Source organism: Actinia tenebrosa, unplaced genomic scaffold, assembly GCF_029948245.1.
Source record: "Actinia tenebrosa isolate PJP-AT-01 unplaced genomic scaffold, QUT_ActTen_1.0 PGA_scaffold3__52_contigs__length_22856419, whole genome shotgun sequence".
NCBI classification, from domain to species: domain Eukaryota; kingdom Metazoa; phylum Cnidaria; class Anthozoa; order Actiniaria; family Actiniidae; genus Actinia; species Actinia tenebrosa.
The window spans coordinates 4,674,536-4,746,624 of NW_028292580.1; the positions used below are offsets into that span (position 1 = coordinate 4,674,536).

The window sequence follows — 72,089 nt, forward strand, 5'->3', positions numbered from 1 at the left end:
TTACGCCTTCGACGCAGTCAAACTCCGCAAAGCGCTGGTCAATTTCCTTCTTCCGGCGCGTTAACTTCCTTTGGGTTTCCTTTGGGCAACATCGTGCAGCAACGTCGCCGTGCTCCTCGCAAGCCACGCTCAGCAGGTCGTAATTGCCGCGGCACCAATGTCGATGCCATTCGTCGTTCTTGTCCTCCTCGCAGCGCTCACATACGTTCTTTAGGCAAACGCGGTTATCAACGTGGTAATCCAACATCTGCGCGCTGCTAAAGAGGCGATTACACTCCTTACAACGCCTTTCGCGTGCCTTCTTAGCGCACACCTTCTTTTCCAGGTGGTATTTTAACATTTGCTTGCTGCTGAACTCCTTGTTACACCGCTCACACTCCATATATAATAAGGATTTAATAACCCTTATATGGGATACCGCATAAAGTCCTTAATGGACTCTTTTGCCCCGGATACTATTTCAAAGAGTGTCTCAGAATGTTGACGTTTAGGTTAAATCTTTGTTAAGGATGCCTGGAAACTATTTCAAAGAGTGTCTCAGAATGTTAACAATAAGGTTAAATCTTTGTTAAGTATATGTGGAAAGCCCGTAAGGATTAGTAGGCGGCTTAAAATAGTAAAGTTGGGTTTGTGCAAAGAGTCTCAAATCCCATTCTTATTTTTATTTATTATTATTAAGAATAATTAGGGATATTTAATAATAATAAATAAAAATAACAACCCCTTTGAAGGGCACGTCTTAACAAAGATTTAACCTAAACGTCAACATTCTGAGACACCTTTTAAATAGTTTCTGTGGTGTCTTAACAAAGATTTAACCTTATTGTCAACATTCTGAGACACTCTTTGAAATAGTATCCGGGCATCCTTAACAAAAATTTAACCTTATTGTCAACATTCTACAGGGGATATCGCATGAAGTCCTTAACGGACTCCTTAGCCCACGTTGCCATCGTTATCAGCGCACCAAACCTTTCCGCGCGCTTCAGACCGCACATTTCATCGTACAATTCCTGCACGCGCTCTTTCAGCCGGTCTATCTCCTCCCTTTGCATTTCTATGGTGTCTCTTTTATCTTTTGCGTCGGCGGCAATCCTTCTTACTGCTTCCAATGGGTCCATCGTATATATAATGGATCCGAACCATATTCCCTGCAATGCTCTGATAGTAGGACCCACCGGCTGCGGAAAGACCCAGTTCGTGGTAGAGCAGCTATTAGGACCCTTTAGATACCGCTTCGACTATATTGTGCTATTATGCCCCACCTACGTGAATAACCGCACCTGGACGGGCATAGGAGTGAAAGATGACGACTTCTTCGTAGATATCTTAGACCCCAACGAGTTATCTGGGCATTTGAAGTTCTGGCACAAACAATTCCCTAAAGATACGCAAACCCTCCTTATACTGGACGACATTGCCTGCGGGGACGACGTAAAAAGGCGCACCTCCGAATTGGTGAAGCTCGCCTTTAGCGGCAGACACGACAATATCAGCGTTTGGTTGCTCTCGCAGCAGCTTACCAGCGTCTCTAAGCCCTTCAGGGAAAACATAGGCTCTCTCGTAGTATTTTATACTCCAAGTAAGTCTGATCTGGAAACCATCTTAAGCGACTACGGCGGTGAGATATCCAAGGAACAGTTACACGAATACATGCGGCATTTAAAAACGCACCAACATTCCAAGATGATCTTCTCTTTGAGGTTTCCGTATTCCATTAACATATATGGATATTGAGCAGCTCTTAGATGAAGTCCCCACGCAGTTAGATGAAAGTAACCTCAAGGAACAACTTAACATCCTTGTGTCATCTGGAAAGTGCAAAGAAATGATAGGCAAGGAACTTACTCATGAGCAGGTTAATAAGTTGTCGGAAGAGGAAGTTAAGAAGTTCCATAAGAGGTACGAGGCTGCCCTTGCAAGTAAGACCACGGACGCCGTAGCAGACTCCGCTATCCGACTTGCAACTAAATTGCTTGGACTTGCGCTGCCCATAGACGACGTGGAGCAACTACGGAAGGACATAAGCGAGGACTATGTTATCGCCCAAGAACTTAAAATAACCTGCGGGTGGTTGTCTTTGAAGTGCGGTAAGTTAATGGCAGTCGCCTCTGCGGCTTTGCACGTAGCTCAGCACGTCGACTTGAAGGAACTTGCGGGCACCTTTGGTGCCTCTTGGAAAGACTTCAAGAAGGACAGAGAAGTCGAAAAGGTCTTCCAGGCGGCACTTGCTGAGGTACCTGATCACTTAGTCAAGTCGTCCTCAGGAATTACCCAGGTCGCCTCAAGTACTTAGTCAAGTCGTCCTTAAGTACTTAGTCAAGTCGTCCTCAAGTACTTAGTCAAGTCGTCCTTAAGTACTTGCTCAGGTCCTATTAAGTTACTTATCAAGTCCTTCAAGTCCTTAGATATAAATGAGTGAACCAGAGTCGAAGGTAGAGCAGCCCCAAGAGGAGCAGAAGATTACCAAGGCTAAATCTCCAGGCAGAGTCGCTGCCGGAAAGAAGCTCGCAGAGATGAACAGGAAGAACAAAGCAAAGAAAGAGGAAAAGGTGGAAGAGAAAGAAGAGGAATCCTTTATTAATCCTGGGTACGTCATTGGCGCGTTAGGAGTTGCTATAGCAGCAGGCAGCCTCTACTTACAATGGCGGGCAACGAAAAAGGTAGAACCACCAACATATCACGCGCCCGTGCACGCACCTGTGGAGCCGGCTGTTAGAAAAAGTAAGATCCCTGAAATGGAGTAATAACCTTCTCGCTCTGTAATATAATGTCAACCGCGTTATTGAAAACTGTTGAAGAAGCAGCTATTATTACTTCCATCGTTGCGGGTATTGGTTGGGTAGGTAAGAAAGTGCTCAAAGAAGACTTTACTGAAGACCCAAGCAAGAGCTTCGCTAATTTTGCTAAGATGACCGCTGCCGTAGGCGGAGCTATCATGGTAAAGGATTGCCTACGGAAGGAAAAGTACCTGCCAACGACGTAACTCGTGAAAATCCCTGTGATTTTCTAATATATAATGGCTAGCGTGGTCGCAGGTGGAGTTATTGCAGCTTTAGCATTCACTGGAGCTAATTATGGTGGTCAATATTTGGATAGATTAGTCAGAGGCGACAAAAGCGGAGATTTAGCCGCCGAAAGGAAGAGACACGACTTAGCGCTGGAGAAATATCAAAGGGACGTGGCGGCTTGGAATGAAAAAAGACAAGCTTACAGGGATTGGTTGGATAAGAACTACCAAGACAAGATGCAGGCAGACAAGAACTTCGAAAATACAGACTACGCCTTTAAGCTCTATGCGCAAGCACACCCCGCGGCATTAACGGGGTTAAAAAGGCCTCAGTTTAAGAATTACTACCAGCCTTCTAAGAAACAAAAAGATAGCGAGCTGGTCTTCGTAGGAGTTGCAGGGCTGGCGGGAGGCGTAGCTTTGGCGTATCTGCTCTAACGAAGGAAACTGTGTTTCCTGAAATATATGATCGTCTTTTTGGAAAGCGATAAAAATAACTTTACCACTTATCTGAATCCCCCCATCAAAGCCCATAAGGTTCGGCTGGTTAGTTGTTCTTTGTACAATTCTTGGTATAATCTAGTCAATGGTATGGTCACCGTGCATAAGGGGTCTAACAATTACCAAGGCGTAATGCTGCCCGATGGACATTACACGCCAATCACCCTTGCTAAGGAATTAGCAAAACACGGTTATACTCTCACCACGGGATTGCCGCACGAAATGACCTTCAAACATAATCTTCCTAACAATTTCTCGGTAACCCTAGGAAAAACTGATGCATTAGGATCTTTACTAGGTGTCTCAGGCAAGGAAATTACCAACACAGCCATACCTGTGAAATGGAAAGTCGCATCCTCTTACGAAGTCTATTGCGACTTGGTTCATAGTTACAACAATGGAGAAAAGTCTTCTCTTATGTCCAAGTTTCTGCCCAAAGGTAATCCATTTGACTCAGAAGAATACACTCCCATTTCTTTAAGCTATGATTTGTCTAATTTGGTAGAAAGCATAAACATCACCATTAAAGTGGACGGAAAGACGGTGGATTTCAACGGACGTAAGATCAATCTCGTTTTGGAATTCATATAATGGGCCGCGTAGAGGACAAACTTAAAAGGATTTACTATGGACCTGAGGGCTATTGGAAAGGAGCGTCGGCCATCAAGAAACTCGCGACCGCGGTCAGGGTATCAGAAGAAACGGCTAAGAACTGGCTAAGAAAACAAACCCTCTGGCAGGTTTATCTTCCCATGCCTAAGTACATTCCCAGGCCCAGCTTTACCGTAAATACCCCTAATGAAGTTCATCAGGCGGATTTGCTTTTCTTGCCGCACGATAAGGTGAGAAAAAAGACCTATAGATACGCTTTGACCGTAGTCGATATCGCAAGCAGATACAAGGACGCCGAACCCATAACCAGCAAGGATTCTGGAGAAGTCGCAGAAGCCCTAGGTAGGATTTATAAGCGCGTTTTGAAATGGCCTAAGCTGCTGCAGGTGGATGCGGGGACGGAGTTCATGGGCGTGGTTACGAAGACCCTGAAAGACCACGACACTAAGATTAGGAGAGCCGAAGCTGAGTACCACAGGGGTCAGAGCATTGTCGAAAGATTCAATAAGACCCTGGCTGAGCGCCTCTTTGGGTACCAGTATTGGAAAGAGCTGGAAGATCCCTCCAAACGCAACAGGGAATGGACCCAGAGGCTCCCCCAGGTCGTCGCGGCTTTGAACAACGAGGCGGCCAGGGCTACGGGAATGAAACCCAAGGATGCCATAAAAAAGAAACACGTGGAGCACAAGTCCTACGTCAGAAGTTTGAGGGCGGTCGGACTGAAGGAAAAAAAGCTACCCCGCGACATAGTGGTCCGATACCTCTATCAGCCGGGGGAACTTGAAGGTGGCAGTAAGAGAGCCACGGATCCTAACTGGTCCCTGGAAACGTATGAGATTTCGAAGTCCGTCACCAAGGAAGGGCAACCCGTGTTGTATTACCTAGATGGCCCAAGTCGTGGATTTGTCAAGGAAGAGCTGCTCATAGTCCCCAAAGACTCAGAGTAATGCTAGCTGCCCTTCAAAGTAGCGCAGCACCACGCGCCCGATTGCACTCTAGGCATGTCAGTCTTACGTTGCCTCTGCAATGCCCGCGTTTGTTATTTATACGATCCACGGAGAACTGCTGATCGTCATTTGGGTCAAACCTCCATAGTAGAGGTATGTTACACTTGGCACACCGTGCCCATTTCTTATAGACGTCGTCCACGCATAGGTCGAATTTGACCCCCGCATAGCGGGGATCCGTACTCTTTTCTTCGTCGTGCCGCTTGTAGCGAAGGAGTTTCTTAGCAATGTTCTCCTTAGCTACGTCCTCTGGCGTCTTATCGTAACGCAGTTGCGGCCCCCAGGCTCTTTTCAACTGCTTGGCATATTCTACGCGGCTTACGGCGGTGTAGATAAGGTTGCTCCAACACAACCGCTGGTCTATGATCCATAAGGTTTCTCTTATGGTAAGCCCTTGCGCGCTGTGGACTGTCATGCAATAGCCCAAGCGCCAGTCCGGGTGGGAGGTTATTTTTTCCACCTTTTCTATAGGTACCCAGGCTTTATCGTGCGTTACTGCGTTCTGCAGTTGGATGTCAGTACCAGGTACCCAGACGTCTCTTTTTTGCATGCGGGTGTCGTGGGGTTTATAACAAACAGGTACGGGATGCGTAGGGAAGCGCTCTCGGTGTATATTTAGCAAATCCTTTTGTATGCGAGACTGTGCTGCGCGTTTGCTGCTCAGCACCAGATCCTTTGGATGCCATGCGTAAAGGAAGTCCTCGTAGGACTTCGCTCGTACGCGTTTGCGCAGTGTTTTGCATTGCTCGGCGTCACTAAGGCCCCTTAATTCCGCTTTCAGGTTTCTTACTTGATCCTTACTGCGGTAGTCGGTGTTAATTTCCTCCGCATGGTCTACGAAATCTCTCAGCCATTCGTGGGGCATCTCTACGGCTATTGGAGGAGGCTGGCAGGGATCTCCGGCGAATATTACTTGACACTTTCCACGGAGGAATTCTATGAATTCTTTGAGGATTTCAGAAGGTACGGTGCAAATCTCATCCCAAAGTATCACCGGAGGTATGTTGTGGATGGCTTCAGGTACCCACTTTTGGCCATTCCAACGGAAGAAGCTGTGGTACGTTTGAGCGTCGTGGCCCATTTCGCAGAGTTCTCTTTCCAAACGGTGCGTTGGCGTTAGCACCTTTATCTTAGGAAAGAGTTCTAACACACGCGTCGTCTTACCGCTGCCTCCCGTACCGTAAAGGTAAGAGAAGCGTTGGTAGGAAATAGGGTCGGCAACTGAGGGCAGTGGCTCTTCCGTCGGCGTAATGGAACCGCGGGTGTGTTCTCCGTGATATTCTACACGTGCCCTCCAGGCTTTTATTTCTTCATCTTTGACGCGCCATTGGCCATTTTCCGCTAACTCGTCTTCTGTGTAGAATTCCTTCATCTTTTCCAGCACGTGCGGCTTCACATATAAGGAATCCGTGGCTACGCGTGGAATGTCTTCTTTGTCAAACCGCAGTAGCATCGCCAATAGGTTAATGTGCGCATATGCGAGCATGCTGGCACGCAGATGGTAATACTGCGGTCGATGGTCCTGGTAATAACACAGCGCATTCCATTCGTGTAGCTTATCGTCGACAATGTAGTCCCATTTCTCTACGGATACCATCGTTCCTTTGTCATGCGCACGTTTTATGAGGAAGCTTAACTCGCCGGCGTCCGTTATTAGGCGTCGCTGCATATGTTTTTCACCTTCTTTTTCGCCCTGCGTGAATTTACCTATGACCACACGCGTTGTGGGGTTATGCTCCGGTAACCATTGCGTGAAGGCGCTTTGACAAAGTATGGCTTCATGCGCTGTGTATTTTAAAAGTTTGCGCTCTTCAAAGAACTTCAATAAGGGTATGGGTATCCATTCTTTCTCCTGCAGGTGCTTCCCATACCACGCATAGATTATGGGGTGCAGACCCGCTGCTAATTTCCAGGTGGTCAACCGTACAAACCCCGTTGCTGGGGCGTCGTAGTGACCATCCAACGCAACACGAAAGAACTGTGAATCTGGATGTCCGTAACGGTCGTAATATTCCTTACAATCTCCTAGACCTTTAAAGCTTGCAGGGTAACAGTGTTTCATATCCAAAGACACGTATTGGTCTTCGTCGTATTCCATGTTCCACAGACCACCGTGACCGTGTTCTACACAGGCTTTGGCTATGTCTTTGAACTCCTACGGCGTGGATTTCCAACCGTTTCTTTTCTTTGCGGCTAAGAAGTCCAAACTGCGACTGCTAAGGACCTCGTCAGAGAAGTCTTCTCCTAAAGTCTCACAGGCGCTTTGAATGCGCAGCTGTTCCACTTCAGGACGATACAAAGTACCATCTTGGGTCATAAATTGACTTCCCTCCGCATCCATTAACCAAATAGAATTCTCGTGCATTAGTTCTGCAAGCGGCGACTCCTTGTAAACGTGCGTCTCCTTCTTCTTTGGGAACCTTAACTCCCTCCACGCATGTGCGTTATGCTGGTAAATTACGATAGGCGCACCCCGGCCCCCATACTTGTGCGTCCCGGAGTAAATGAAGCCGTCGGTGATGTCTTTCACGTGTATGCACCTTTCTAAAGCAACCTCTAACTTCTTGATGTTTTCAATGGTGGCTCCTGCCCTACGAGTAGCATGCTCCCATTTCCTGATGGCTTCTCTTCTCTTCAACGTAAGCTTACCTCCCCTAGAGGAATCCTCGAAGAACTCTCTAACTAACTTACCCACGCAGTTACCCGGATGCCGCATTGGTTTGAGCTTCTTAACGTCCGGGTTCTTAATTTCATACGCACCGTAAATAACCACGGTGACCGGGTAAGCAACTTCGTAGAACAACATGTCGATGCCCACCAGCGCCCCATGACGTGTGTCCTTGTTTAAAACGAACAGGTCCTTCTTGCCAGACGCCCGTATTGGATTCCTGCCCTTTTCTATTATCCACTCGCCGTCTAAATACTTTATAAACGTCAACTCCAGGCGGTAATTACCTTCGGGCATTAAGTCAATTATCCTTTCTGCTCTTTCCTCGCTCATCGTCTCATCTGTATCTCCCTCCATAAACGTTGTGAAGGCAAAGTCGGCGTCTAAGCGGTCCAGCACCTGAGTTCGCAGTCGGCGCACAGTCTTGTTACTAATGCTTTTGATGGTGTCCATCTATATCTAAGGAATATTTTATCCTCCGTTTGCGACACAAATATTTTAACCTTCGCAAACATAGCAGCAGTAAGGAAATCTTCGCGCAACATGTAACGGGACACGGGTAATTCCCGCGGGGGACGCTAGTGCGTAAACACGGGTAATTCCCGGGCGATTCCGAATGGTGACCGCGAGTCCCCCTTACTGCTGCTGGAATACACTTTCATGGTGGTGCCTGCCTTCCCCTTTGACGTACCACGTCTTTTACGTTTTTCTTCTAGTTTCCAAAATTGCTCTTTGTGACGCCTTTTATCATCATCTAAGGGTTGGTCGTCCTCCATCAAAATTGATGGTGGCTCATCAGGTACTTGATGATAATTGGTCGAACCAAAGAAAGCATCTTCCTCTATATTTCTGTTAAAGAAAGAAAGGAAAAATTAACTTTTGAAACACAAATAGAGCGCAAACACTTAAACCTTGAAATAGATACAGATTGCCACCTCTTTATACTTCTTATTTTGTGGCTTTTTAGTCACTATAAGAATCATCAATTACAAAGAAAACAATACCTCATTACAACTTTACTAATAGCCACTAAATAGAAACTGTTAGGCAATAACAATTTGATTTTATTTCATGGATATAGTGTTTGCGTTCTACTCTGACAACAGAGGTTTTTCATAAACTAGGGCTAAGTAAAATATAGTAGCCTGAGCACTTTATACACGTCTGCTGCAGGCTTTGTTGGGATAGGGAACAGCCAACAGAATTTTGAAAAACAACATTTAGTGGTTAATATGTGGCTATATCTCCACTTGTTGGCTGCCATGACACTTCCGTGCTTTTTTGGAGCCATGTCAATAAGATCACACTGCAGGCGCTCGTGTGGTCTAAAGGTGCGAATTGGAACGGGAGGTGGCCTGCTCGTTGCGGGGAGAGGTATATATACTCTGCAGCTGTGACAATTGGAGAGAAAGTATTTTATGATTTTGAAACTTCCCTTAAATATTTGGAAGAGAACATTTTGCTCAGTGCATTAATGCCACCAGTTAGGCAAGTGGCTGATTCCTCTGTAATTTTAATGCAATGCAGTTCTTTGAGAACAACCTCCATGGACTCCTTGTAAAGCAGTTGTTTAGTGTGGCAGTGTTCTGAACAGGAATTAATTTCAGGGGGTCAAAGGGCCGACCAATCAAAAATCATATCGTTTTTATTCACGAGTTTTTTCGTATCATATCGCGAACGAGCGAGTCCTCGAGCGAGTGAGCGATATGATACGAAAAAACTCGTGAATAAAAACGATATCAAGTTCTTAACATGTAATAATTTGTTTATTACACATTTACTCTTGACTACTATCGCTAGATTCTATAACATATCGCTTCCTTTTAGCTGGCACAGCAGGTTGAGCATTGTTGTTTATGTTGATCTCAATACTGCTTCCAGAAATCGTAGCATTAGAAAAAATGCTAGGTACACTACAAGTTGTAGTCGAAAAAGATGAAAATTGACCAACACTAGAAGACAAAATTACATCTGAACGTGATGATTTTTGAACACAGAGTTCTTTGGGCTGTGATTCAGAACTTATGATGGTACTTATCTGTTGAAGTTGTCGAGAGTTGAGAGACGAGTAGTTGTTTATGCTCTGAATGTTCTTGTGACCAGATATCTGCATGATTTGGTTTGGAGGAATATTATTATCATTCAGCTTCTGAAACATAGTTTTACGTGCAGAGTGGTTGGTAAGATTGTTCTTCATGGGAAGTTCTGCATTTAAAGCCATTGTTTTCATGAATGAATACAATTTATTGATTCCAACAGGTGTTTTCTTGAACCAAGCCTGTGTCGCCTTTCTTTCTTTCACGTTGTTTACAGCTATGTAAAAGGGGGAATCGGCTGTATTGCATTCCTGTGGTCTTTTCAGAGCAAATTCTTTGTATAGTTTAACTGGACATCTTTCTTTTCTCTCGATTTCATACATTCTTGGTTTTACAGGACGAATATCTCTCGGGTTTTCGCCGGTTCTCGTTTTCGTTTGGCGTTCATTATATTCCAGGTATTCAAGCTCCCCACTTTCATCGTTCTTAAGCTGAATGTCTCCCCAACAAAGGTCTTTGTGTTCTTTTCCTCCTCTCATACCAAAGTGTAGAGTATTGTTAAGCCACAGAGTGTTTAACATAGACTCTGGAGATCCACTTCCCAACTGACCTTTTCTGTATAACTCATCTATCTCATGCTCAGTAATGGAGTGTGCAGCGTTTGGTTTGCCTCCTTTTCCTGAAGATTTGAGCTCTTTCTTCTTAGCCTTCAGCACTTCGCGAGTACCGGAAAACTCAACGGAGTTTATGAGGGAATACCCATATTTCTTTTTCCTCAGGTATCTCTCGATGCTTGCTATGATTGAGCGGAGAGAAGATGGCTCGTAGTTGGTTCCATCTTGCTTTCTTACTCCTAAAACAAACTCTTGCAAGTATGAATCCAGCTCTGTAGGAGTAATTTCTTCTGGTTCTCTATCAGTTTTGCGGCTTAAAAAAGCCTTTAACAATGCCATGTCTTGTTTCGTTTTTCTAGTTGTATTTTGGTTTTCATTCTCTTCCAAAAATTGGGAAATTCCATCTTCTGAAAAGATAACGAATCGAGGATTTGACTCATCCATCTTCGATTCATACGTCGAGAAAACGGCGCAAAGCTACCACATCTAGCGATGTGACGTCAATTGAATAGAACAAACAATGTCATTGGTTCAAGTAAAATATATCGCAAGATTTGATTGGACAGTTTACCGTGAAGTGATATCGTATCACTTCACTGATATGGTTTTTATTCACGGCTTTATTTCACGGATATCGAGCTTAAAAGTGTAATAATAGTATTTATTTCATGACAAGTTCCCAGTCCAAGTTTTTCATTATTTCTAAGGTTTTTTTGAACAGCAGTGACCTAAAAATAGAGTTAAAAAAACACTAATATTTATCAAATAAGCAAATTCATAAATTGACATCCAGATTTATACACATAGATATGTAATTATGTCAGTTTTTATATGTTTTTTATGATAACAAAAAGAAAGACTATACATTTCTTGTTAGTGATCAAAACAAGCAACAGGAAAAGCACGTGCTCGATGATGACAGCTTTTATCGGTCTTTCCTATTATTGACAATAAAAAATAGGCAATCAACATGCAAGAAATTTGAAAGTCATAGTAAATCATACCTTTCCTGACAGGTGCAACACCAGCAGGTGTTTGAGATGGGCATTGAGCGAGCTTGTTGCCGAAACCATGGCACTTCCTGCAACTCATCTTGCTAGCTATAATTATTAAAAATATCAATTCATAAGAAAGCAATAATCATTTATTTCACAGTAGAATGTATTAGCTGGGCAGATATGACATTACTTGGAGAAGATAAATGCTGTGACCGTACATGCTGGCTTTAGTGAGTTTGGGTGAAAAGTTTTCTTGCAGCTTGGGCATGCGATCTTACTTTGAATAGACTTCCTCACTTTTAGCTCCAGTTCTTCATTGCTTTTAAAAACTGAATGGAAATTTATCTGCATATATTCCTTTTTATCATCCTGAGAAAACAAATTCAGAAATTTGCAGGAAGATGATGTTTACTGTATTGAGCTCTTTCAGCTTTTAATGCTTACCTTGATGTACATATCCTGCATTTCTTCCAACCAGTTTGCATCCTCATCATGAGCAACAGGAGTTAATGACAACTCTGTAGATTCATGGGTAATGCCCTTTAATAAATAAAGAAATAAAGAAACAAAAAAGAAACAAAAAAGAAACAAAAATAAATGAACAGAAATAAAAATGACTGGCCATATGACAGATTAAATTAACAGATAAATTAACAAAGATGTAATTATGCACACATATATTTTTGCTGAACTAAGGAGGAAACTATTGAATGAAAAATCAGTCAATCACATTTTGAATTTGCTCTGTTTTGCTTTCACTGATGTATTGGGAAGTAGATGCAACATCATCAGATTGAGGTGTAGGCTGAGTGGATTCTTTGACTGTGGTTTTCTTTCTGTTTCCTAAATTGTCAGGCTAATAGATAAAGCAAAACAAAGATTAATACAAGAAAAAGGAAGGAAGGACAGAAAGAGAGAAGGAAATAGTAAATGAAAGAAGGAAGAGGGAAGAAAGAAAAGGAGGAAGGATGGATGGAAGGAAAGATGGAAAGAAGGAAGGAAATTGGAGGAAACATTTTGTTTATGTTGATTCATATGTATCAAAAAATACTCACTAGTCTTTTTTTCCCAGATGATGTGCTGTCTCAATATGTCTTGCAATTTCCTTTTCCCTGGGAAATGCATTTTTGCACACATAACAATGGTAATGTGGCTGACATTTTGAAAAAGCTTAACTCTAACCTCCATGATCAGTAACTCGCTTATCAACGTGGACTGTCGAAAAGTGCTGCTTGATTTTCAACGGTTTTCTTTACATAAAGAGTCTTCAGGACATAGTGGGCAATGAACTCCATTTCCTCTGCAGCTCTCATGAGGACATTTTTCGTTCAAGCACTTTTTGAATATAAAATTGTCCAGTTCACGATCTTTTACTATCGAAATGTGGTAGTCACTTACATGTGATTGAGAGTTGGCAGCCATTTTGACTGCTACGTACAAGTAGGACTAGGTGCGATTTTAGGGGCCGCTATACGCTTGTTAGGTGCTTCATATGACTTGTTAGGGGCCGCTATGTGCTTGTCTAACTGTGCTTAAGCCAATACCATATATGGAATACGTACGACAACCCCAACTCAAATGTACTCACTGTCACATAATGCCTTCCCCCCTTTTTTTAATGCTTCTTTCAACTTTTCTCTAAGATCTAAAAAGAAAGATTTATACACAACATTTATTATGCATCTTAAAAATACTATTGAAATATGTAAGTTAGATTTAACTATTTACTAATTTAGTTCAAAATTGATAACTCATAATAAAGGATTTCAAAAAAAAAACTAGTCCCAAAGGGCGTCACCAATGAAAGTTGATTATTGTTCTTGAACCAACTGCTTTTCAATTCTTTATATACTGTAGCGCTAATGACATCTATCAAAATGTTTAAGGCCTTTTTTGCTCCTCAATGTTAGTATACGGTATAAGATGAGGGTACAGGTAATCGGAAGGTCCAGCGTTCAAGCCACCGTAACGTCATTTATAAATATTGTTTTCTTTATAAATTGTGCTATGGAAATTTCTAAGTCTAATAGATAAGCTAAGGAGTTTAAATAGGGCTGCTCATTGTATATTCAAGGGCTTTATCTAGATACAGCCCAGAAAATAGCGGGCTTTATCTAGATACATCCCTTGAATACATAATGAGGTCAGGGTAATATAGGAGATAAAGCCCTATGAAGAAGAAAGAAAACCGTAGCAAATTTGATCTTAATATATGCATTGCAGTGTTTTTCGAAAACAAGGGAAAAAATTATTAGTGTATTTATAAGTAATACACTATTAGACTTTACGTTACATATGGTTACTACATGTAATGCGCTTTAAGTAAGAGTTAATTACCTAGAACGGAGGCAATAATTTACGAACACAGCCTAACTTTATTGAAATAATTTCTAATATAGCAAGAATTTCACATGATTGCAAAGAAATAGAAATACTGGTTTTAAGACAATGTGGATCATTATCGATCACAAACTCATTAGATTATTGCAAAGATATGGTTTTTCGATTGTTCTAAGAATGAATTTGAAAATCCTATGAGCAAAAGGCTGAATTATCTTAAAATTGATCCGAAATATCATCGGAAGAGACTCAAGATACACGCTTCATTTGCTTTCTATAATTTTTAACAGCAATGTTACATTCAATCGATTCATAGTATTGAACGTATGCTTTGAAACCACTGAATACAGGATGACTTGCTTTAAGTTTTGCTCTATATACAAAGGATTTGAACATGAGCAGTATAAAATTAATTACTAATGAGAACTCAAAGCATAAGCAGGGTCCAATTACCAATGAAGTTGAATTTAAAGAAGGCAGTATAATTTACTTTTTCAACCATCGTGAAATGTCACTATAAGGTTTATACGAAATTACGTGTTATAATATTAATACTATTTTGATTATAAATCAAAATATCATTGTAATAATTAATAATTAATCAGAAATCAAAATATGACAAAAGTTCCTTTGTCAAAGAGGGGAATTAAAATGCTGATGCATGTGAATTTGATGATTCTCACTCGATGCAGATTGTAAAGCTGCTCTAAAATTTTCCTGCAGCCTCTTTATATTTCTTGCCCGTGTTTGTATTCTCAAGTCTGTTAACCTGGATTTGAGAATGTTAGTTGGCGAAGGAGACTTCAAATTTCGAGGGTCGCACTTGGACGATAATAGTCGTAAGCTATAGAAAACACGATAGAGGAAAGGAAATTGATAAAGGCAACAAGCCTGACGACCATTTTTTTCATTTTACATTTATTGAATTTTGTCCCAAAAAAAATTAAGTTATAAGCTCTTCTAAATACGTCATATATGAAACAAAGGTGAAGGCATTGTCATCTTATAGAAAAATAAAAAATAAAACAAGCGGATAAGCAAATCAAAGGTGATCAAGGTATATTAACCACGAATCAATATGTGCATTAATCATCATAATCACCATCATCTTCAGCAGGAAGTGAATTGTAATAACGCTTTGCTTCTGAACTTATGTATTTTGTAGCAAGTTCCAAGCAGTTTTCTTTAACTATAGTCGGAACTGGAATCAGTTCTTGCGACCTCGCTTTCAGGGATTTAAGATTAAGCGGACGGATTTGCTTTTGTTTCAAATAATTGATCTTCTTCAGTCTTTCATAGGGATTGATAGAACATCTAGCAAAACACTCCCCATCTTTGAGTTTCTCAGAAACAAGCCTGCCACTGCTGTTTGTCGACCCACCGATACCAAAGTTGAGCCAAGCCAAATTTTGTACCGAATTTTTTCCCCCCTGTATGTCCTGTTGGCAGCTGACATACGCATTGCGTTAAAACGTTTTATATGACTTGACCATGTCCAATGAAACTTCATGTACCATACTTCTTTGATAACTCTGTGGCTTTTTTCTTTGTTTTGCCGTCCCTTTTTGCATGTTTTCTGTGATTATTATTTGTTCGTTTTTCCCTGCTTCTGTCAAATCCAGAATAGTCCCTTTTCCCCCAAAGTTACCTGGAAACTTTTTGAGACATCGAGAACAGCCTAGCTTTGCACTGTGTCATAAATATCTGTCATTACTGTACCTGTAGGCTGACAAGCTCTCCATTCTTCAAATTTATTAGGGAATCCACTTTTCTTTACTAATTCTTCTAAGGGATTTGTTATACCATTATAATTAACCAGAGCGCGACAACTGCTATAACGGTCTTCTAGTGTCAAATTACGCCATCACCACAGGAAACCCAACTTTTCAAAATCGCGCGCGTGCGCGCATTTGCCGTGCTCCCTTGGGTAAAACTTAACTGCATTATTTTTTAGTGTCACTTTCTTAACCAATGGGCTACCGCATGTCTGGAGCTTCTTGAATATGACTTGTTATAGTCAGGTTTTTCCAACTTCATCATATTTGTAGCATTTTGTACACTTTGGGCACACAACATACTTGGTAAAATTATCTCTATTCAAACTCAAATATTGTCGAACCATTTGCAAGGAGCAAGGGAGTAATGCAATTATTTCTGTTAAGATTTCATTTGAGATGTGAAGATTGAGAGCTTTAAAAAACTGGAGACAAAATCTCAAGAGCCATATGAGGCCATTATCACTGATGGCTATAGCTTTGCCAAATGAGAAGAAAATATAAAACCCAATGTAGAAGGGAATGCACAGTATGACAACTTTTTTCTTGTTGGTTCTGGTTTGTGGTGGTGCTGTTTCAATATCTTGGTTTATTAGTGATTCTGGAGTGTCACCCCAAATTTCATTACAATCAGATTCTTCATCTCCTTCACTTCCATCATTTTCACTTTCATCATGACTAATATCATTCTCTGTAAATGTTATGTCTTCATCATCTTGGAAAATGAAAGTTATCGAATTATATAATTTCTCACTCACTAATAAATGCCAGGAGCAAAAATCCTTTACAGACATTTATATTTTCTTAATATTTTTTAATAATTTTTTTTCTTAATATTTTTCTCTAACAGATACATTGTACTATACAATTTCCTTGACAATTTTTATTTTTATAAAGAGTATTAGATTACAAAATAGCTGAGGATAGCCAAATCATCTTATTATATTTTTACATAGCTTGGAGTGTTGTGTTTTCTTTTATTATTCTATTCACTTATCCAATCTGAAGACATCTGCATACTTATTCATAGAGAACGAATATTAGACATTTAGATTCCATGTGTGGGTTCGCATAACAATCCAATCCAGCTTTCACTCCAAACATCATCTTGCTTTCAAGATAGACAGAATGAGGTATACGTATATGCTGTGTGTGGGCCTGAAGGTCATATAGTTCGCTTAACCTGGTTAAGGAATGTGACTTACCAACAGTACGTGAGAATTTGATTCAGCTTCAAACTCATGATCACTCGGTTCTGATTGTTGAAAACCACCTTTAGCAAATTTATGGGCGTTAGCTTTACACCAAGAAAATACTTAAGCCTACAAAGAGTTCGTATGTAAGAATAGTAAATTTAGTTAAATATTTTACACAAATGCGAATCTCGCGGCGATTCCCCTTCAGAATCAGACGACGAAGTTTCTTCAAGTGGTTCAACTTTCGAATATTTGTTAAAACCAGTAGCTTTCCTTGAGAAACTAAACGAGTTCATGTGTCGTCTATACGTCGATGCCGAAACGTTCTCATTGCAATGAGAACAATTAACATAGCCAGAGTTAGCATTAAGGCTTGTCGTGGCGCTTGTACGATGTAATAATTACAAAATATGATGCTGAAAGTGCTACGTACAAAGTAAGTGGACGCAGTTAATAGAGGCGTCCAATGTTTGTTTACTAAGTGGGAACGGCAAGGCTGTTTTCGTCTTCTCGGAGTCGTTTTACAGTTTTTATTTTGTTTTTCTGTAAGGGTCCAGGCTTAAAAAGCATATCATTAAATTAGAGGGCATCTAAGCTCATAGAAATTTTTAAAAAAAGAATTGACACATCATCAATTGCTCTGCAAAACGCATCCCCTTACATAGCTTTAGTTGCGCTTTAATTGCAAAGATCCCCCAATACACCTTTCCTTCCCTTTGTAGAAGGCACAAATGTAAAAACTGGACCCAAATGTAATAAAGGTCACAAATGTAATAAACTTTGGTCACAAATGTAATAAAGGTCACAAATGTAATAAACTTTGGTCACAAATGTAATTTTGTTTTAAATTTAAATTTTTTTTGTATCAGTCTCAAGGCCAAAACTAATTGTGCTTTTAATGTTGTAAACTCAAAATCCATCGTATAACTGTACACCGTGTATGCAAATTTTCCACGTTTTTTTTCTCAGATGTAAGATCACAAATTTTTTCTACAATTTGCAAATTCATTTAATGTTTAAAACGATTCACAACATTAACCCTAAAACAAGCTTTATTAAACTCAACTTTTACATCTGACAACCATATAAATAGGTATAAAATAGAGATTACAACATCAGTATATCGTTTTCAAGTTTTTCATGCATGTCAATTGATTTTGTAATATGCTATGAAAGTATCTCTTAATCTCTTTTTCACGGATTTCCTATATGGACTTTCCTTACTCGTTGGTTCAAATTTTAACGCAAAAGCAATATCAGCAGAATCCATTGATGGTGTGTAGCATGAAAATAGGATAATCATTTTTTGATTATGACTGCAGCATTATTGGTTTAATTTCCTTCCTTCATAATATTCATATTCATAATTGCAAAACAAATGAAACATGGTATACACCATATAAGGAGCACGTCCGATAATTAAACGTTCTTGTGGTAGTAATAAGCAATAGCTATCTGACATTGCGACCTGAATAGACTAAAATTAACACAACAGTAGAAGAAAAAGAAAAGAAAAACAAAAAGAAAAAACAAAACAAAACACAAAGCCAGAATTTTTCAGCCAATCCGGAACTTTCAGCATTTCTTTTTCTTCCAATAAATTCCAACGATAGTAAACCAGCCGTGTCGACTTGGTACTAATTTCAACCACGCAATGTTCCAATTTGAGGTATTAATTACCTCTTGAATGTGTGCAATGGCACCACTGTTTTTTCCTTTCATCCTTATCAGCTTTCTTACACTTATGACAGTAGCTTCTCCTGCAAGCTCTGGTAAATACACCCTTGGGTAAGGCTCTTCGTCCACGACTGATTTAGAAAATCTGTTTACGGATCTTAGTGTAGCTTGCATAAATGGAAAAGCTGACAACGCAATCCTCACTATGATTTCTAAAACATCGTTGTTTAGAAGCTGAAGATTATTATCATCATTCTCGACATCAAGTCCAGGGTTTTCATCATTATCAGCGTTAGGTTCAGGGTTTTCATCATTATCAACGTCGGGTCCAGGGTTTTCATCATTATCAGCGTCAGGTCCAGGGTTTTCATCATTATCAGCGTCAGGTCCAGTGTTTTCATCATTATCAGCGTCAGGTCCAGGGTTTTCATCATCATAATATGCATCAGTACCCACGTTGTGAGAATCTAAGACGGGAGCAATACTAACGTAATGCTCACCTTGGTTCTCAGCAAAGTGACCAAGATAAAGCGCTGTTACGGGGGCGCCAGATGAAGGATGAAAAACGTGTTGCTCTCCGACTCCAAGTGACGATACCACATGAACGTCAACATTGAATATATTTGCAGCTGCAAACAAAGTTATTTGGTCACCAAAAGTGTGTTCGTTAGCCATGTGGTTGATGTATTCGTTCCAAGATTGAAATTCATCCTCGGGAATTAATTCGGTTAGAGGAAACCCATCATTATCCACAGGATGAGTTTCTAAATATCTTATTATTTCGTTTCGTAAAGATTTTGAAGATCGATAAATACCCATAGAATTCAGCTGATGTACTAATACTGAGATTGGTGGATTGAACAAAATTTTATAGCCATGATTTTCGATTTCCCTGTTATAGTCTTGTTTGGACATGGGAATATAATACTTATTGAAATGACATTTCTTTTTCTGCTTTGAAATTCTTGCGAGTTTTTGTTTCCGTTTCTCTTCCTTGAGGGTAAGACTAGTTATGTCATCAACAGAAATCCAACGAATTTCTCTCTTACCGGTAAATGGCGATGTGTATGAAACTTCATAAGAATGACGATGTAGGTTTCTTTTCTGTATTCACCCTTCTTAATATTTATGCGCATATTTAATGAGCAGCATGAAAACGAGGCTATTCCCGCTTCAGAGATTCAAGATGGCGGCCATTTTTACAGTCCTTTCAGTGAAGTGGCCGTTTTTTCTACAGTACTATTTTTTGTCACAAATATTTTTAGTTTTATAGATTCCTTGAATACTGTTATAGAAATGGCAAGCAATTTTTTTAACCGTGACCTTGGTTTAGTCCCTAGTTTTACTTTTAGTTTAGTGGAGGAATACATCTCAAGTCATAGCAAATCGTCAGGAAAAAAATACATAACTAAAGGTTTCAAATACTACAGCGAAAGTTTCATTTTTGGATTATCTGGTAAGTAAATAAAGTAGAGGATTTCCAATAGCTATTTTGAATATCTATTATGCATGAAACGTGGTATATTTGAATTACAAAACAGAACATGAAAATTGTTTCCTTTTATTTGTAGTATGCTCCTCAGAACCAACATCTACTACATGTAAAGCTAGGTGCTTCAAGTCACAAAAGAAAAGAGAAAATCCCTACTATATAACGGTGAGCTAAATTGAACTGGCAATTAATGTTTATCTATCTTTAATTTGATAAAAAGGACAAAACTATGCATAGCAAGCTGATGTATAAAGTTTAGCTTGTAAATTAAACTTTGTAAATTAATTTGCCATACAATGAAAGCTAATAATGCATTGTTGTAATTTTTCTAATTGAACCTTTTAGGTAACAATCCGTAAAACACCCTCAGTGTCAATTAAAAGTGCCAGCTGTACATGTCCAATTGGAAGTGGAGAAAGATGTGGACATGTGTGTGGTCTTTTGTATCAGATAGCTAAGTACAAGATGCTGGGACTTAAAGCAATCCCTGAAGATATAGCTAAAACATCACTTCCACAAACCTGGCATAAACCCAGAGGCCAGCAAATTGAACCAGCAGAAGTGCAATGTTTGGTGGTCCATGGATACCATTCAAAGACAGATGATGATTCTCCTCCCAAGTCAGTGAAGAGCACACTTTATCTGCCAGTAAACCGAGAGGAATTCCCTTCCACACAAGCTTTGCTAGAAAGTCTCGAAGAGGAGATTCCTGAGTGCCAGATCATACCAGGTCTAAAGGAGTCATGCCTACCACACCAAGCTATTGCTACAAGATATGGAAATTTTCCCAAAGGTTCACCAGTGAGCTACCAGCAAAAGCTCTCTTCCACCTACATTTATAATATTGTTAGTCCCTATGATGTCCCTGATTTACCAGTAAGAAATGTCATGAAAAACAACTACAATGCTGTCCTGACAGAAGAAAAGCTAATCAAATTTGAAGATGTAAAACTTTCTTTACAAACATTGATAAAATTTGAGAAACAAACAAGGCTACAAAGCACATCACCTTTGTGGCATAAACTAAGAAGAACCAGAATCACTGCAAGTAAGATAGGAAGAATATATAGCAGGCAACGAGCTGATCCAGTCAAACTTGTAGAGAATTTAAAGAAGAAAACTGTACAGACAGAAGCCATGAGACTGGGAACAGTGAATGAGCCCCTTGCAGCTGAAAGATATGCCAATCATATCAAACAAGGGAATGTCAATGTCTTGCCTTGTGGTATTGTTGTTAATTTTTGGTGTCCCTGGCTGGCTGCAAGTCCTGACAGAATAGTTTATGACCCTCAAAAAAACCCTTATTTTGGTCTTTTGGAAATAAAATGTACTGTGAAGAGCTCAGTATTAGAAGTTGACTATGTCCAGAATCAACAAGGGCAGATTTGTCTAAAGAGGAATCATGCATACTACTACCAGGTTCTCATGCAATTGGCTGTCACTGGCATGGAATGGTGTGACTTCTTTATATGGTCAAACAATGATGAGCATTTGGAAACAATCCAGTTTGATGCTGACATGTGGCAAACAGTCAAAGACAAGGCTGATGCCTTTTACTTTGAATACTACATCTAGACTGAAGAACCAAACATTAAATTGTTCATATCTGTGGAAAAGGCACTGGACAAAGAACATTGAATTATACGTAATTTCTATGTAAACATTACAGTGACAAAGATTCAATTTGAACAGTTCAAACTTAGTTTATTATTGCATATGGATACAACTCTTCATAATACATTTGTGTGAAACATGTAGTTTTATTCTAAACAAATGATATAAATTTTATTTTGAAATTATGCAGTATTATGCTTGTTCTAATCCTATGAACTAGTTCTAAGCAGACATGGTATTGTTAGTACCATTTACTAGCAAAGAGGTCAAATCCATTTCATGGTTTGGGACAAGCAATTTATCATCATTTAACTTCATTATTTCAGCATTCTTCTCCAACACTGTTTCCCATATATGGCATGGGATAGGTAAATCACATAACTATGCAATAAGGGGCCCCCTAAAGTTACTTAAAATACATGAAACAGTCCAGAATTGATTTACTGATCCTGCCATAGAAAGTGGGACAGTTTTTGCCCAAAATGAATCCTCCCTAATTCTCTTAATGGCCCTTTCTACATGCACTCTAAGCTTAGCAATATCTTCTGTCTCCTCTATTTCAGTTGGACTAAACTGACCTTTCGAACTCAAAAAAGGTGGGATGTTTAGAGTAACACGTTTTTCAGCTAGAGCAGCTTTGATCGTAAAACCTTTATCAGCCATGACATCATCTCCTGGCTCTAACAAATCTAAAATACCACTTAATTTAGTAATAGCAACATCAGATATTGAACCAGTGTATAAACTAGATATAAATGTAACTGCTCCATGAGGGGCAATTCCCACAAGGGCTTTGAAGGTGTTGGTTGATTTATATGAGGAATAAAGCTGTGACTTTAATACAAGGGAAGAAGGTGACTGAGTTTTAATCTCAGTGCAATCTAAAATGACTTTGGTATTGGCATACTCGTCTTTAAAGCATGCAGGCCTTCTTTTTTCAATTTCTTGCTTAGATAACCAAATGGGAATGCTTCCCAAAACAAAATATAAGAAGTTGACCCAGGCAATAATTAGTCTACTTATAGTGGGAAGTGAAGCATGAAATCTTACACTAAGGTCATACTCGGTCAGACCACACCTTAGCCTACATAAAAACATAAACAATTCATCAATAAGTTTTAGAGTCCTTGGTCTACCTGCTCTACTTAGATAATTTGAGGCCTGGACATAATATGGACTTCTCATTTTAGATGCAGATGGCTTGATAAAATTGTAAAAAATATAGAAATACTTATGACTGGGAAATCCAGTATAGTGCTGTATACTTTTGTTATCTTTACCAAATCTTTCTATGCCAAATTTTTCCATTGCCAGCTTTTGCTCCAATTCTTTAATTTTAGCTTCTTTCTCTTTAACTGTCTGTTCTAGTTTATCTATCTGATTTACTTGGTCTTCTTCTTCTACAGCATGGCTTAAGATACAAATAAAAACAACACATCACAAGACATGTAAAAATAAGTCTTCTTGAACTTGTTCAAAACAACAAATAGATAAGCTTACACTTTAATTAAAAAATATATCAAAAATTACCTATCACTAGTTGGATCATCATTTTCACATGTATGGAAATCAGTATTGTGAGTAACAGTGTCAGAGGAAGGCTTTGGAAGGTCAACTTTAATAATTGGACGACGTTGTGGCGGAGGAGCTGTCCAAGGAAAGATGCTAGGCACTGCTTCCGATTTTAAAAGTTTCCTATTAAAGGTTAATCTAAAATCAGACTTCTGAAAGTGCCTAGAGCACACATAAGTCTTAGAAGTTATCTGTAATAAAGAAAGGAGAAAAATAATTGACAAACAAATCTAAACATATTAAGATGGTCATTGAACTATATTATTGACAAAGGCAACACTCGCCAAGAACCAAAACAAACAACGAAAAACACGTTTTAAAATTACCTTAAAGTCCGGACCGGGGTCTCTTCTTATTTTTACAATCCATTTTTTTCTCCTATTAGGTTCTGGGGGGATTTGTTGAAAGGAAAGCTCCGGGTTTCTCCTTTTATCCCCGGAGCATTCAGGTACACAACAGTGTTCGGCCGCCATCTTGAATTTCCGAAGCGGGAATAGCCTCGTTCTCATGCTGCTCATTAATGTGCGCATAAATATTAAGAAGGATGAATTTGGCGAATTATTACGCGTAATATGAATTATTTGGCGAATTATTACGCGTAATATAAATTCAGTGAATTATTACGCGTAATATGAATTATTTGCATGACCTTATTTGGCAAATTATTACGCGTAATATAAATTCATCGTATGAATTACGCGTAATATGTTATTGTCGCCTCGGAATCCATCCTAACAGGGGGTGGTTGAGGTCTATTTCGTAAAATATTTCGTAAATTACGTCAGGGTAATAAGGAATATCCTTATCCAACCGACAAAACATCCACTCGGCTCTGCTCATATCAGAAACCTCGGGAATAGACTTACCGGTAATTTCAGACAAAAGATAGGGAATAGCTTTGTAATATTTCCCTAGTTTTAATTTTTTCAGCGTTTTCCGTAGACTTTGCGGGGTTGGCTCTTCTAAGTGGTCTATGATTTTCTTCCTTACTTCGTTGTTTAAATATACCGGTCGATAACCTTGGATATGACTCATCCAGTCCCTGAAGTATTTTATTCTCTTATATGGCGTTTTCTTACGACCTCCGTTGGCATAATACTGCTCTCTGGTAGCATTTGGTACGGCATTGCGAATATTTTTACCACACTCGTAACACTGTGCTGACGTGTCGTCTTCTATTTGCATTTTCTTACCACAACACCAGAAACCCTTGGGCTTGGGTATGTTAACTTTGGATCTTAGGCAAATTATACAGAAGTCATTGGTGAACTTTTTACATTCATGCATATATAAGACAAATATTCCTAACATAGCAGCAACAAATAACGAGACACGGGTATTTCCCGCTGCCGGCGCCTTCCTTAAACCGCCTGTAAAACCCGTAAATCTTTGACATTGACCGCGAGTCCCCCTTACTGCTGCTTAATCTAGTGCACTGAAGGTTGTATTGTTCATTTGTAGACATTCTACATCAGGTCATCACGTGTCATTACCACAGGCTGTTACTTGTTCTAAAAAGTATATTACATGCTTATGAGGCTAACTTTGAGCAAAATAGAACTCGAAACTGGAAAATTACCAGAACGTTGCTATCCCGTTGCTTATATCCTAATCGATCCCACTCGACTGTTCTTTTTCTCGTAACAACGTTCTTGCAATCTCAAGGTACTTAAGGCCTGGGTCAAAATCCAGTTATAGCACAAATCGTTTTATTTTTCCTATTTTCTCGTTTTTAGAGTGATTTTCATATAACCGTGAAAGAATAGGCAAACTAATAGTTAGTAGTAGAGTCTAAACCCATTGTTTTTTTTTTGTTCTTTATCAAAAAGTACAAACTAAATGGTCTAAGGACCATGAAATAGCAGCAGTAGCAACAGCAGCAAGAGTAGCAAGCCAAGACCGACAACCAATTCCACGCACACTTTAGTAACGTTTAGCAATTTGCCAACCATACAATTATATGCGCAAACTACTTATTAAAGTAACATGTGCCCAAAACCCTATGGTTACCTTATTCTATTTTACTTTGGGCTATTGCTATTAATCACATGCAAAAACAAAAAACAAAAGACGACAAACGTCTATCTTAAAGGCATAATCTGCAAAGAAAGAAAGAAAGAATGAAAGAGTAAACATCTAGACAATAAGAAAAAAAGTCATAGAAAGCACGCGTAATTTGATCAAGGTATATTTCACCGCGACATATATAGTGTACCACTCTTAAGAAGGAAACGTTAAACACAATTTTCATTCCATTCGAGAATGCCAAAATGAACCTCTGGCAAAACTGTAGCGCACGCCAATGCGTTTTTTAATAACATAACGTCAACTTTTGAAATAATGTTTGTTACTGCTGTTTGTATATGGCGCGTTTTTCTTGTCAAAATTCAAATTCAGCATTCGTCTTTCAAGTTTGACACTCAAGTTCAAGTTCAAAAGTGCAAAAGCAAACAGGCAAAGCCGGAAAAAGAGCAACATTCACTAGAAATTATGTGTGCCTGGCCGAGTGAGAAGATACGATCCGGTCATCCCCATCACAACAAATAGCACTAAAAAGAGTAGGTCTCGGAGAACGAAAGATAACATTGAACTTAGACGATGTGACCTTTGAGGTGGACACAACCCTGAAACAGGTATATCCTAAGCGAAGTCGGGCAGGTATCTGCTACTTCAGAATGTCGAACGTGGAATGAGAGTACTCTCAGTCATAAATGGCCCATATAGCTGTGAACAATTGAAGGATGCCATTGGACATGTATATAAGGCCTCTCCAAAGTGACCTGAACATGGATCCAGTACCAACTGAGTATAAGGTAAGCATTATTGGAGCAAAATTATATTTTTCTATTGATTTTTTGATAGTTACAGTGTACTTCTACTTTTAATTTTTTTTTTTTTTGTTGATTTCATTCATTAATTTTGTTTATTATTTATTATTATGCAGTACTACTAAAACATATCTATAACTATAGATGCAAAAATCCTGCTTTTTTTCTCCTAGGCAAACCAATCACTACTATTCTTATTCCATGTGTCAAATGTTATGTTTTTTCTCCTAGGCAAACCAATCACTACTATTCTTATTCCATGTGTCAAATGTTATGTTTTCCGAAAAAATGCCTCACGTGAAGACATCTATTACTACTGCAATTCCATCTTCTGCTGTATCGCCTCTTTCTCGTTGACATAGAGGGGTAACATTTTCTTCACTCACCAGTCATTTAGCCATACGTCGCACGACAACAGATACTACGAACACTTTATAGTACCCACAACAAGAACAACAACGCGGAGAACAGCACCTTTATCTACCTCTTTTACTTCTGTTATACCTCGAACAGCATCACAAACTACTGCCGTTGACGGATTAACAACAGTAACATCTCCACCCAGAACCACGTCCTCCTCTTTCTCTCCAGCTGCTGGATGGTCACCACAACCTCGAACAGCTTCACCAACAACGAATACTCAAGTTCCGACGACGAGGACGAGGGCTCGTAGAACAGCTCTTCTACTCTCTTCTCTCTACCTCTTATACTTCTGCTGCTGTGACGCCTCCACTCAGGACGACGTCCTCCTCTTTCTCTCTAGCTATTGGATGATCACCACCAGGGCCCTCGTGATTATGCCGATCTTCTCCGAACACTAAAGTATCCACCAAGTATCAGTATTTTTAACATGCCACATCGTTTGGGGATGTTAAAGTAGTATCCACCATACCAACGACATAGTTCAAGGATTTTTCAGCCCAAACGAGGGAAGGCTGTTGCCCCCAAATGACAGCAACATGAAGTTATCAGAAGAGGGAAAGTTACAGAAGCCTTGGCTCGCTAACAATTTCATCGTTGGCAACACTACGTCCCTCCCGAATGACGTCCATCCTGCTACCGGCAAAAATATCGTTACTCATTAAGTGACCGGTTTCATGAACGCAATTACCAGCCGACAACCCACGTGCACGTGAAAACTGAATTTATTTCTAATCGAAAAACTAAAGAAAGTCGCTCGCGTCCAGTGCTGTCAACAGGTTTAGTGAAAATGTGCATCATATCACAAATAATCGTTCTGATGAAAATCGAGGTGATTATAATTCGCTTGTGAAGGTCTTACCTGATCGTATTTGAGCAAGTCACCAATCTGAATTAGCGAGAGCAAAATGTACGACAAGAGCGAAGAAACGCGAAGAGATATTGCCCGAGTTGGCTGTGGAAATAGAGAGACTAGTGAAACTCGCTTATCCAAAAGCTAAATCAAAGTTGAAAGATACCCTAGCTAGCTAGCCAAAGACCAGTTTGTAAATGCGCTTTATGACTAAGATAGCAGAATACGCAAAAAAATAGCAAAGGATTTGGCAGACAATCTAACTAATACCCTGGACATTGGTATACCATCAACTAGTGATTTGCATGTTGTTGACCCTGTAAATGTATGCTGCGTATGTTTAATACAAAGTATTCCTGTGGATCGGGAACGCATTTGCACAATTTGTAAGAAAGCTGTTAATGCATGGTGCAGTAATCATGAAGACATTACGAGCTCAACAGACTTGTGTAAACGCTGCAACCCATGAAATAGGACAAACACAAGTTTCATTTCATTGGAGCAAGTACTTTCACTTACACAACATTTGTAATGGATGAGTACTATTATTAATACGATCAAAGCGACAACGGTTATCGAAACTTCCTGCTGCCCCTTACCTTACAATCAATGACAAAACAGTAACTCAGGGGCCGGTTGTTCAAAAACTCGATTAAACTAATGCAGGTTTAAGTCTAATCCTAGTTTAAATTTGCTAATCGTGGGATAGTTAATTCATGGTTAAAAACCCGTTGTTCAAAGCTGGATTAGAGGGCCGATTAGCTAACCATGGATTATACGTGACTTAATCCATGATTAGCATCCCATAATGCAATAGGGGCTTGAAGTGTTGAAAATGGCAGCTTTGTCAGGGGAAACCGGAACAATGGAAACAAAAGGGAAAAAAGTGTGCAAATCTAATTTTTCTCCTACGGAAATTGCCATTTTGACCGAAAAGGTAGAGCTAAATTTGGATGTTTTGCAAAGTAAATTCACGAATATGATCACGAATCAAAAAAAAAGCAAACATATGGTTAGAAGTTACGTAAGCCGTGAATGCGGTGGGAAACGAAAAAAGGACGGCGAAAGAAGTGAAAGACAAATGGAAAAATCTAAGTAGCGTGGCCAAGAAAGAATACTCCTTGTTCAAAAAAGGGTCAAAGGAGACAGGTGGAGGACCTCCGCCTAAAGCACCTTCGGAGATTAGCAACAAGATAATAGAGATCTACGGCGACACTCCGCAATTCAATGGCCTCGAGGGCTTTGAGTCAGGTAAGATAGCTTGTAAAAACCATTAAAGAATTATTTCTAAACGTCATTAATAAAATGAAACTGTTTGAGTTACTAAAACGACATGTATCCAGCGTAACCCTAAAAAAATTATAATGCTATCAGCTAGCTTTTCCTGCCTATATATTTAAAAAGAGATAGTGTGCACAGACTCGTATGCGCATCCTTTGCGCTGCGAAACTGCTTTCGGCGGCTTTGTTAGATGTTCATAACCAACAACCAACATGGCGGACGGAGGAGAAGAAATTTTGCTTTAATAATCAGTTCAAAAGACGTTTTTAGCTCAGATTGTGACACTTTCAAAACCAAAATACTTAAGAAAAGTGCTCGTCGGTCGGGAACCAAAAGAAGTCTGAAATAAGTCTTAAGTTTAATGCTGAAAATTTTAAGCTTAAATGCTGGTGGAAATTAAGCTATTGTCCGGACAAAATATCAAGGGAGTATTGTTTTATTTTGATCATTTTGAGTTTTTGTTGGTTTGGTATGATAATATTAAAGCCTAATAAGCTAATTATGCTTTAAAAAGGCCGTAGGTTTCCATTAAAATAATAGCGTTAAAGTTGGAGCTACTTTTTCTTTTTGCCCAGATCTGATTGAAAAATATGGCCTAGGAGAAGAGTATGAGATGCCTTGTCCTAGATGTTCACATCCAGTGGCGATTACAACTGGTGGGGTACATATTGGCCAGTCTGCAGGTTCAAGCACTAGAGTCTACTGTGATACGGACGGCTTTGAATGTCCGAAATGTTTTTTCAAAGAGCCTGAGCCAGGTACTATAAACAATCATAATCATACTTGTATTGATATAAAATTACTCATTTGAAAATAAGCTCTTTGTGATATGCTTCTGTTATTCTTTTGTGTTTTTGTACTCCAAAAATGGTATGTTGTGCAAAGTATGTACTGCTTAAGCTTATTAATTTATGATCAGAGGCTAATGCCATTTAATAGAATACTTTTTTTATGATTTTCAATATTTTGGTACAATTTAAGCTTAATTCAATGAACTGATATGTGATAAAAAGTGTGTGCATCAAGCATATACATGATTATTATAGAAAGAAAAAAGAATAGAAAAACATCACTTTGATGACAATAGACCGCTTTACTTTGGGCACCATGTTTTCCTATTTCAGACCATGTATCATTCTATCAAGGATAAGATTCTTAATGTTTCAGTTATATCTATATTTATGTGTCTTCTTATGTGCAACCATATAAACAAAGAAGTTCTCTTATAAGGAAAAAAGGTACATTGAAAATTTTCAAATTAATATTATATGACACTGCGGACTCATACCTCCCCAACATAATACTTTTATGAGATTGAGCCAATTCGTGAGTAAAATTATTGCAATATGATTAACATATAGTATCATCAGACTAAATAAATGATTGATTTAGTCCTAATTATGACCTGCAGATGAAGCACACACAGCAGAGGACGGAGATCCAAACCTAGCTGCTATCCCAGACGATCGTGCAGGCATAAGCAACCAGCTTGAGGATCCTAAACAGGTGAAGGATGATGTGGTCTCTCTACCACAGCTGTTAAATATAACAAGAAGCCAAAGACAGTCACCCAGCAGGATGTGATGAGGGAGCAGTTTAATGCCCTCATAGAAAAACAAGTTAATCAAAAACTTAAAAGAAAGAAGCTTGAATTAGAAATATTGCTTCTTGAAAAACAAGTGCAAAAACAAAATTAAACATATATTCATATCTATATGGGCAATTAATTAATATTTCTATTTTTTCATGACTGGATTTTGTCAGATTTTTTCTATGAATTTGGGACTATAACAAGATTTTTCAAGATGTATCTTGGAATTTTTTAATAATTTCTGAAACAATATTTATTAAAAAATGCAATATATTATATATTTATGTAAAATGATATATTTATTTATTTATGGAAATGATAAATTGAATTAAAAATTAAATTGTATTGTTATTCTTTGGTTTCATTACTTCAATGGCATTGCAAAATGTTTTGCCCCCCCCCCCCTCCTTTTTTCACGGCTCACAAAACCAGTTGTGTATGAGGATTTTGATATCTCAATGTTTATAATGAATATTTTGTTTCAATTTCCTTGCTTCCTTAAAGTATTTTTGACCAAGACCAAGTTAATAAATGGAGGCCCAGGTCTTATCCTAATGAATTCAAAATATTTGCTTTAACCTCCTTAACACTGCAATTCAAAGATCACTGCTTTATCAATATATATCAATATATATCAATATATATCAATATATATCAATATATATCAATATATATCATATATATATATCAATATATCATATATATATATATCAATATATGTAAATCTTCAAAAAGGCAACCTGGTGCATTTCTGCTTTTCTGTTATAGAAATAAATAACATTTATCAAATGATTATTATGACATGATAATTATTTCATAGATGTTATTTATTTATTAACTAAAATAGAAAAAAAAATGCACAAGGTTGTCTTTTTGAAGATATATAGCCACCAATATTTAAGCAAAAAAAGTGTTGCAAATATCGTTTCTTAGGATAAGGCCACGTTCTGGACAATGATAAGGTTCCATTTCAGGACTGTCATCACATTCCTCTTCTTCGTCGTTTATTGGCTCATTTCTTAGGATTGCAATGTTATGTAGAACTGCACAGGCCCCTGCAACCGCACACACTCTTTCTGGGTGCATTCTTATCTCGGAGTGCAATACGTGAAATCTCCGTTTCCATCGACCAAAGGTCTGCTATATGGCTACTCTTGTCTTTGAAAGGGCTTGTTATAACTTTCTTGGGCTTTATTAGCAGGTCTCCCATATGGGGTCATTAGAAAACAGTTGCATGCATAACCAATATCTCCTAGGATCAAGAAAGCAGAATTTAAAAAATTTATTTTAAATAGACAAACAATATTATTGTTGGGCCTGAAGAAAGACTTTCTGTAGTGAGTTATTAGCAAGGGGAGGTGTAAATGGATCAGTAATAATAATCTGACAATTGTATTATTTTAATAGAGTTATGTTGGAATTTAAAAACAAATAATGAAATTATTCAGATATACCTAACAATATACCATCTTCCAAAGATCTGTGTGTTCTCATCAAGTGGTCGTGAATCTTGGAATTTCTGAATATATGGCTATCGTGTGTACTTCCAGGCCATCTTGCCACCACATTTGTAAACATACCTGAAATTTTTAGATTCCTTATTTCTTTTTTCCTCATAAGATATATTCCTAATAATTATACTATTACTTTGGTTTATGTATTTTAGTTGAATTGATATATTCAAGACAGCAAATATTATTATTATATTGATAGTAGTTTTTAACTGTTTTAAGAGTTTGATCAAAGACTTTATAAAGAAGACTAAAAAGTATAGCATAGCACTAGTGCATGCATGGAGGGAGGCGGAAAGGTAGAGATGGATTGGGATGGTCAATATCTTTTAAAAAACTGTTAAAAGATCTTGAAATAGAAAGGAAGGTTGATTGACCATTATGAAAAATAGATAGTGATGAGGGAGGTAATTTTATTTATAGTCAAGGGAGGTCCACTTTTTTTAAAGCACAATTAGCATATCCCCCCTCCCCGAAACATTTCTGGTATGGTCCCTGCTGATTTACATATTCATGATCAAGTGGCTTGTTTACCTTCATGATTGCATATCCCCTGAACGTTGATAGAATGGTAGTTTTTCCTGTTCACATAAGCAGCAGGAAGTGGGACTCGCGGAGGGGGTACCGGGAGCCCGGGGTAATACCCGCGCCAAGTAGCATAGGGCTCCAGCGGGAAATACCCGTGTCCCATTATACCTTGCGCGATAATTCCCTTACTGCTGCTTATATACGATGCATGAATGTAAAGAATTTTGCCTTAATTTATGTGTGGGGCCGCAAACGTAGTCTAAAATATTTCTTAGATATAGATGGACGCTATCAGGAGCATTAGGAATAAGACTGTGCGCAAGCTGCGAACTCAGGTGTTGGATCGTTTGGATGCTGACTTCGCCTTCACGACATTTATGGAGGGAGATACGGACGAAACTATGGACGAAGAAAGGGCTGAGAGGATAATTGATTTAATGCCTGAAGGTAATTACCGTTTGGAATTGACGTTTATAAAGTACATGGATGGTGAATGGATAATAGAGAAGGGTAGGAATCCTATACGAGCGTCAGGTAAGCAGAAGTTGTTCGTTTTAAATGAGCAAACGAGGCCAGGAGCGTTGGTGGGCGTGGACATGTTGTTTTACGAAGTTGCTCATCCTGTTACGGTAGTTATCTATGGTGCTTACGAGATTAAGAAACCAGACGTTAAGAAGCTCAAACCAATGCGACATCCTGGTAACTGCGTAGGGAAACTGGTAAGAGAATTCTTTGAAGATTCCTCTCGTGGAGGTAAACTTACTCTAAAGAGAAGAGAAGCCATTAGGAAATGGGAAAGAGCTACTCATAAGGCCGGAGCTACGATAGATAACATTAAGAAGTTAGAAGTGCTCTTAGAAAGGCGCATACATGTGAAAGACATCACAGATGGATTTATTTACCCGGGTACGCATAAGTACGGTGGAAGAGGAGCTCCCATAGTTATTTACCAGCACAACGAACACGCTTGGCGCGAACTGAGATTCCCTAAGAAGGAGACAAAGATCTACGAAACTACGCCATTGGCAGAATTAGTCCACGAGAATTCTATTTGGTTGATGGATTCGGAAGGAAGTCAATTTATGACGCAAGATGGTACTCTGTATCGTCCTGAAGTGGAACACCAACGCATTCGAAGTGCTTGTGAAACTTTAGGGGAAGACTTCTCAGACGAGGTCCTTAGCAGCCGCAGCTTGGACTTCCTAGCCGCAAAGAAAAGGAATGGTTGGAAACCTACCCCAAAGGAGTTCGGAGATATAGCCAAAGCATGCGTGGAGCACGGTCATGGAGGTTTGTGGAATATGGAATACGACGAAGATGAGTATGTTTCCTTGGATATGAAACATTGTTACCTCGCAAGTTTCAAAGGTTTGGGAGATTGTAAGAAATATTATGATCGCTACGGGCATCCAGACTCACAATTCTTCCGAGTATCTTTACCAGGTCACTACGACGCCCCATCTACGGGGTTTGTAAGGTTAACCTCTTGGAAATTAGCAAAGGACTTGCATCCAATAATCTACGCGTGGTATGGTAAGCATCTCCAGGAAAAGCAATGGATACCCGTACCCCTCCTCAAATTCCTCGAAGAGCGTAAGTTGCTCAAATACACCGCACACGAAGCCATACTATGTCATTCCTCCTTTACGAAATGGTTACCAGAGCACAACCCCACAGCGCGCGTTGTCATAGGTAAATTCATCCAGGGCGCTAAGGAGGGTGAGAAACACATGCAGCGACGTTTAATAACGGACGAAGGCGAACTAAGTTTCCTCATCAAACGTGCCCATGACCAGGGAACGATGGTATCTGTGGAGAAGTGGGACTACTTAGTAGAAGGTGAGCAGACTCGTAAATGGAATGCTTTATGTTACTACCAAGACCATCGACCACAGTATTACCATCTGCGTGCCAGCATGCTCTCTTACGCGCATATTAACCTCCTCGCAATGCTCCTGCGGTTTGACAAAGAGGAAGTACCACGCGTAGCTACGGATTCTTTGTATGTGAAACCGCACGTCTTAGAGAAGATGAAAAAATTCTACACAGAAGACGAGTTAGCGGAAAGTGCACAATGGCGCGTCAAAGACGAAGAAATAAAAGCTTGGAGGGAACGCGTAGAATATCACGGAGAACACGCCCGTGGTTCCGTAACCCCCACTGCGGACCCCCTACCTTCAGTTGCAGACCCAATCTCTTACCAACACTTCTCTTACCTTTACGGTACGGGAGGCAGCGGTAAGACGACGCGTGTGTTAGAACTCTTCCCTAAGATAAAGGTGCTAACTCCAACACACCGCTTGGAAAGGGAACTCCGTGAGATGGGCCACGACGCTCAAACGTACCACAGCTTCTTTCGTTGGAATGGCCAAAAATGGGTGCCGGAAGCAATCCACGACATACCTCCGGTGATACTTTGGGATGAGATTTGCCCCGTTCCTTTGGAAATCCTACAAGAATTCGTAGACTTCCTTCGCGGGAAATGTCAAGTAATATTCGCCGGAGATCCCTGCCAGCCTCCTCCAATAGCCGGAGAGATGCCCCACGAATGGCTGAAAGATTTCGTAGATCACTCCGAAGAAATTAACACAGATTACCGCAGCAAGGATCAAGTAAGAAACCTGAAAGCGGAATTAAGGGGGCTCAGTGACGCCGAGCAATGCAAGACACTGCGCAAACGCGTACGAGCGAAGTCCTACGAGGACTTTCTATACGCCTGGCATCCTAAAGATCTGGTGCTGAGCAGCAAGCGCGCAGCACAGTCTCGCATACAGAAAGACTTACTCAAAATACACCAAGAGCGCTTCCCTACGCATCCCGTACCCGTTTGTTATAAACCCCACGACACCCGCATGCAAAGAAGAGACGTCTACGTACCCGGTACCGACATCCAACTGCAGAACGCAGTAACGCACGATAAAGCCTGGGTACCCATAGAAAAGGTGGAAAAAATAACCTCCCATCCAGACTGGCGCTTGGGTTATTGCATGACAGTCCATAGTGCGCAGGGGCTTACCATCAAAGAAACCTTATGGATCATAGACCAGCGGCTGTGTTGGAGCAACCTTATCTACACCGTCGTAAGTCGCGTAGAATATGCCAAACAGTTAAAAAGAGCCTGGGGTCCGCAACTGCGCTACGATAAGACGCCAGAGGACGTAGCCAAAGAGAACATTGCTAAGAAACTCCTTCGCTACAAGCGGCACGACGAAGAAAAAAATATGACGTTCGACCTATGCGTGGACAACGTCTATAAGAAAGGGGCGTGGTGTGCCAAGTGTAACATACCGCTACTATGGAGGTTTGACCCGAATGATGATCAGCAGTTCTCCGTGGACCGCATAAATAATAAACGCGGGCATTGTAGAGGCAATGTAAGACTGACATGCCTAGAGTGTAATCGTGCGCGTGGAGCAGCACTACTCTGAGTCTTTGGGGACTATGAGCAGCTCTTCCTTAACAAATCCACCACTTGGGCCATCTAGGTAATACAACACGGGTTGCCCTTCCTTGGTGACGGACTTCGAAATCTCATACGTTTCCAGGGACCAGTTAGGATCCGTGGCTCTCTTACTGCCACCTTCGAGTTCCCCCGGCTGATGGAGGTATCTGACCACTATGTCGCGGGGGAGCTTTTTTTCCTTCAGTCCGACCGCCCTTGAACTTCTGACGTAGGACTTGTGTTCCACGTGTTTCTTCTTCATAGCATCCTTGGGTTTCATTCCCGTAGCCCTGGCCGCCTCGTTATTTAAAGCCGCGACGACCTGGGGGAGCCTTTGAGTCCATTCCCTGTTGCGTTTGGAGGGATCTTCCAGCTCTTTCCAATACTGGTACCCAAAGAGACGCTCGACCAGGGTCTTATTGAATCTTTCAACAATGCTCTGACCCCTGTGGTACTCTGCTTCAGCTCTCCTAATCTTAGTGCTGTGGTCTTTCAGGGTCTTAGTAACCACGCCCATGAACTCTGTCCCCGCATCCACTTGCAGCAGCTTAGGCCATTTCAAGACGCGCTTATAAATCCTACCTAGGGCTTCTGCGACTTCTCCAGAATCCTTGCTGGTTATGGGTTCGGCGTCTTTGTATCTGCTTGCGATATCAACTACAGTCAAAGCGTACCTATAGGTCTTTCTTCTCACATTGTCGTGCGGTAAGAAAAGTAAGTCCGCCTGATGAACTTCACTGGGGGCATTTACGGTAAAGCTGGGCCTGGGAATGTACTTGGCCACGGGAAGATAAACCTGCCAGAGGGTTTGTTTTTTTAACCAGTTCTTGGCCGTTTCTTCTGATACCCTGGCCGCGGCTGCAAGTTTCTTGATAGCTGACGCTCCTTTCCAATAACCTTCAGGCCCATAGTAAATCCTTTTAAGTTTGTCCTCAGTTCGACCCATTATATGAATTCCAAAACAAGATTGATCTTACGTCCGTTAAAATCCACCGTCTTTCCGTCCACCTTAATGGTGATGTTTATGCTTTCTACCAAATTAGACAAATCATAGCTTAAAGAAATGGGAGCGTATTCTACCAGGTCAAATGGATTACCTCTGGGCAGAAACTTGGACATAAGAGAAGACTTTTTCCCATTGTTGTAACTATGGACTAAATCGCAATAGACTTCGTAAGAGGATGCGACTTTCCATTTCACGGGTATGGCCGTGTCGGTAATTGTCTTGCCCGAGGCACATAATAAAGATCCCAATGGGTCAAACTTTCCAAAAGTTACTGAATAGTTTGGCATATTGTGTTTGAGGGTCATTTCGTGTGGTAATCCCGTGGTGAGAGTATAACCGCGCTTAGCGAGCTCCTTGGCCAGTGTCATTGGGGTGTAATGTCCATCGGGTAGCGTTACCAGTTGATAACTGCCGGGCCCATTAAGTACGTTGACCATGCCATTGACTAAATTATACCAAGAATTGTACAAAGAGCAACTAACCAGCCGAACCTTACAGGCTTTGATGGGGTGATTTAAGTAAGTGGTAAAGTCATTCTTGTCGCTTTCCAAAAAGACGATCATATATTTCAGGAAACACAGTTTCCTTCTAGAAGCAAGCTACGCTTGCTGAATTAGACGAAATACGCCAAAGCTACGCCTCCTGCCAGCCCTGCAACTCCTACGAAGACCAACTCATTGTCTTTTTGTTTCTTAGAAGGCTGGTAGTAATTCTTAAACTGAGGCCTTTTTAGCCCCGTCGATGCCTCGGGGTGTGCTTGCGCATAAAGTTTAAAGGCGTAGTCTGTGTTTTCGAAGTTCTTATCCGCCTGCATTTTGTCTTGGTAGTTCTTATCCAACCAATCCCTGTAAGCTTGTCTTTTTTCATTCCAAGCCGCCACATCCCTTTGATACTTTTCCAGCGCTAAGTCGTGTCTCTTCCTTTCAGCTTCGAGACTACTTCCGCCAGTTACCGCCTTTTCTATGTACTTACCTGCGTAACTGGCGCCGGTGAATGCTAAAGCAGCAATTATTGCACCTCCTAACGCAGCCATTTATATATCAGGCAATAAATTGCCTTCTAGAAGTGAGCTACGCTCACTGAGGGATGTACTTTTCCTTCCGTAGGTAATCCTTTACCATGATAGCCCCGCCAACGGCAGTGGTCATCTTGGCAAAGTTAGCGAAGCTCTTACTTGGGTCTTCAGTAAAGTCTTCTTTGAGCACTTTCTTACCTACCCAACCAATGCCCGCAACGATGGAAGTAATAATAGCTGCCTCTTCAATAGTTTTCAATAACGCGGTTGACATTATATTACAAAGCGAGGTTACTCCATCACGGGTATTTTGCTTCTCTTAGGAGGCTCCTGCGTCACATGTACGGGTTCTACTTTTGGCTTCGTAGCCCGCCATTGTAAGTAGAGGCTGCCTGCTGCCAAAATGACTCCTAACGCGCCGATGACGTACCCAGGATTAATGAAGGATTCCTCTTCTTTCTCTTCCTCTTTTTCCTCTTTCTTGGCTTTGTTCTTCCTGTTCATCTCTGCGAGCTTCTTACCGGCAGCAACTCTGCCTGGAGATTTAGCCTTGGTGATTTGTTGCTCCTCCCGAGGTTGCTCTACCTTCGACTCTTGTTCACTCATTTATGCTAAGGACTTGAAGGACTTGACCAAGTAACTTAAGATGACCTGGGTAAGTACTTGGGAATGACTTAACTAAGTACTTGAGTCGACCTGAGTAACTCCCGCGGATGACTTAACTAGGTACTTGACTAGGTTCTTTGTCGACATCGGCAAGTGCCGCCTCGAATACCCTTTCGACTTTCTCTGTCCTTCTTAAAGTCCTTCCAAGACACCAGTACCTCCTTCAAGTCGACATGCTGAGCTACGTGAAGTGCCGCAGAGGCGACTGCCATTAACTTACCGCACTTCAAAGACAACCACCCGCAGGTTATCTTAAGTTCTTGGGCGATGACATAGTCCTCGCTTATGTCCTTCCGCAGCTGCTCCACGTCGTCTATGGGCAGCGCAAGTCCGAGAAGCTTGGTGGCAAGTCGGATAGCGGAGTCTGCTACGGCGTCGGTGGTCTTACTTGCAAGGGCGGCCTCGTACCTCTTATGGAACTTCTTAACTTCCTCTTCTGACAACTTATTTACCTGCTCATGGGTAAGTTCCTTGCCTATCATTTCTTTGCACTTCCCAGATGACACAAGGATGTTAAGTTGTTCCTTAAGGTTACTTTCATCTAGCTGTTGGGGACTTCATCTATCAACTGCTCAATCTCCATATACATTAGGAGTTAAAGATCGCAGATCTTTACTAAATACGGAAACCTCAAAGAGAAGATCATCTTGGAATGTTGGTGCGTCTTTAGATGCCGCATGTATTCGTGTAACTGTTCCTTGAATATTTCACCGCCATAGTCGCTTAAGATGGTCTCCAGGTCTGACTTGGAGTATAAAATACTACGAGAGATCCTATGTTTTCCCTAAAGGGCTTAGAGACACTGGTAAGCTGCTGCGAGAGCAACCAAACGCTAATATTGTCGTGTCTGCCGCTAAAGGCGAGTTTAACGAGCTCGGAAGTGCGTCTTTTTACGTCGTCCCAGCAGGCAATGTCGTCCAGTATAAGGAGGGTTTGCGTATCTTTAGGGAATTGTTTATGCCAGAACTTAAGATGCCCAGATAACTCGTTAGGGTCCAATATGTCCACAAAGAAGTCGTCGTCTTTCACTCCTATGCCCGTCCAGGTGCGGTTATTCACGTAGGTGGGGCAAAGTAGCACGATATAGTCAAATCGGTATCTAAAGGGTCCTAATAGCTGCTCTACTACGAATTGGGTCTTTCCGCAGCCGGTGGGTCCTACTATCAGAGCGTTACAAGGCATGTGATTTGGTTCCATTATATCTAGAAGGCAATTTATTGCCTGATATATATGGAGCCCGTGGAAGCAGTCAAAGCAATGGTTAACGTCGTCAAAGAAAAGTCAGACCTGGAGAGGACGGTCGAAATGCAAAGGGAGGAGATAGACCGGCTAAATGAACGCGTAAAGGAGCTATATGAGGAAATGTGCGGTCTGAAGCGCGCAGAACGGTTTGGCGCGCTGGTAACGATGGCAACGTGGGCCAAGGAGTCGGTCGTGGACTTTATGAGATATCCCATGTAGAATGTTAAGATGCGGTTAAATTATTGTTAAGGAAGGTCGGAAATTCCTTCAAAAGATGCCTCAGAATGTTAAATAGGGGTTAAAATATTGTTAAGGTTACCACCAAACTTTCCCAAAAGATGGTCTGGAATGTTAAGATATGGTTAAATTATTGTTAAGGAAGGTCGGAAACTATATCAGAAACCCCCTCAGAATGTTAAATTGTTAAGAGGCAGTTGAATATGTGTTCCTCTTCTCTTACGCATCCACATCTCTCACATTGCTGCCTCCAGTATTCCCTGCTAGTCCATGGGACACCTTCTAACTCGTCAAAATGGGGCATCGTTCTGCTGATCTTTCTAAAGTAGTCTATTCGATTCCTTAGGTAATCATTCTTATGCTTACAATGGCCCATCAAATCCCCGCACTGGTAACAATCCACTCCTTCAAGGTCGTACTTCTCTGAAAGGTATCGATATGCTCTTTCGTGTCTTTTTTTATGCGTCTGAAGACGTTGGTGGCTACTAAGGATCTTAGCACAGTAACTACACTGCGTAGTTCTACGGCAAACCCCTTTCTTGACATGTTGCTGCAGCTTTTGAAGAGTGCTGAACTCCCTATTACAGTCATTGCAGGCCTTACTGATTGGCTTCTTTGTGCAAACTCCATGCCAAACATGGTATTGCAGTCTTTGTTTGGTACTAAATACCTTCTTACATTTCAAGCAGTCCATATATACTTAACAATAATTTAACCTCCAGTTAACATTCCGAGGCATCTTTTGGGGAAGTTTGACGGGGTCCTTAACAATAATTTAACCATATCTTAACATTCTGAGGGGGTTTCTGGGGAGGGTTTCCGACCTTCCTTAACAATAATTTAACCATATCTTAACATTCTGAGGTGGTTTCTGACAAGGATATATGATAGCCTACGCAGCAGCATTCCTTGGAGGGTTCCTAATAACCCTTTCAATATATGGACTGTATTACATGTGAACTCCCTGCTGACTGCGTTAAAAGAGAGTCGCCGACCCTCATTGTCGACGAACCCCACTTAAATGACGCGTCTAACCACATAGAGGCGAAGGAAGGATGCACTTTGCGACGTCAAAGGCCCAGCGGCCATCCTTCTTACCATACGACCTCAGATGCGTGAACTCCTGTCCTTCGATGACGTAACGAACGCGATCTGGCGCCCACAGGCTGTACGTGACACCCTCGTGTGCTAATAACAACCGTAGCCTGTCTTCAAAGGCTACGTAGTTTTTTATTTCGTAGGTAACGCCCTCCTTTAAGTCTCGCAAGTGTATCTGCTTCACAGCATTAAACGCCATATATTCTATGAAATATCTTTAAGTGCGTCTTTAAAGTGTCCGCGCTCCTAAAGCGCTTGCAGCACCACCTACAAGGCAGGCGAATTCCTCGCGCATACTCCGTGATGCTCCTGCAGATGTCGTCGTAGTCGTTGCTGATCAGCACCTAAAATCCATTTTCCTTGTAGCCGTCTACGAGGCGGCGTTGATCCTCAGACAATACCCCGTTGCCTTTCGGAGTCTTCAGCTCGATGCAGAATCCACGGTACCGCCTGTGAGCATTAAGGATGAGCAGATCAGGCTGACCGCGTTGGTAGCCCTTTTGCCAGCACTTTATGCGCTTGCCGTCCGAGTCCTGCAGTTCGCCTAGACCAGGGGTCACGAGCATTTGGGGGTAGAACCTGCGGATGTAGTGCAACACCTTTTTATGCAGGTCGAATTCATTTTCGATCTTAAATACCAGATTATTCGGGCCATTAAACCGCCTTTCAATTTCATACTTACCCGTCTTACGCAGTGCGGGGAGGACCTCTTCAAACACCCAATCCTGAAACTCCACGGCTTTAGGCAGCCTGGAGCTGAATAGCAATTGATACAAGCCGGGCTCGGAGATAAACACGGAATGTGGGTGGATAGTAGAAGGGGAACGGTTTGGGACCCCTTGCACGTCAGCCCATCTTTTCTGGTACTTCTCAGAAACATGGTCTCTAATAGCCTTCTTGGTGTTCTCATAATCCAACGCAGCCGCCACTTCCTTCGCTTTAAAGTACAAAGTTTCGCCTTGCACTATGCATTGCAGTTTGGTGTTGTTGTTTTCAAAGACGCGTAACATGGTATATTAGACACATATTTTATCTTTTTTCCTTTTTTAGGGTGAGGGAGCGCAGTGAGCGAATCAATATGCAACGCTCTTTAGTTGATTCATTTCTACGCTCAGTTGCGCGTCAGACACGACGAAGACGTAGCAGTTTATTTTCTCACCGTCGCCCGCGGAGGTATTCTTTGTGCGCTTGATCTCCAAAGTGATGCCATCCTGGGTGTTGACCAGCCGCAGACCCTGACCGTGCATGGTTTCGTCGTTGGTCGTGCGCATGTCGATCCATAACGCGTACTTATCATTAAAGAATTCCTCAGGGCTAATTTGGTCGCCAAACTTGCGCATGGCCTCTCTGTACACGTCTGCGGGCTTTATTCCCTGGGAGTAGACCTTGTTTGGAACGCCGTTGACATTTATCCCCACGTTAGTAATGTTGGGGTTAAAGAACGCTTCGGAGTCGCGCTTACCAGCCTCATAGGGCTTAGCAAACACCAGCATTAACCCCGTGAGACTTCTTCGGGGGAGGTTGATGCTTTGGTTGATAACCTCGTCCGTCTTATTCAAGAAGCTAAATGTCTTGTACATCACCACGTGGTCGTATAAGAATGCCTTTCCGTCGCTATATTCCATGCCAGCACTACGGGCCAGCTCTTCGCTGTATACGGTTTCGTACTGCAGTTCTAAGTTGGTAACGGAATAGGGGTGAATGCTCCCAGAAAGTGCCGTTCCAGACGCATCCATCTGTAAGATATTAGTAGTGTCCGCTAGGGTTACTTCAAACTGTAACTCGGATAGCTGTCTGGGATAATACGCGCCGTGGTTCGTGATTACTTCAAAGTCCAGTGGGATAACATACTTAATACCATAGGCGGTCTTTATTCGCTTTGCGTCTGCTACTGCCGTTGCGCCGCTGGAGTCCGTAGGTTGCGTCTTAGTGTCGCTGCGAACCTTACGTAAGATAACGCTGCCAATTCCCTGCTCTATTCTTTGTGCGCGGTCAAAGGCCGTTAACCATAGGTCCTTATAGGTGGTGTATAAGTCGTACCTGTTCAGATCCAGCAGGGTCTCCCCGGCGAACTTGACCCTCATCTTAGAGACTATGTTACGGCCTAGGTCATTTACTGCGTAAGTTTCTATTTTCGTGCTTGGCTGTATTGTTAGGTCAAACCTTAAAGCCAAGGTGCCAGGTACTAAGACTAGGTTATCCGTTAGGCGGGGCACGCCTACGTACAAGGTTTCTCCTGGTTTTGCGCTGCTGGGGGTAAAGGTGACCCGGTGAAAGGTGCGTTCTGCCTTTAGTCCGCCAACCTGCTTAGGTAATACGTTGGGGTTTAACTTCGAGCTTATCATATATAATGGAAGAAACAGATTTCGATCCCCTTACTGATGAAGGTAAAGTAGATATCAACGACGATGAGTATGAGTCCTTGCTTTCTGATGACAAGATAAGCAGGCAAAATCTTTTTGAAAAGCTAAGACGTAGGCATGGTAAAAGGGCTCGCGAGGCCATGAATTCCTTAAGGAATAAGTGGCGTAATAGGAACCCTGGTAAGACAATGCCAGAATACTTAAGGCTTAATATCTTAAAACCAACGCAAAATGTCGTCGTAAATATCCCTAAAATCGACGCAAGTTCCTACATGGATCGTATATTACGCTCGTCCGTCCCAGAACCACCCAGTTCAGCGTGGATCTTGGAACTCCAAAAGCAAATGGAAGCTGAGTTAGAAGCTGAAAAGACGCCAGACGATTTCGATAGAATCAAGGAAGAATTCCCAAACTGGGATGCAACGAAGGTCCAAGTAATGTACGATACTGAAAACGAATGGGATCGCGAAGTCGTCATAGCTAGGCTGGCAAGAACCGGCTCAAAGCCATACGTAATTAGGGATATTAATGGCAAGTACTATGCAAACAAAAACATTCCTAAAACACTTAAGGACGCATTAGGAAAGCCTACCTTACGAACCCAGTTGGAGGAAAGCGCGGCAGACACTGCAAAGGTGGTCCAAGCATTTAGCTCTTACGTAGATGAAGTCGCCCAAGAACGACAGCAAGTAAATGAAGAACTGCAAGGCAACATAGTAGAGGAACAAGCTGAAGAATTAATGCGAGCCGCTGAAGAATATGAGGAAAAGGAAAAGGAATTAAGGTCGGCATTGGAGGAAATTGAAATGCTAAAGCAGTCACTGGACGAAAAAGAAAGCGAGTACATGAAACAATTCAAGCTTGCCGTCGATTCCCATGAAATGGAAGACGAGGACAATAAGGATAGGATTGGTAAATTAATGATGAAAGGGATAAAGCCAGATCAAACTTTGACCGCGCAGTGGCAGACATTGGAGACAGAGACGCTGAACTTAGGCACGTAGGGATATTATTAGAGTCCTCGGTTAATGCGGGAACGGCAGCTTAACACGGAAATCAACACCAAAGAAGAGCAAATTCGACAAAGAGATCAGGCCATTGAGGACTTGGAGGGTCAAATACAAAGGCAACGGAAAGTCATCGAGGACCAAAACCGCTCTGAAAAGGAAAGGGAAGCGGCTCAAAGGGAATTAGAGGCTCTTCAGGAAAGACTGGTGGAATTGCGTACGCAAAGAGAAGGCTTGGAAAGGGAGTTGGGGCTTACCACCAAGGAAAAGATAAAAAAGCTCCTGGTGAAGTATGGTATTCCGCTGGCATTTGCGGTCGCTATTTCGAGCGTAGTAGGAGTAATCCTATCCGCGCTTAAGGCTACAGGCGCGGGCGTAAGCAAGTTGGGTTCTGGTTTGACGGACTTAGGGAAGAAAATGGCAGCCGGCTTGCCTGGGCTGCTTGGTAGCGTTCTTAGCCTGGCACTTAAGACCGGCGGAGAACTGTTAAAGTTTGTAGGGAATAACATCTGGATCTTGGTCGTAGCTATTGGGGTGGTACTCCTGAAGAAGATGAAGGGTTAGCCTTCTCATTGGGCGGTGCCCTGCTTTGAGGATAATGAAAGACGGTATTAACACCGCCCTGGTAATTCGGAACCAACGGCAACACACTCATGGTAGAAATGGGTTTATGACTCCAGGCTGCATTAGCGGGCCTGCGACCTATGCGATTTATCCCAAACTTGCCGTCATCAGAAGTGACTTGCAACTTAGCATATTTACAATTGGCTAGCATATGAAAAGTCACTGGCGTTAGGTCTTCAGTGGACCTAGTGTAGGGCTCCATCGAAAAATGGGTAACTTTCCTGGTGTTCGTTGAAGTTCGATAAGGAAGCAGGGGCTTATCATTCTCATCGATAAGCCTAAACCCCACATTTGCATGCGTATTTGCATTAATGCTAATAGTGCAAATGACCAATGCAGTGCCCCCAACTTCAACCCACAGTCCAACGTCATGCCAAGCGCCGTTGTCATATCCTTCTTCATCTAAGCGGTGGGTATAGCGCGTTTCCCTCACGTATGGATTCATATATTTCAGCAAACATAGTTTGCTCCTAGAGGCTCATTACCGTCAAAGCGCTGATGGTCATGTGGTTATAGACGTAATTCCTTTGGTCATGTATACTGTTAACCATTACGCTTCCCGTGTCATCTACACGTATTTGTAGCTTTACTTTCCCGTGGCAGTCGGCAACCATATGAAAAGTCCAAACGGAAAGATTCTCAGAGCTATTCGTTGGCGGCTCTACTGAGAAATGCGTAGGCTCTCTGTTGTTCGTCTTCGCGCGCATGGGCTGTAATACTCCATTGTCGTCGCAGAAACGAAATCCTACGTTCGCATTACTAACGGCTCCAAAAGAAATACTGCATAAAATTAACTTCTTCCACGAGTAGTTTAGATCTACGGACATCCCGGCGACGTCCACCCAAGGTGCTTGGGTGTATTTTTTCTCGCCTATGTAAGTCGTATAGACACAATCTACTCCAGCTACGTAGGGGTTGTTCATCGCCATATATAATAGCTCAGACCAATGCTTGCAGCTGTTAAGCCGGCTTTTAGTAAGTTATGGTCATATTCCTCGGGTATCGTAGGCAAAACCTTCTTTGGTGTCACGTATTCCGTTTTTGGTTTTTCTACGTGTTCCTTTTTTGGCTCCTCTACGAAGTGAGGAATGCCCTTGGTCATGTCAGAGTTCACGTCATTCACCCCAAACTTCATATCCTTAGTAGCTCGCTGCAGCTTGTTGTTATAACCCACGACGGAATTGGCGTTGATAACCAAATTACTTGGCATTAACCAACAACCAGGACTCAAGGCATAATCTTGCCGCACTTTAGATTGCTGCACCGCAAGTTGATACCTTTGAACTGACTTAGAGATCTCATTCTCGATAACAGCGCTTTCGAAGAGGACAAGGAATACTTGTTGCGTTTCCTGTGACGCACCACTGGCATCTACGATGGGGCTGCGAGTGCTAACCTGTGCTCCTAGAATGCAGTAAACAAAGGCTTCAATGCTGCGGTTAATCCTTGCTAGGTTTTTCAGTCCAATGCCCTTTGCGGCAAAGAAAGGCGCCCAAGAATGCTTCTCTTTGCTCTGAATGAAGTAGATTAGATTTCCCTTCGTTCCGCTGCCTCCTAAGTCTGAAAATTCGTAGGAGCTAGGATATCCCATGCCCGGCGTTTCTATGCTGGCACCAACATACGAAGCATAGGTGTAAGTCTCTCCTAAACCATGGGCGGCACCCTCTTCGTTGCGAAAATCAGGGTTGGTAAGCTTAAACTCATTCTTTAATCGCTCCCATGCGACTTTGTCATATTTGTTATCCTTTGGGTTAAAGACAGCGTCACCCGGTAAAGGCGCGCCTAACTCAAACAATATCCTACGAATAGTAAAAGCAACGTGGAATCTTAGGAAAGGAATATGGAACATGTCCGCGGCTATGCCACATCCTTTAGTAGCAGCCCAGACAGCAAAGTTTAACTGCTGCGGCCAATACCGCATGTTGGGACCAGATAACCATTCTCTGGATTCTTTCCCTGAGTCATGTTTCATGGCAGTTTCTCGAAAGATGTCTCTGACTTTTGTCTTAAACCTCGCAGGACCCACGGGAATCTCCAAAGAGGTAACCATCTTAGCAAAGTCATCCGCTCTACCTTTGTTGTCGTAAAATGGGTAATCCTCTGTTGTCGGTAATAAATTCTCTGGAAAATTAGGTTGCCTTTCTTTATGCTCGGGTTTTGGTGGCTTGGCGGTCGCCTTTGGCTCCAAGTCCGCATTACTGTACATTCTTTCGCCGTTGAAGTAAATCCCATCTGGCCTTCTTTCGAACTTACTAGGGTCTGCATGTGGAAACATCTTCCTAAATGCTCTCCAGTTGGCATAATCCCTGTTGTCATGATGTGGCTGCTCCTCAATATCATTCCCAAAAGCGTCGTACATTAGTATATATAATGGATGTTATACCATCAGCACCTAAGATGTACCCAGATGTTCCTAACGAACTAAACGCTGAAAACTTTCGTCTGAATAAAGCGAACTTAATACTGGCTTACTTGGAAGGGCAGGCAAAACACTATGAAAAAGTTAGGAAGAAATACGTCAGAGCCCGGAGTACGCTACATAAGATTGCGATAACTTCAGGATCCATTTCTGTCGTGTTAACGGGCTCTGGCGTTGCTACTTCGCTTACTGGACCGGGAATAATTGTTGGAGTTCCTTTGGCCGGCGTTGGGGCAGCCTGTGGTACCATTTCGGCTGTTGCTACGGGCATTATGAAACAGTTGTCAAGCAAAATATCCAAGCATGACACGACAATAGCTCTGTCAAGGGCTAAAGTAAATACAATTACTGACCTTGTCTCAAAGGCTTTGCGTGACAAAAAGATAGACGTAGAATTCTCGCTTATCTTAGCCGAAGAGGAAAAGTACGAGAAATTAAAGTCGGACATAAGGAACCAAAAAACAGTCGTAAAAGATCTTTCCGAGGAATCTCGCAAAAAAGATCTACCAAGAAGCAAAAGAGGAGCTTCAAAGAAAACTCGCTCAGTAAACATCTGCTTTGAAAAAAGCGCGACAGGATTCTATTTACATATTGAACGCCGACTGTCTGGTTCATATGCAAATTAATTTCACAAATGTGAAAATATTTCACAAATTTACTTCACAAATGTGAAAGAAAATTGTGAAGGTTTTGATTGGCCAAAAACATGTGACGTAATCGTCTTATGCCATAAGATTCACTATCTTCTTGGAATCCATCCTAACAGGGGGTGGTTGGGGTCTATTTTGTAAAATATTTCGTAAATTACGTCAGGGTAATAAGGAATATCCTTATCCAGCCGACAAAACATCCACTCGGCTTTTGTCATATCAGAAACCTCAGGAATAGACTTACCAGTAATTTCAGACAAAAGATAGTGAATACCTTTGTAATATTTCCCTAGCTTTAATTTTTTCAATGTCTTCCGTAGACTTTGTGGGGTTGGCTCTTTTAAGTGGTCTATGATTTTCTTTTTTACTTCGTTGTCTAAATATACCGGTCGAAGTCCTCGTATGTGGTCCATCCAGTCCCTAAAGTATTTTATTCTCTTATAAGGTGTTTTCTTACGACCTCCATTGGCGTAATACTGCTCTCTGGTAGCATTTGGTACGGCATTACGAATATTCTTACCACACTCGTAACACTGTGCTGACGTGTCGTCTTCTATTTGCATTTTCTTACCACAACAAACATACTTGTTTGGTGGTTGGGGCACAAACTTGGGTTTCAAGCACTTTACACAGAAGTCATAAACAAACTCTTTACATTCATGCATATATAAAACAAATATGTTAGCACAGCAGCAGTAAGGGAATTATCGCGCAACGTATAATGGCACACGGGTATTTCCCGCTGGAGCCCTATGCTACTTGGCGCGGGTATTACCCTGGGCTCCCGGTACCCCCTCCGCGAGTCCCCCTTACTGCTGCTACATATGCTTTCTCGTACTCGTGGGGTGCCTGAATCCTGATGTGTGTTCCGTCAACGCAACCAATCACGCCTGGGAATCCACCTCGCTGAAAGAAGGCATTTTTGATTTCTTGAATTTCTTGGTTGGATGGCCACTTGATAAACTGGTCTCGACGTGCAATAAGTGCTTGTGTTACGGAAAACACCACTCGAGAAACGGTTGCTTTGTCTACACCAACAGTGTCGCCAATAACTTGAAGAAAACTGCCACTGGCATAAAACCTCAAGGCTATTAACACTTGGTCGATCGGGCAAAGAGCATGATTTCGCTTTGTCTTTCGCTTCAGGTCGTCGTAAATGAGGTTCGTAATGAAAATAATAGACTGTCGACCAAATCTATACCTCATACGGAGCTCTCTATCAGTAAATTCATCGATTTGAGATGTATGGGACCAGAACACAATAATAAATTTTCATCTAATATCTTAATATGATTGACAAGGGCCTCCAACACAGGGCGAAATGACAACTTTATTCCCCTTTAATATTCAGGCTTCATATGATTAAAGGCACATTTCTACCTTTAAGCTATCGAGTAAAGGTAATTAAAGGCTCATTGCCTTTACAAATGTTTTATGGTGTCGTAATGTCGTGTTAAACGTAAGTCACCTTTAATCAATGTCAAAGGTAGTATATTAAAGGTAGATAAAGGTTATGGTTGGATTTATATACCTTTATAATGTTGCGTGGTAAACGTGGATAAAGTTATGTTCCTATTTAAACAACTTTGTAGTTAGAGATTAAAGGTGTAGAAGGCACAAATGTAAAAACTGGACCCAAATGTAATAAAGGTCACAAATGTAATAAACTTTGGTCACAAATGTAATAAAGGTCACAAATGTAATAAACTTTGGTCACAAATGTAATAAAGGTCACAAATGTCCAAGAACCCGAAAGAAATCTTATGTATCAGTCCAAGTAAAAAATATAATAGGAAAAAAACAAACACAAGAAATAATTCATATTTTAAAAAAACTAAAAAATATATAATAGAGTGCAAGCAATATATCCACGAAATGCAATTTACTAAATAGTAAAAAAAGAGTGCTAATTAAGCAATAGAAAACAATAGAATTTGAATAAAATTTTACGGATATACTGTTTACACTCTAATTTGATACGGCAATATGATACGGGTGAGTACTGGTGAGTACGATTGCGGTACGATTGACGCACCTCCATCAAAAGACTACTAATTAAATTAACGTATTATCATGAAGCCGTGCAAGAAAAAAAAGAAAAGAAAGAAAAGAAAAGTGAAGGAAAGAGGAATTGAAAGAAGGAGGAAAAGTCTTTAGTGAGAATTCTAAGCCATTTGTCTGGTGGCATGGCGTCTAGTTATTTGTCTAGACACTGTTTGAAGTTTGTCAGACAGATGCCTAGACACTTGTTTGACAATGAAGTTTACTTTGCTTTTTCTACTGTTGACTTATATGATTCTTGTCGATTCTTGTATGTCAAGTAAATATGTACGTAAAAAACGGGAGAGAGGCAAGAGACGTCAATTATCTATTCCAGATGATATATACAACGCTCTCATCAAGATTGTCGAAGGACAACAACTTCCACCAGTAAAGATCCGAACAGAAGCAGAGAATAATGCAATAGTACGCTTTTGGAGATCTAAAGGGGATATAACGCTTAAAATAGAGAATGGAAAAAAACTCCTATACTGCAAGGGACGTCGCTTGCTAAGAAGTAGTGAAATAAATAACGTTGTCACAGAACAATTCCATCGCACAAAAGGTTAGAAAAATAATTATAATAACCATGCTTTTTTTTTTTTTTTTTATTACTCAAATTGTTATATTTGTTTGTTCTAAATAATTGACCATAATATCTAGATGTTAGGTATCGCCCTATTGAAACAAAATGTTTTTCACAATGAAATATTTTCCCGCGCGCTGCTTATTCGAGAGTCGTGGTAAATAAGTCGTCCGTCGCGTTTACGCGAGCTTATTCTTCGCGTAGTCACAGGGACGCTAAAGATTTCATGCCAAACATACATCTATTGAACAAAGAGACGCACGCGTGAACATTTTCGTATTTTTCGTATTGAAAAAAAAAATTCAATGTTTTTATCGTGCGTTTGACTAAGTCGCAAAAACAAACCCCACACCCTTTACTGTGGTATGCACTCACACGCAGGACGCCATCTAGGTGTCAAAATGTATTGCGGACCAAAGCTGTATGAAACTTGTCTAATTTTCTATCCGGATATGTAATTTCATTCCTCGGCCCCTTTTCAAATTCCATTCCATTGTATTTTATTCATGAGCAGTGCTATAGTCCCCACATATAACTATTCGTCCCTCGTTGATTGATTGTTTGATTGATTGAATGATTGAATGATAAAACAGAGGATCTACAAAATCTTATACACTACCATTTTGTGGTTACAGGATCTGGTGCTGCTAAAATAGTATATTCTTTACGCGACAACTTGATTGGACTAAGCAGAAAAAAGGTTCAAGAAATTCTTAATAGTGATAAGTTTCACTACAAAAGAAATGCAAAGTTCTACAATAAGGCAACGTTGAACCCGATTCGTGCGCGGGATGTTCAATCGAGGCATCACATAGACCTCATGGATTTAGGTAAAAGTGGTATGGTACAGATGAATAACGTCTGCTACAGATATGTTTTATCTGTTATGGACGTTTTCAGCAGATTTGTGTGGCTGCGTCCTATGGCGGGAAAGAACAGCCAAGAATCGCTAAAGCATTACGAGATATCTACTATGGACATGGACCACCTCGTGTTATACAATGTGACCAGGGGACCGAATTCAAAGGCGCGATCAGAAAACTATGCCAAAGGTTCGAAATCAAAATAATTTGTGGTCGCCCCTACCACCCTCAATCGCAGGGGAAGGTGGAAAGAAGCGACAAGACGTTAAGAGCAAAAATGGAGTACGATTTAGCTAAAATGTGTGATGAAGGCATTAATTGGGCAAGGGGACTTCCCATTTATCAACGCATACTTAACGAAGACCCAAAAGAGGTAATAGCCTATAAAACTCCTTTTGAAGTTTATTTTGGTAGGAAATGTAACTCCTTTCAAACAATTACCTCAAATAACGAAATTGCAGCTTGTTGTGAACCAACAAGTCAAGGTCTAAAAGAACGTTCTAAACACATTTCAAATGTAAGAAAGATGGCGAGAGAAGCAACAGATCGTTGCTCTAAACGAATGACAAGACAACATTCTAGAGCACATCCTCCGTCACAATATAACATTGGGGAAAAAGTTTACTTGCGCTTGCCTAAAAAGGGGGGTTTAAAATCTGCCCCAAAAAAGCGTGTAGTCATTGAAGCTGTAATTCATCCTTCTTAATATTTATGCGCATATTAATGAGCAGCATGAGAACGAGGCTATTCCCGCTTCGGAAATTCAAGATGGCGGCCGAACACTGTTGTGTACCTGAATGCTCCGGGGATAAAAGGAGAAACCCGGAGCTTTCCTTTCAACAAATCCCCCCAGAACCTAATAGGAGAAAAAAATGGATTGTAAAAATAAGAAGAGACCCCGGTCCGGACTTTAAGGTAATTTTAAAACGTGTTTTTCGTTGTTTGTTTTGGTTCTTGGCGAGTGTTGCCTTTGTCAATAATATAGTTCAATGACCATCGTAATATGTTTAGATTTGTTTGTCAATTATTTTTCTCCTTTCTTTATTACAGATAACTTCTAAGACTTATGTGTGCTCTAGGCACTTTCAGAAGTCTGATTTTAGATTAACCTTTAATAGGAAACTTTTAAAATCGGAAGCAGTGCCAGCATCTTTCCTTGGACAGCTCCTCCGCCACAACGTCGTCCAATTATTAAAGTTGACCTTCCAAAGCCTTCCTCTGACACTGTTACTCACAATACTGATTTCCATACATGTGAAAATGATGATCCAACTAGTGATAGGTAATTTTTGATATATTTTTTAATTAAAGTGTAAGCTTATCTATTTGTTGTTTTGAACAAGTTCAAGAAGACTTATTTTTACATGTCTTGTGATGTGTTGTTTTTATTTGTATCTTAAGCCATGCTGTAGAAGAAGAAGACCAAGTAAATCAGATAGATAAACTAGAACAGACAGTTAAAGAGAAAGAAGCTAAAATTAAAGAATTGGAGCAAAAGCTGGCAATGGAAAAATTTGGCATAGAAAGATTTGGTAAAGATAACAAAAGTATACAGCACTATACTGGATTTCCCAGTCATAAGTATTTCTATATTTTTTACAATTTTATCAAGCCATCTGCATCTAAAATGAGAAGTCCATATTATGTCCAGGCCTCAAATTATCTAAGTAGAGCAGGTAGACCAAGGACTCTAAAACTTATTGATGAATTGTTTATGTTTTTATGTAGGCTAAGGTGTGGTCTGACCGAGTATGACCTTAGTGTAAGATTTCATGCTTCACTTCCCACTATAAGTAGACTAATTATTGCCTGGGTCAACTTCTTATATTTTGTTTTGGGAAGCATTCCCATTTGGTTATCTAAGCAAGAAATTGAAAAAAGAAGGCCTGCATGCTTTAAAGACGAGTATGCCAATACCAAAGTCATTTTAGATTGCACTGAGATTAAAACTCAGTCACCTTCTTCCCTTGTATTAAAGTCACAGCTTTATTCCTCATATAAATCAACCAACACCTTCAAAGCCCTTGTGGGAATTGCCCCTCATGGAGCAGTTACATTTATATCTAGTTTATACACTGGTTCAATATCTGATGTTGCTATTACTAAATTAAGTGGTATTTTAGATTTGTTAGAGCCAGGAGATGATGTCATGGCTGATAAAGGTTTTACGATCAAAGCTGCTCTAGCTGAAAAACGTGTTACTCTAAACATCCCACCTTTTTTGAGTTCGAAAGGTCAGTTTAGTCCAACTGAAATAGAGGAGACAGAAGATATTGCTAAGCTTAGAGTGCATGTAGAAAGGGCCATTAAGAGAATTAGGGAGGATTCATTTTGGGCAAAAACTGTCCCACTTTCTATGGCAGGATCAGTAAATCAATTCTGGACTGTTTCATGTATTTTAAGTAACTTTAGGGGGCCCCTTATTGCATAGTTATGTGATTTACCTATCCCATGCCATATATGGGAAACAGTGTTGGAGAAAAATGCTGAAATAATGAAGTTAAATGATGATAAATTGCTTGTCCCAAACCATGAAATGGATTTGACCTCTTTGCTAGTAAATGGTACTAACAATACCATGTCTGCTTAGAACTAGTTCATAGGATTAGAACAAGCATAATACTGCATAATTTCAAAATAAAATTTATATCATTTGTTTAGAATAAAACTACATGTTTCACACAAATGTATTATGAAGAGTTGTATCCATATGCAATAATAAACTAAGTTTGAACTGTTCAAATTGAATCTTTGTCACTGTAATGTTTACATAGAAATTACGTATAATTCAATGTTCTTTGTCCAGTGCCTTTTCCACAGATATGAACAATTTAATGTTTGGTTCTTCAGTCTAGATGTAGTATTCAAAGTAAAAGGCATCAGCCTTGTCTTTGACTGTTTGCCACATGTCAGCATCAAACTGGATTGTTTCCAAATGCTCATCATTGTTTGACCATATAAAGAAGTCACACCATTCCATGCCAGTGACAGCCAATTGCATGAGAACCTGGTAGTAGTATGCATGATTCCTCTTTAGACAAATCTGCCCTTGTTGATTCTGGACATAGTCAACTTCTAATACTGAGCTCTTCACAGTACATTTTATTTCCAAAAGACCAAAATAAGGGTTTTTTTGAGGGTCATAAACTATTCTGTCAGGACTTGCAGCCAGCCAGGGACACCAAAAATTAACAACAATACCACAAGGCAAGACATTGACATTCCCTTGTTTGATATGATTGGCATATCTTTCAGCTGCAAGGGGCTCATTCACTGTTCCCAGTCTCATGGCTTCTGTCTGTACAGTTTTCTTCTTTAAATTCTCTACAAGTTTGACTGGATCAGCTCGTTGCCTGCTATATATTCTTCCTATCTTACTTGCAGTGATTCTGGTTCTTCTTAGTTTATGCCACAAAGGTGATGTGCTTTGTAGCCTTGTTTGTTTCTCAAATTTTATCAATGTTTGTAAAGAAAGTTTTACATCTTCAAATTTGATTAGCTTTTCTTCTGTCAGGACAGCATTGTAGTTGTTTTTCATGACATTTCTTACTGGTAAATCAGGGACATCATAGGGACTAACAATATTATAAATGTAGGTGGAAGAGAGCTTTTGCTGGTAGCTCACTGGTGAACCTTTGGGAAAATTTCCATATCTTGTAGCAATAGCTTGGTGTGGTAGGCATGACTCCTTTAGACCTGGTATGATCTGGCACTCAGGAATCTCCTCTTCGAGACTTTCTAGCAAAGCTTGTGTGGAAGGGAATTCCTCTCGGTTTACTGGCAGATAAAGTGTGCTCTTCACTGACTTGGGAGGAGAATCATCATCTGTCTTTGAATGGTATCCATGGACCACCAAACATTGCACTTCTGCTGGTTCAATTTGCTGGCCTCTGGGTTTATGCCAGGTTTGTGGAAGTGATGTTTTAGCTATATCTTCAGGGATTGCTTTAAGTCCCAGCATCTTGTACTTAGCTATCTGATACAAAAGACCACACACATGTCCACATCTTTCTCCACTTCCAATTGGACATGTACAGCTGGCACTTTTAATTGACACTGAGGGTGTTTTACGGATTGTTACCTAAAAGGTTCAATTAGAAAAATTACAACAATGCATTATTAGCTTTCATTGTATGGCAAATTAATTTACAAAGTTTAATTTACAAGCTAAACTTTATACATCAGCTTGCTATGCATAGTTTTGTCCTTTTTATCAAATTAAAGATAGATAAACATTAATTGCCAGTTCAATTTAGCTCACCGTTATATAGTAGGGATTTTCTCTTTTCTTTTGTGACTTGAAGCACCTAGCTTTACATGTAGTAGATGTTGGTTCTGAGGAGCATACTACAAATAAAAGGAAACAATTTTCATGTTCTGTTTTGTAATTCAAATATACCACGTTTCATGCATAATAGATATTCAAAATAGCTATTGGAAATCCTCTACTTTATTTACTTACCAGATAATCCAAAAATGAAACTTTCGCTGTAGTATTTGAAACCTTTAGTTATGTATTTTTTTCCTGACGATTTGCTATGACTTGAGATGTATTCCTCCACTAAACTAAAAGTAAAACTAGGGACTAAACCAAGGTCACGGTTAAAAAAATTGCTTGCCATTTCTATAACAGTATTCAAGGAATCTATAAAACTAAAAATATTTGTGACAAAAAATAGTACTGTAGAAAAAACGGCCACTTCACTGAAAGGACTGTAAAAATGGCCGCCATCTTGAATCTCTGAAGCGGGAATAGCCTCGTTTTCATGCTGCTCATTAAATATGCGCATAAATATTAAGAAGGGTGAATAATTCATATTACGCGTAATAATTCACTGAATTTATATTACGCGTAATAATTCACTGAATTTATATTACGCGTAATTTCTAGACTGACGTTCGATATGTAAATAGAATCCTGTCACGATATTTACTGAGCAAGCTTTGTTTGAAGCTCTTCTTTTGCCTCCTGGTAGATCTTTTTGCGAGATTCCTCGGAAAGATCTTTTACGACTGTTTTTTTATTCCTTATATCCGACTTTAATTTCTCGTATTTGTCTTCTTCGGCCAGAATAAGCGAGAATTCTACGTCGTCTATCTTTCTGTCACGCAAAGCCTTTGAGACAAGATCGGTAATTGTATTTACTTTAGCTCTTTACAGAGCTATTGTCGTGTCATGCTTGGATATTTTGCTTGACAACTGCTTCATAATGCCCGTAGCAACAGCAGAAATAATACCACAGGCTGCCCCAACGCCGGCCAAAGGAACTCCAACAATTATTCCCGGCCCAGTAAGCGAAGTAGCAACGCCGGAGCCCGTTAACACAACAGATATGGACCCTGAAGTTATCGCAATCTTATGTAGCGTACTCCGGGCTCTGACGTACTTTTTTCGGACTTTTTCGTAGTGTTTTGCCTGCCCTTCCAAGTAAGCCAGGATTAAATTTGCTTTATTGAGCCTGAAGTTTTCGGCATCCGTTATTGGTGCCGTAGTGTGATAATTGTGAACATCTGGGTACAACTGAGGTGCTGATGGTATAACATCCATTATATATACTAATGTACGACGCTTTTGGGAATGATATTGAGGAGCAGCCACATCACGACAACCGGGATTACTGGAACTGGAGGGCCTTTAGGAAGATGTTTCCGCATGCAGACCCCAGTAAGTTCGAAAGAAGACCCGATGGGATTTACTATAACGCCTGTAGGATGTACAGCAATGAGGATTTGAAACCTACGCTGGTCGATCAGATAGACAATCAACTGAAGAATTCTGGTTATATCGAACATAAGCCCGTGCATGTCGAACCTAAACCTAGTTGGTCAAAGGAATTATTGCTGGGTACCAGTACTTATCCGATACCCGCGGTTCCATTTGATGAACATCCAAGCTTGGGCCTAACGCTGAATATGCGGATCTCTAACGACCATTCCTTTCCGTTAAAGGGGAACACCACCTTGAGAGAAGCGCTTGTGGAATAAAAGTTTATATTATACTCAACTTATTCTTAAGGTCTTAAGTCCCTCTCTTTCGTAGCTTTCGAGAAATCCTGCCTGAAAGTAGCGATAAATTGAATCCCAGGAGGCCGCCATCTTGAATACAACACTGAGCCTGCAATAGGTCAGCAGATGCCCTGTGTGACGTCACTGCGTGCTTCGATCTTCGCGCGAAAATTTGTATTTTATCCGTATCTGTCTTTTAGATATTAGGTTTTATTTCTACGTCTATTATGCCTCATTGTATGGTCCCAGGATGTACAAATGGTTCGAGAAAAACTCAAGGAATATCCTACCATCGATTGCCTAGCGATGAAAAGTTAAGAAAGGTGTGGATCTCAAAAATTCGCAGACAAAACATTAGAAAGCCTGAATACAGCTATGTTTGCAGCGAGCACTTTACTCCTGACTGCTTTCAATCTTCATTTAAAATTTTATGCGGCCAAAGATACAAAAGAACCCTTAAATCTGGATCAGTTCCAACGATTTTTCCGCATTCAAGTAAAAGAAAGGAACGCCAAAAAACACTTGAAAGACTTCGAAAAAGAGAGAAAAACGAGGTGAGTAAAAGTCATGTCCTGCTGTTAACTGAAATGAAAAGCAAAGAGTACAAATAGCTTGTGAAATTTATACCATTGAATACACATAAGTTTGCTTTTACATGCTTATAAATATTTTATTTTTGAAATTAAAGGAGCTCGAAAACATATTGGCAGCAAGTGTGACCTCTTCTAGTGTAATGGAAGAAAATTTTGATGAATATATACCTGAGAAAATAGAGTATGAGCCAGACATCAACTTCTTAAACAAAAGTTGTTTAACAAAAGTGGATGCAGAGACACAATGCACAGTATTATCAAAAAGGACCATTGGCACTCAGACACTTTCCACTTCCAAATGTAACAAGAGAACAGGTTACAGCACCTTCAATCTGAGAGCAGAGGACCAGCAGGAAATTTCAAACCAAGACTATACACATATTGATTTGGATCACAATTATGCTGTTAGTTTTAGCCTGCCTGAACATGGAATGCACTTAGGAACTGAGGTAAATGAACCTGAAGCCCCAGAGCCTGAAGGTTCCATTCATATTGAAGATAATGATGAAATGATTGATGCCAGCAGTTCATGTACCAGTGTTGATGACTGTGATAGTGATTTTGTGTATTCACAGTCAGAACAGAGTGAATCTGAGTCTGAGGACACCAAGTTTAACAAGGATCGGTTATTTATTGTGTTTGAAAGTCAACTAAATGAGCTATTTACTCATTGTAAAATTTGTGGTTCTCCAGTCTGTGAAGTAATAAAGACTCAAACTGGAAGCATGACAACAGTAAGTGTCACATGTCTTGGACACCATACATATAAGTGGAATTCACAGCCAATTATACGCAACACACCAGCTGGTAATCTTCTAATACCTGCAGCAGTGACTTTGACAGGACGAACTTTTCAGGAATATTCTCATTTTGCTGATGCTCTAAACCTGTGTTTCATAAGCTCTACACACTTTTACAATGTTCAAAATAAAATGATTTTCCCACTCATTAACAGAGCATATGAAAAACAGAGAAATGAAATAATCAATGACACAAAGTCCCAAGGACCAGTTGATTTGTGTGGAGATGGTCGCTCAGATAGCCCTGGGCACAGTGCCAAGTACGGTACCTATACTTTGATGGATGAAAAATCTGGGAGAATTGTTGATTTTTCACTGGTCCATGTTTCTGAAGTATCCTCATCGCATGCCATGGAATATGAAGGGTGCAAGAGATCTCTTAACAAATTAATAGCTCAAAAAGTTTCAATAAACTGCCTAACAACAGATCGCCACACCCAAATTACTGCTCAGTTACGAAAAAACCTATCCCTCCATTAAACATCAATATGATGTATGGCACATAGCTAAGTGGGTGACTAAAAAGCTAACTCAGAAATCCAAAAAAAAGCAAAATGAAGATCTTCTCCCATGGATAAAGTCCATTTCCAACCATTTGTGGTGGAGCGTACAAACCTGCAATGGAGATGCTGAGCTATTAAAGAGTAAGTGGGTGTCTATTGTTAATCATATTGCTAACAAGCACAGCTGGAAGGAAGGAAGAAAAACCCAAAAATGTATGCACTCCAAACTTACAAGGCAAGAGAAAAAGAAGACCCTCTGGTTAAAAGCTGGCTCACCTGCTCATGTGGCCCTTGAAGAGATTGTGTACAATAAGAAGTTGCTGAAAGACATCACTAAGTTAACAGACTTTCATCACACAGGAAATCTCGAGGTGTATCATTCACTTTTATTGAAGTATGCCCCTAAGAGAAAGCATTTTTCCTACCAGGGAATGATTGCCAGAACGCAACTAGCAGTTCTAGATCACAACAACAACTGCAGCAGAAAACAAGCTACAGTCAAAAAAGGGAAAAACCAAGGTAGCCACAGATACAAAGTGGTATTTCCAAAAGGCAGAAAAACATGGGTAGCAAAGCCAGTGTTAGAAGATAAATCATACGAATTCACAACAAGAATAATGGAACAGGTGATTGATGAGCATGAAGCTGGGACCAAATTCACAACAAGAAAACCAATCAACATACCAAAAAATATTGCAACTGCACCAAAACCACCAAAGGAAGAGGTGATCAAGAACCACAAGTCAAGAATGGGAAAAAATAAACTCAAAGCCTCCCATGATTAATTATAATATTGGTGGTAAGTGATATTATTATCATTAATTCTTATAATTATGTGTACAAGGTATGCTTGCAACAATTTTGGTAGATTTATCAAGAAATTCTGACATCTTATCAAATTAAAATAATTGCTTTGTATATTAATTTAGTTCTACAGGGCTTGACACTAATGTATTTATTATTGTTATTTATCTTTTTATCATTCTACTTTTTAATTTTTTAAGACATAATCAAATCAATATTCCAAAAATAAAATCATAATGAGCTTTACATGTCCACACTTTAGGTAGTTTGACTGTAACTAGTGCAAATAAAATCAACTAGCCTGCTGGATTAGAAGCTTTTCAACATCTGACTACCAGTGAAGCTCATTTTTTTCAATTGCCAGTTTAACTCTGACCAATAGTAAATATCTTATTGTGAAGTTGGGATAAGAAAAAAGACTTTAGGACTATACTGCTCCACTGTGACACTAGTGTCGAACCCTGATTCAAACTGTTATTTCTATACATCTATTTATTCATCGGAATAACGAAAGCCAACAAATTCAAAGTCTTCTTCTAAGCCTGGAGGTGGAAAGTGGGCTCGTATACACATGACAGCACAAGACGACAAAACAACCCTTATTTCTTTCCCCAAGACTCCCCAACACCATCTAACTAACTGTCTGTAAGCTGTGTGTCTATTTTTCTTATGTTCAGGCCCTTCATGGCATTGGTTGCCATATTGCTGTCGATACTGGAACCAAGCAGCCTCCAAAACCCATTGATTTAGACACACAGCTTTAAATCCAGGATTGTCCGTAATACAGGTAATGTCACTCTCCAAATTTTCCTTTTCAAAAACTTCACGATTTTTTTCGACTATCTCTTGTATTTCGTGGCAACAAATGCATTCTAGCTCTCTGTCCATGATTTGACAATGTCCACATTTGCACCTGAAGGTCGAAAGGGTGAAATCAAGTTTTGAATTTATACACGTTTTACAGCGGAATTAATTATAGATTGAAATGCTGACTAACTTTAAAGCTAATGTAAGAATAAATAAATAAATAAATAAATCATTTCGGCTTACCAGTCTAAATTATTAAGTCTTTCAGGTGTTGAACTGCTATATGAATCAGACGACGAATCTCCTTCTGAAGAAGATATTTCACGTGTTGGCTGAAATTGATAGCCTTCTGTACCAAAGTTTTCCACTTCAAGACTTATAAATTCTTCAGAACCATCGCTGGATGAGACTGTGTCACTAGAATTTCTTTCCTCCGAAGAAGAACTCATTATTTTTGTGTTTTCCTTCTTTGTTTTGAACTTTTTTCTCATCACTGATATGATCGAAGCACGCAGTGACGTCACACAGGGCATCTGCTGACCTATTGCAGGCTCAGTGTTGTATTCAAGATGGCGGCCTCCTGGGATTCAATTTATCGCTACTTTCAGGCAGGATTTCTCGAACGCTACGAAAGAGAGGGACTTAAGACCTTAAGAATAAGTTGAGTATAATATAAACTTTTATTCCACAAGCGCTTCTCTCAAGGTGGTGTTCCCCTTTAAAGGTGCGAGATATTTTCAAAAACGTGCCCATTGTTCATACCACCGCTAAGGAATCTCATGAATGGTTAAGTGGTCCTAACATGCGTTATTGGCCGCAGCAACTAAACTTTGCGGTTTGGTGTGCCACTAGCGGCTGTGGTGTAAGTGCAAACTTGATGAAGAATTCAATATTTATGTTTCATTTTCACTTCACGGTTAGAAGAATACTGCATGAGATGGGCGTTACTGCATTACCGGGAGATGCCACGTTTTATCCAAGAGATAATAAATACAACGTTCCAGCCTATAACAGGCTTTGTAAGGAGTTTGGTGTTGTAGGGAAGGATTTTAGATGCACTGCCGGTGCTAACAATGGTTTGGGACATATTTGGGCTTATTTGGGGATTGGTGGACACGAGCTAAGTGATAAGGAAGTTCATGCATTGAATCTACGATGGAATACTGGGTATCACAAAGAAACTCACGACAGTAGCACCTTCTTTGAACCAAATGCCAAGACCACTAAGGAAGTCAGAGACGGACCTCTGTTCAAAGACGAGGGTGGTAAGTGTGCAGGGGCCAATCCACTGATTATTAAGATTACCAACGACGAGCAAACGAAGCAATATCTTAATTTCATACCTCCAGAAGGTAAAGGACTAACTAGAGCTGGTCTTGCCCGTTTGAACCGCAGCATAGAAGCTTACGTGTATTCTATCCTTGGGGCTCAGGTAAACACCCGATCCAGCATAATCGGAAATACGGGCGCCGCAGAAGAGACGCGAGCCGAAGCCTTCATCTTATTTGAAAGTTCAATCTTGGAGGGTGATATTAGCAAGGGCGTACAGCGCTACCAACTAGCCATACAAAATTCTAAGGCAAGGTTGGACTATGCAGTAGCCCCGGGTTGTTGGTTAATGCCTAGTAACTTATCTATAAATACTGGCTCTGTAGTAGGATACAACAACAAACTTCAACGAGCTACTAAGGACATGAAGTTTGGGGTGAATGACGTGAACTCTGACACTCTTAGGAACATTCCTCACTTCGTAGAGAAGCCAAAAAAGTCACACGAAACGAAGCTACCCGTAGTTAAGAAACCATCAAAGAAGGTTATGCCTGCGATACCTGAGGAATATGACCATAACTTACTAAAAGCCGGCTTAGCCGCCGCAGGCGTTGGTCTGAGTTATTATATATGGCGATGAACAACCCCTACGTAGCTGGAGTAGATTGTGTCTATACGACTTACGCAGGCGAGAAAAAATACAACCAGGCATCTTGGGTTGATGTCACGGGCATGTCCGTGAATTTGAATTACTCAGGAAAGAAATTGATCCTTTGTAGTATTTGCATTGGTACGAGCAGCCATGCCAACGTCGGCTTTAGGTTCCTGGATGAGAATGGCGTACTGCAGCCTATGAGAAATAAGACAAACAACAGGGAGCCTGCGCATTTCTCCGTAGAGCCCAACCCAGCCAGCGCCGAAAATCTATCGGTTTGGACTTTCCACATGGTCGCCGATTGCCATGGGAAGGTAAAGCTGCAAATGCGCGTAGATGACACGGGAAAGGTTACGGTAAATAGAATAGAAAATCAAAGGGGTACTATCTATAACCACGCAACCATCAGCACTCTTACGGTGATTAGTCTTTAAATATATGAACCCACACGCGAAGGAAGATTGGTTTCTACATTTTTTGGAGGAGAAGGACTACTTAGAACAGCATTGGCATGACACCGGGCTGTGGGTGAAGGTTGGGGGCCTGGGATTGATCATGTGTACCATTAGCATTTCGACGGGGTATTCGTGTAATGTCGGGTTTAGGATCGTTGATGAGAATAACCATCCATTACTACCCTACAGAAAAAAAGATAACGACAGGAACCCAGCCCATTTCTCGTCGGAACCCCCTCCAAGAAGCGGAGAAGACTTAACGCCGGTAACTTTTCACATGATAGCCAATTGTCAATATGCAAAGCTTCAGGTTCTTCCCAACGACGTTGCCTACCTTCGGATAAATGCCGCCCCGTCAAAAGATCCTCCAACGGATGCTACTTGGAATCATAAGCCCATTAGCACCATGAGCGTGCTGCCGCTAGTTCCGCATTATCAAGGCGGCGCGAATACTATCTTTACTTATCCCCAGTCGAGAACGCCTCGGATGCCTGACGACGATAAGCCTGATAAGATTAACCCTTCATCTTCTTCAGGAGTACCACTCCAATAGCGACAACCAAGATCCAAATGTTATTCCCCACGAACTTTAGCAGTTCTCCGCCGGCCCTAAGTGCCAAGGAAACGACCGAACCCAGCAGCCCAGGAAGACCGGCTGCCATCTTTTTTCCCAAGTCCGTCAGCCCACTGCCTAATTTCTTTACGCCTGCGCCCGTAGCCTTAAGCATGGATAGGATAACTCCTACTACGGTGCTAATAGCAACCGCAAATGCCAGCGGAATACCATACTTCACCAGAGCTCTTTTTACCTTTTCCTTGGTGGTAAGCCCCAGCTCTTTTTCCAGGTTTTCCTTTTGAGCCCGTAATTCCGCAAGGCGCACCTCTAGATCTTCTGTTTCCCTTTGGGCAGCCTCCCTTTCCTCTTCGGTACGAGTTTGGTCCTCGATTACTTCTTGCTGCCGCTCTATTTGCCCCTCCAGGTCTTCAATAGCCTGATCTCTTTGCCGGATTTGTTCCTCCATGGTATTGATTTCGGCAACCAACCGCCGCCGTTCCACCAAAGAGCCGGCTATGGTAGTTTGTAAGTCATTAGCATCTTCGCTTCTTAAGTCCAACTCTTGCAGGGCAAGGTTAAGGGCCTTTTGTGCTTGATTCCTTTCACGCCGAATTCGGGTTCTTTGGTCTACCAGCTCACTTATTTCTTGATTTTTAAATTCGACTTCCCTCCTATGTGCGTCGGCGAGTCGTTGGTTTTGCTTCATGTATTCCTCCTCCCTTTCTTCCAACGTTTCCCGCAGCGCTTCCACTGAGGCGCCAGAGCTTTTGGCCTCCTCCAGGTCCCTTTGCGCTTTATTCCTATCGCGCAGGGCTTTATCCATTTGATTTCTCATTTCTATCATTCTTTCGTTACCGAACTTTTTTTCAGCATCGACAATTAGCTGAGTTTGCTTTGCGTATTCTTCCTCCCTTTCTTTTAACGTTTTTTGCAGTTCGATAGCGCGTCTTTCTAGCGCGACCTTTTCGTTCAAATTTTCCAACCTTTCTAACGCACTTCGGGTAGCCACTTGGAAGACCCTTAATCTTGCCACGTTAACCTTAACCGAGCCATTTTCATCGAAAAGTAGCTGTGGGTTTGTCCAGCGGTCCTTGTCGGGATACCTCAGGTCTCTAACGCTTACGAGGACTTTGTTTCCGCGTTCTGTGAGTCTTACGCCGTCAGTGTCAAGGTGGGGATAACGCATCCTTAGTTCTTGATTTGCCCACTCTACGGTTTCCCGCACAGCTGCCTCCGGCTGCTCCACGTTTTGAAGTTCCAAGTATTCGGGGATGGGTTTGCTTGGGTTTTTCGACTGCCACATGCGCCTTAAGGTGTTCTTAGCATTTTCCCATCTACCACCATACTTATTCTCTAAGGCTGCGTCGTAAACTAGGGGGTCGGTTTCCGCGCCTTTAGTCCATGCGTCGTATTCGTCGTCGTTAATGTCAACTTGACCTTCTTCGGTAAGGGGATCAAAATCCGTTCCTTCTACTTTCATTATATATGATAAGCTCAAAGTTAAACCCCAACGTATTACCTAAGCAGGTTGGCGGACTGAAAGCAGAACGCACCTTTCACCGGGTTACATTCACGCCCAGCAGCGGAAAGCCAGGGGAAACCTTGTACGTAGGCGTACCCCGCCTAACGGATAACCTAGTCCTAGTACCCGGTACCTTGGCGCTGAGGTTCGACCTAGCGGTGCAGTCAAGCCCCACAGATGAAAGGTTTATCGTTAACAACGTGGGTCGCAACATTGTTTCTAAGATGCGCGTAAAGTTCGCCGGGGAATCCTTGCTGGACTTAAATAGGTACGATCTGTATACCACGTACAAAGACTTATGGTTAACAGCATTTGACCGCGCGCAAAGGATAGAACAAGGAATTGGTAGTGTCATTCTACGTAAGGTCCGCACACCTACGAAAACGCAACCTACTGACGGCAGCGGAGAAACCGCAGTGGCGGACGCAAAGCGAATAAAGACAGCCTATGGTAGCAAGTATGTCATACCACTGGACTTTGAAGTAATCACGAATCACGGCGCGTATTACCCAAGACAGTTATCCGAGCTACAGTTTGAAGTAACTTTAGCAGATGCTAATAACATCATTGGTGGGCTAAGCACTGCACTTACCACAACAACCCCATACTCTATTACCAACTTAGAGCTGCAGTACGAGACCGTGTACAGCGAAGAGCTTGCCCGTAGCGCTGGCATGGAATACAGTGCAGGGAAGGCATTCCTTTACGACCACGTAGTGATGTATAAGACATTTAGCTTCTTGGATAAGACGGATGAGGTTATCAACCAAAGTATTAACCTCCCCCGAAGAAGTCTCACGGGGCTGATGTTGGTGTTTGCCAAACCCTACGAAGCCGGTAAGCGCGACTCCGAAGCCTTTCATAACCCCAACATTACTAACGTCGGCGTGAATATCAACGGAGTCCCAAACAAGGTTTACCCCCAGGGGATAAAGCCCGCAGACGTGTACAGGGAGGCAATGCGCAAGTTTGGCGACCAGGTAAGTCCCGAGGAATTCTTTAAGGACAAATATGCGTTATGGATTGACATGCGCACCATCAACGACGAATCTATGCACGGTCAGGGTTTACGTCTAGTAAATACGCAGGATGGCATAACATTGGAGATCAAGCGCACCAAGAACGCCAGTCAGGTGACAGCGACAAGATAAACTGCTACGTCTTCGTCGTGTCTGACGCGCAACTGAGCGTGGAAATGAATCAGCTAAAGAGCGTTGCCTATTAAAATATCCCTTACGTATAATATGCTTCGAGTATTTCAAAACAACGAAACCAAACTGCAATGCATAGTGCAAGGCGACAAACTGTACTTTAAAGCAAAGGAGGTGGCTTTGGCGTTGGGCTATGAGCGCCGTAGAGATGCAATTAGAGCACACGTATCTGAGAAATACCAGAAAAGATGGGTTGATCTACAAGGGGCTTCAAATCACCGCTCCCCTACTACGCAACCACATTCCGTGTTTATATCCGAACCTGGTTTGTACGAACTGATATTTAGCTCCAAACTACCCAAAGCTGTGGAGTTTCGTGATTGGGTCTTTGAAGAGGTTTTACCAGCATTAAGAAAGACTGGTAAGTATGAAATTGAACGGCGCTTCAACACCGCGAACAAGTTAGTCTTTAAAATAGAAAATGAATTCGACCTGCATAAAAAGGTGGTGGACTACATCCGCAGGTTTTACCCCCAAATGCTCGTGACCCCTGGTCTAGGCGAACTGCAGGATTCGGACGGCAAACGTATAAAGTGCTGGCAGAAGGGCTACCAACGCGGTCAGCCCGACCTTCTTATCTTGAATTCGCACGTGCGATACCGTGGATTCTGCGTAGAGCTGAAGACTCCAAAAGGCAACGGGGTATTATCCGAGGATCAACGCCGCCTCTTACAGAGGTATGAAGAAAACGGTTATAAGGTAATGATTAGCAGCGACTACGATGTCATTTGCAGGGAGATCACGGAGTATGCACAAGGAATTCGCCTGCCATGTAGGTGGTGCTGCAAGCGCTTTAAAAGCGCGCAGACGCTGGGAACGCATTTAAGGATATTCCATAGGTATAATGAACAAGGATAAATTCGCCGAGTTAAAGTTCATACAAACACACTGGAGGGATTTGACCGTAGGGGAGATTTACGAGATAAAGAATTACGTGGTCTTCGAAGACATCGACCGCCTGCGTTTGGTCTTAAAGAATAAAAAAAGAACATACACCCTTTGGGCGCCCGATAGGATAAGGTACGCCATTGAAGGGCAGGACGTTACCCATGTTATGAGTCATGGTAAAAAGGATGGCAAGTGGGTATTTGACGTAGTCAAGTATGAGCCTGAGAGTCCTCTGCATAATTAGCTTACTAGCGCGTCTGCTAAAGTCCGCTGCGCTTTAGGATCCGCGGAGCACCAATGCCCCACAAAGGATCCTTCGGGGAATACCTTGCCACAATGAAGGCAGGTGTATTTTTTCTCCTCACGAATTGCGGGGGTTTCAGGGATTATGCAGTCGGCAGGTAGTTCGCACGTAATACAGTCCATATATTGAAAGGGCGATTAGGAATCCTCCAAAGAATGCGGCTGCGTAGGCTAGCATATACCTTTAAAAGGGGTCCTTATTTTTATTGTTGTTTTGTTAAATGTTGATCCCTAACAAACAACAAGAAAAATAAGATCAGGATTTGAGACTCTTTGCACAAACCCTGCTTTACTATTAAAGGCCCCAAGAAATGTTATTGCGTATCATATATTTCAAAAGTGTCTTAGAATGTTGACGTTTAGGTTAAATCTTTGTTAAGACACCCCAGAAACTATTTCAAAAGTGTCTTAGAATGTTGACAGTAAGGTTAAATCTTTGTTAAGACACCCCGGAAACTATTTCAAAAGTGTCTCAGAATGTTGACAATAAGGTTAAATCTTTGTTAAGACACCCCGGAAACTATTTCAAAAGTGTCTCAGAATGTTGACAATAAGGTTAAATCTTTGTTAAGGCAGTTGAAGATATGTTCCTCTTCTCTAACACAACCACAACGATCGCACTCCTGCCTCCAATACTCCCTTTTAGTCCACGGAACGCCTTCGGCGCGTTCAAAAGAGGGGAAAGTACGGACTATCTTCTTATGGTAATCTATGCGATTCCTTAAGTAATCCTCTTTATGCGGGCAGCGACACATCAAATCCGCACATTGGTAGCAATCCACGCCTTCCAAGTCGTAAGCGCGGGAGAGAAACCTATAACCCACTTCATGCGTTCTCCGGTGCGTCTGTAAACGTTGACGACTACTAAGTATCTTATTACAGAAACTACACTGTCTGGTTCGATTACAGACGCCCCTTTTCAGATGCTGCTGCATTTCGAAGGGGTTGTGGAATTCCTTATTACAGTCCTTACAAAGCCCACAAATGCGTTTATCCTGATGTTGTTGCATCTTTTGAACGGTGCTGAATTCCTTACCGCAATCCTTACAAGCGCGGCTAAGGGGTTTCTTTGTACAAACGCCGCGACGAACGTGGTATTGAAGTCTTTGTTTGGTGCTGAACACCTTCTTACACATCAAACAGTCCATATATACTTAACAGTATCTTAGCCTCCATTTAACATCCTTAACAAAGATTTAACCTAAACGTCAACATTCTGAGACACTCTTTGAAATAGTTTCCAGGCATCCTTAACAAAGATTTAACCTTATTGTCAACATTCTGAGGCATTTTTTGGAATAGCTTATGGGCGACTTAACAAAGATTTAACCTAAACGTCAACATTCTGAGACACTCTTTGAAATAGTTTCCAGGCATCCTTAACAAAGATTTAACCTAAACGTCAACATTCTACAGGGGATATCGCATGAAGTCCTTAACGGACTCCTTAGCCCACGTTGCCATCGTTATCAGCGCGCCAAACCTTTCCGCGCGCTTCAGGCCGCACATTTCATCGTACAACTCCTGCACGCGCTCTTTCAGCCGATCGATCTCCTCCCTTTGCATTTCTATGGTGTCTCTTTTATCTTTTGCGTCGGCGACAATTCTTTGCACTGCTTCCACTGGCTCCATATATATCAGGGAACAAGTTCCCTTCGAAAGAAGGGATATAAATGAACCCAAATCACATGCCTTGTAACGCTCTGATAGTAGGACCCACCGGCTGCGGAAAGACACAGTTCATCGTGGAGCAGCTATTAGGACCCTTCAGATACCGATTCGACTACATAGTGCTATTATGCCCCACCTACGTGAACAACCGCACCTGGACGGGCATAGGAGTGAACGATGACGACTTCTTCGTAGATATCTTAGACCCCAATGAGTTATCCAGCCATCTTAAGTTCTGGCACAAGCAATTCCCTAAAGATACACAGACACTCCTCATACTGGATGACATCGCCTGCGGGGACGACGTAAAAAGACGCACTTCCGAATTAGTGAAGCTCGCCTTTAGCGGCAGACACGACAACATCAGCGTTTGGTTGCTTTCCCAGCAGCTTACCAGTGTCTCTAAACCCTTCAGGGAAAACATAGGCTCTCTCGTAGTATTTTATACTCCGAGCCGATCTGACCTGGAAACCATCTTAAGCGACTACGGCGGTGAGATATCCAAGGAACAGTTACACGAATACATGCGGCATTTAAAAACGCACCAACATTCCAAGATGATCTTCTCTTTGAGGTTTCCGTATTCCATTAACATATATGGAGATTGAGCAGCTCTTAGACGAAGTCCCCACACAGTTAGACGAAAGTAACCTCAAGGAACAACTTAACATCCTTGTGTCATCTGGGAAGTGCAAGGAAATGATAGGCAAGGAACTTACCCATGAGCAGGTTAATAAGTTGTCAGAAGAGGAGGTTAAGAAGTTCCATAAGAGGTACGAGGCCGCCCTTGCAAGTAAGACCACGGACGCCGTAGCAGACTCCGCTATCCGACTTGCGACTAAATTGCTTGGACTTGCGCTGCCCATAGACGACGTGGAGCAACTGCGGAAGGACATAAGCAAGGACTATGTCATCGCCCAAGAACTTAAGATAACCTGTGGGTGGTTGTTTTTGAAGTGCGGTAAGTTAATGGCAGTCGCCTCTGCGGCTTTGCACGTAGCTCAGCATGTCGACTTGAAGGAACTTGCGGGCACCTTTGGGGCCTCTTGGAAGGACTTCAAGAAGGATAGAGAAGTCGAAAAGGTCTTCCAGGCAGCACTTACTGAGGTACCTGATCAAGTCGCCTCAAGTACCTAGTTAAGTCATTCGTAAGTACTTAGTCAAGTCATTCGTAAGTACTTAGTCAAGTCATTCGTAAGTACTTAGTCAGGTCATTATTAAGTCATTGTCAAGTCGTCATCAAGTTACTTGTCAAGTCCTTCAAGTCCCTTAATATAAGATGAGTGGCACCGAAGGACAACCAGAAAAGGCTCCCGTAGAAGATACCAAGATTACCAAGGCTAAATCTCCAGGCAGAGTTGCCGCGGGGAAGAAGCTCGCGGAGATGAACAGGAAGAACAAGGCAAAAAAAGAGGGAAAGGTGGAAGAGAAAGAAGAGGAATCCTTTATTAATCCTGGGTACGTCATTGGCGCGTTAGGAGTTGCTATAGCAGCAGGCAGCCTCTACTTACAATGGCGGGCTACGAAGCCAAAAGTAAAGTGGGAGCCGCCAACATATCACGCACCCGTGCAGGAGCCTAGAAGCAAAATCCCTGAAATGGAGTAACCTTCTCGCTTTGTAATATAATGTCAACCAAATTGATTGACGCCGTCCAAGAAGCTGCTATCACAACCTCCATCATCGCCGGTATTGGCTGGGTAGGTAAGAAAGTCCTAAAGGAGGACCTTACTGAGGATCCAAGCAAAAACCTGAGTAACTTTGCTAAGATGACCGCTGCCGTATGCGGGGCTATCATGCTAAGAAATTACCTACAGAAGGAAAAGTACCTACCTACGGTGTGAAAATCCCTGTGATCTAGAAGCAAACTGTGTTTGCTGGTATATATGGCTAGCGTGGTCGCAGGTGGAGTTATTGCAGCTTTAGCATTCACTGGAGCTAATTATGGTGGTCAGTATTTGGATCGATTAGTCAGAGGCGACAAAAGCGGAGATTTAGCTGCCGAAAGGAAGAGACACGACTTAGCGCTGGAGAAATATCAAAGGGACGTGGCGGCTTGGAATGAAAAAAGACAAGCTTACAGGGATTGGTTGGACAAGAACTACCAAGACAAAATGCAGGCAGACAAGAACTTTGAAAATACAGAATACGCCTTTAAGCTCTATGCGCAGGCGCACCCCGACTTTAGGTTGAAAAGGCCTCAGTTTAAGGATTACTACCAGCCTTCTAAGAAACAAAAAGACAATGAATTGGTCTTCGTAGGAATCGCAGGGCTGGCGGGAGGCGTAGATTTGGCGTATCTAATATAATGATCGTCTTTTTGGAAAGCGACAAGAATGACTTTACCACTTACTTGAATCCCCCCATCCGCGCGGAAAGGGTCCGGCTGGTTAGTTGCTTTTTGTACAATTCTTGGTATAATTTAATTAATGGCTTTGTCATCGGAACTTCCGGCACCAAACCAAAGTTGCCAGATTCCCATTACACCCCTATAACACTGGCTAAGGAGCTAGCAAAGCATGGATATACTCTTACCGCAGGATTGCCCCATGAAATGAAATTCAAGAAAAATAGTGGGAGTGCCAATCTAAAGGACAGTTCATTGGTAGAACTCCTGGGTCTTACTAGTACCACGATAAATAGCGGCAGTACATATGATGTGAAAT

General features: G+C 41.3%; 4 protein-coding genes and 1 pseudogene across 4 annotated transcripts; 3 read left to right on the forward strand and 2 right to left on the reverse strand.

Annotated features, from left to right (window-relative positions):
- Positions 1-20,287: 20,287 nt before the first annotated feature.
- Positions 20,288-21,564, forward strand: LOC148908119 (uncharacterized). The gene has a single exon (XM_089035494.1). It carries the CDS (start codon positions 20,392-20,394, stop codon positions 21,499-21,501), a length of 1,110 nt encoding a protein of 369 aa, XP_088891620.1. The 5' UTR covers positions 20,288-20,391; the 3' UTR covers positions 21,502-21,564.
- A 45-nt stretch (positions 21,565-21,609) lies between these two features.
- On the reverse strand, positions 21,610-23,585 carry LOC148908120 (uncharacterized). Its single transcript, XM_089035775.1, has 3 exons — positions 23,439-23,585; positions 23,071-23,303; positions 21,610-22,951 (listed from the first exon to the last, which is right to left on the reverse strand). The coding sequence occupies exons 1-3, from the start codon at positions 23,583-23,585 to the stop codon at positions 21,922-21,924; spliced, it is 1,410 nt and encodes a 469-aa protein (XP_088891901.1). The 3' UTR covers positions 21,610-21,921.
- A 4,492-nt stretch (positions 23,586-28,077) lies between these two features.
- On the forward strand, positions 28,078-30,191 carry LOC116300464 (uncharacterized; annotated as a pseudogene).
- Positions 30,192-50,185: 19,994 nt separating this feature from the next.
- Positions 50,186-54,125, forward strand: LOC116294878 (uncharacterized). The gene is made up of 5 exons (XM_089035776.1): positions 50,186-50,498; positions 51,155-51,363; positions 51,420-51,755; positions 52,501-52,664; positions 52,784-54,125. The coding sequence occupies exons 1-5, from the start codon at positions 50,186-50,188 to the stop codon at positions 53,811-53,813; spliced, it is 2,052 nt and encodes a 683-aa protein (XP_088891902.1). The 3' UTR covers positions 53,814-54,125.
- Positions 54,126-60,580: 6,455 nt separating this feature from the next.
- Positions 60,581-61,344, reverse strand: LOC148908121 (uncharacterized). The gene is made up of 2 exons (XM_089035777.1): positions 61,139-61,344; positions 60,581-61,001 (listed from the first exon to the last, which is right to left on the reverse strand). The coding sequence occupies exons 1-2, from the start codon at positions 61,342-61,344 to the stop codon at positions 60,581-60,583; spliced, it is 627 nt and encodes a 208-aa protein (XP_088891903.1).
- Positions 61,345-72,089: the final 10,745 nt, after the last annotated feature.

Excerpts from the sequence above, each read along its gene's own strand:
- LOC148908119 (XM_089035494.1), top strand. The coding sequence starts at position 20,392 with ATGCTGGGACTTAAAGCAATCCCTGAAGATATAGCTAAAACATCACTT.
- LOC148908120 (XM_089035775.1), bottom strand. The coding sequence starts at position 23,585 with ATGGCGGCCGAACACTGTTGTGTACCTGAATGCTCCGGGGATAAAAGG. Across the intron at positions 23,304-23,438 it reads ACCCCGGTCCGGACTTTAAG|ATAACTTCTAAGACTTATGT; the intron begins GTAATTTTAAAA and ends TCTTTATTACAG. Across the intron at positions 22,952-23,070 it reads GATGATCCAACTAGTGATAG|CCATGCTGTAGAAGAAGAAG; the intron begins GTAATTTTTGAT and ends TTGTATCTTAAG.
- LOC116294878 (XM_089035776.1), top strand. The coding sequence starts at position 50,186 with ATGATTCTTGTCGATTCTTGTATGTCAAGTAAATATGTACGTAAAAAA. Across the intron at positions 51,364-51,419 it reads ATTTAGGTAAAAGTGGTATG|CAGATTTGTGTGGCTGCGTC; the intron begins GTACAGATGAAT and ends GGACGTTTTCAG. Across the intron at positions 51,756-52,500 it reads TTAACGAAGACCCAAAAGAG|GAAACTTTTAAAATCGGAAG; the intron begins GTAATAGCCTAT and ends AACCTTTAATAG.
- LOC148908121 (XM_089035777.1), bottom strand. The coding sequence starts at position 61,344 with ATGAGTTCTTCTTCGGAGGAAAGAAATTCTAGTGACACAGTCTCATCC. Across the intron at positions 61,002-61,138 it reads AGACTTAATAATTTAGACTG|GTGCAAATGTGGACATTGTC; the intron begins GTAAGCCGAAAT and ends TTCGACCTTCAG.